This window comes from Euphorbia lathyris, chromosome 1, assembly GCF_963576675.1.
Source record: "Euphorbia lathyris chromosome 1, ddEupLath1.1, whole genome shotgun sequence".
NCBI classification, from domain to species: domain Eukaryota; kingdom Viridiplantae; phylum Streptophyta; class Magnoliopsida; order Malpighiales; family Euphorbiaceae; genus Euphorbia; species Euphorbia lathyris.
Window position 1 is genome coordinate 98,905,683 of NC_088910.1, and position 72,089 is coordinate 98,977,771.

The following is a 72,089-nucleotide window of genomic DNA, read 5'->3' on the forward strand; positions in this document are numbered from 1 at the left end:
GGGACGATGGAAGACCACCAGAGCGAGAGATTGTGATTTGTCATTTGGAGAGTTATCATCACTACATACGTCTTTATTTACATCCTGCATTTCCAGTGCCTCCCATTGCCACCCAATGGCGTATATTTCATGATCCGAGTGTTCGTCACTTGGACAATCTATACACTGAAAGGAGAAAGGCTTGGACTAGATTATATTAGTTTTATATGTTGTAATTAATAATATTTATTCATTAACTTATATTATTGTTACTGATTTTAGTTAAAATTGTATGGTATTTTTAGGTTTTAAGTACAATTCTGTAGTTACGGATTTAACGGTCTATTTACAGGTTTAACGGCCTATTTACGGGTTTAAAAAGCTATTTTTTTTCCAATCCGACACGCGGGCGTGTGGATATCACGCCTCACCGCGTGGTCGGGCGTGATAGCCACACGCCTCACCGCGTGGTCGGACATGATAGCCAAACGCCCGACCTTGCGGTGAGGCGTTGGGCTATCACGTCCGACCATGCGGTGAGGCGTGTGGCTATCACGCCCGACCACACGGTGAGGCGTGATATCCACACGCCCGCATGTTGGATTGGCAAAAAAAATAGCTTTTTCCTTCCCAAAACCCATGAAAGGGCATTTTCGTCCTTTCACGGGGCTAGGGGTAGGAATTTGGGGCTGGGTTTAACAACACCTATCCAGCCTTAATTAATTGTATTACTAGTTAATCATATAACCTCAAATAATTATTTTAGGGTCCTAATTTGATATATTTACATACATAAATATAATAATGCATTTATTTACGATCGTTACATATATAAATATAATAATGCATTTTTTTACGGTCGTTACATATTGAGTCATCCTCAATTGAATTTGGCAAAACGCTCGACACAATTTCTTCTAAACTTTAGACTTGTGAGCAGTCATTGTTTTCACCTGGATAATCCAATATTTTATTGACATCCATTGGATTGCGGTAACCAAGCTGACCAATCATTCCCTCAGGTTCATGAATGTTTTCAGTGGTTGCTTCCTCTAAATTTGTGTGACATATTCATGAGAAGCCTAGTTTTGGTATGATTTGAAATAACACTCCATATAAATTTATATAGTAATTCATTAACTATGATACATTGAATATTTTTAACATAAATACAATGAATGATTCAAAAAAAACATAAATACAATGAACTTTCAAATTCAATTAACTTATATAATGCACATTTAATTTTATTTATTCATTGATTTTAGAAAAAAAAACTTTATTTAAATTAGTAATTTAAACTTTATTTAAAAAAATTAAAATCACTTTATAAATTTATAATTATCAATTTATCGATTAATTAATAACTCTTTAAATTAATAAAATTCCATAGTCCCAATATTATTAATTTATAGAGGTTTTACTGTATAGGCATTAACATCCATCAAAGACTTCCCTAGAACGTTTCCCAGTAAGGGAACCCCTCATGCGGCTAGAGCAAAGACTTCTCCGACACGTAAATTCTAAAAAAATAGTTTTAAAACCATAAAATTTAGTAGTTTAATTATAGACAATGGCGGATGTAGAAAGGACAGGGGATGGCCCGTGGTTCCGCCACTGTTAAAAGGTCATTTGTCTCCCTTTTTTCGAGCGTTTTGCTAACCCTCGAACTTGTATAGTGATATACATGTCACACAAATTTATTTAAAGTGACATATTAATCCTCTAAATTTGTATAAAATAATATATTTATCTCCAAAAATTTACAATAGTTATATTCTCAAAACAAAAATCTCTTCTCTTCTCTTTTTTCATCACTTGTATTTTTTCTTACTTATATTATCCTTTTCGAAAATTTCTGAATCCGCGCCACTGATTATAAATTTTGTCATTCTCAAAAATAAATGCACCATGAAAGTTAGAATACCTTTGAATATGAGATCCGCCACTGGTTATTGGTTTTGTGATTTTCAAAAACAAACGTGCCATGAAAGCTAGAATATACCTTGCTATGAGATTTATAGTTGAAAAAATTACACACCATGACAAATATACTGATGAATATAAACTAGGGACATTTAAACTGTTCCCGAAAGTTAATTACAAAAGTTTCCAAGTATAAAATTAATATGGAAATGTCAAATCATAAACACATTACAAACAATGATTAAGACTAGCGATGACATAACCTTAAAAAAAATAGCTATAACAACTCATATAAAACCGACTAATTTTACAGGTTAAAAATAAAATTCAAACTTCATTACCAATGTTTTTTTTTATCCCTTTAATTTTTATATTTTAATCATAAATCTTAATTTCGAATAAATTTTAGATTCTGATTTCGATTTTCATTTCAGGAAATAGTTTTTATTTTTGGTAACGGTAATGGAGGTCAATGTAGTGTCTAGGTACTCTGCTTTCCTAGTAAAAAGAAAAAGGGAAATCCAAATTTAAATACTGAAAAACTTCTCGGACAAGCTGGCAAGTGGCGAGACACACGGCAACGAGAAGGGGCATTTCAGTAACTTCAGTAGAAGTTGGCGAGCGGAACCTCTCCGTTATTCGTTAAGCAAGCAAAGAGATAGGATTGGATCGCAAAAGAATACAAATGTAAAACGGGGGTCAACCAACCAGAAGGGTATTTTCGTTATTTAGTCAAATTAAGTCTCTTCATTTTTTCCGCACATATAAAACCAAATCCACTTTGCCCCCTAAACATTCCCCAAAATTAGCTTTCCCCGCCATTTGCTTCCCCCATTTCTCTCCTTCTAGGGCTCCATTACTGCTCTGCAACTCTGACAACCCTAATTATTCTCTAATTACCCCTTAACGCTCACGCATTTTTACTCTTTTACTACTTCAGCTCTACTCTACTCTGCTATGCTCTCCATTCATCCTTTTACTCTGCCACTCTTTTGTCTCACCGGTTAATTAATCGATGAGCAATTCAATTGCTAACGACTGGAGCTCTGACTCCGGTCCTCGGGGCATAGGATTGTCCAACACTACCTACTCGGAGGTAGCTACGTGCTTGCCGTTGCCTTCGCTGCCTGTCTTGTGTGGAGCATCGGATCCACTCATCCGGTTATTCGATGAAGCTAATGGTAAAGCTAAGAGAGAAGTGCGGTCCTTGAATCGAAGTGATATTCTTGCTCAGTCTGGCAGAATTGCTGATCTGCTTCGAGAAACGAATGTTTCCTACTTGTAAGTGCTAGCTCTCATTTTTTTTTTTCCAACTGTGAAGTCTTTTATTAGCTTAAAGTGTTAGAATCGATTCGAAGTTCACGGAGATAGTCAAATTCAGAAGGGAAATGCGGAGTTGCATCTTGCTGAGAGTGAATTGTTTGAAAATGTGAACTGAAGTGTGTTTTGGTCGCTTCTATCTGTTAAAAATAACGTAGCATATCGTAATTTTGATGCAAGTTTCATTTTCAATGTCAATTTTTTAGCTAGTTAAATGATGGAAATATCCGGTCAATGTTTTGTCAACTGATTTTTCATTTAATCGTATAATTAATTTAAGTTCAGTTAGCCGTTCACTTCAGCAGTTCAATTAGTGAGAAAAAGCAAATTAGGTAGTTTCTTTTTGGGCCGTATCTCAATGACTCCTTCCGCTTAAATTAAAGTGTAATTCCATTTTAGTACTTCGAAGTCAAATTTTTATTACACAGTTACACTTCAACTGAAATTGGACTGGATCTATTATTCAGTACTTGATTTCCAGAAGGCTGTGAAATCGAGAAGCCTGTTCTGCAACTAACTGCCAGTAACATGATGCTTACATTGATAGAATAAGACAAAGATCGAAGAGTTGTTCCTTTATGCAAACGAACACTCCAAATCTGATCAAAATCAATTTATATTCTCTTGCAACCACAAGTTTTTGTCTTCCAATACGAACATAACATTTGTACCACAATCTTTTGCTTGTTTCCATATACGTTGAACGGTACGCATTGAGATGCCAAATGATGGTGCGGCAATCGTTGTTATATGTCTCGGCAATTTTCCATCAACACTTTGACGTTTTTCATTACTCAACGTCATTCTTGTTCTATTATGCATTGATGGCATGTCCATATTTTCATCACCTTCATTCATGTATGTTAAAAAAATAATTATAATCCCAATTCAATCATTGGTGGACTCCCTCCGCCCACCACTACCTTTTTCCCCTCAAATTGCCAATAACCATGCTTTATCCTCGATTTTAATTACTGTGCTCTTGAAAACCTGCTTTGAATGGTAGCTCCTGGTCAGACTTTTCATTTGGACTTTAAATCTTCTTCTCATTCTGTACCGACTGAAACAGCACTTTGTTTCTTGATAAGCTCAATTATAGATATTGTGATTAGTCCACCAAATTTATAGATTCCAAGGGATAACTCACTGGTCAAGCAGTGATTGCAGTAGATATGCAAAAAGAGATAAAAGGAAAGTTAACAGATTATATATATAACTGGGAAGAACAATTTGAAACTACAAAAGCTCCTAAATAATGGCTAAAAAATTTGTCCTATCTTATCATGTTTGCATTGAGTGGCAGCAGTTTGTTTATATCTGTTGTTATTTACAGGAACCTCAAAGACGAGACAAGGCCAACCCCATATGAACATGTGGAGCCTTTGGTACTTCATGATCGCGTTGTTCAATGCAATCCTGAAGCATTTGAGTATGTAGCTCCTGGTAAAAAAAGTACACACTGTTGCTCTTTCAATTTATTTTGCTTCTCACATAATCTGACTCTAAAATTTAGCTAATGCGTGATTCATTTTCAACATAAATGAACAAGGTGACATGATTAGAATTTATATATGTATAATAATATGTGTGTGTGTGTCGTACAAGAGGTAATTGAATGTTTCATCCTAAGATTTTGGTTGGCAGTGTGAAAAACATGTAGTTTGATTTCAGCTATGGTTGGGTTCTTGCATTTTGACCAGCAAAAGATAAAATGAGAATGTTTTCTTTTTACATCTTGAAGTTAAACCTCCATGTTTGTTGATTTTGTGCTTTTTATTGTTGGACAACTATAATACATTTTATGGTTGAGACTAAATAGAGTAATGGTTTGTGGTGAGCCAAGATATTTCCTTGGTTCATGTAGTTATGTATGTATTTATTATCTACATGTTAGAAAGGGGGATTTAGTCTTGGAGCACATGATTAGGGAGTGTGCATGGGCTAAAGTTCCAAGCTGTTGCTAACTTTAAAGGGAATTGTCATGGAACCAATTGAACTAAAAGCTCGAGCTCATAGAACCGTTTTAGCTAAAAGCTCAAGCTGATAGTTAAAGGTCCACTCCATATTAATAGCTGACACACCCCCACACGCGAATGCCCACTGGGCTTGAAGCGTGCACAAACACAGGTCCAAATTACCATGTCCTGCAAATAACTCAACAAATGGGGCTGCCAGGAATCGAACCATGGACCACTTGTACCATGTCATGGAACCAATTGAACTAAAAGCTCGAGCGAATAGTTAAAGGTCCACTTCATATTAATAGCTGACAGGAATTTTACGATTCTCATACGATTTTAAGTATAGATGTTTTTTGTTACAATTATTCTGTGGAGATGGATAAAAGTTGGAACAATTACACAAGGCCTAATGACAAGAAACATGCAATCCTTGTTATATATTACTCCCTCCGTTCCACAATAGATGTCTTTCTAGAGAATTTTTTTTATTCCACAATACATGACATTTTGCTTCAATCTATGCACATTAATTTACTTTTACCAAATATACCCCTATTTAAGTTGACTTTTTTCCTTGGGAATAGATAAAGTTACTAGTGGATGCCATTAATACAAGGGTAACAAAGTCTTTTACTTAAAATTAATTGCATTTCTTAATTAGTGTGCATTAACCTTAAAAGACATGTATTGTGGAACAATGGGAGTATATTTTATCAACACTTTATAATTTTGAAGATATCAGCTTGAATTTGTTTTCTTGATGATTTGAAAATATAATCCATATGATGCTACTAGCTAATGATCATACCTGTCAGAATTTTTAAAAAATGAGAAGCTTTTACAAAGCAACTAATTTCTAAATTATGAGAACAAAATTGAAAAAAAATGAAGGTAATTTTAATGCATAGACAAGCTGCAACTTTTTATTGTCAGGATAAAAATCAGGTGTCACTAGTATTGGGAAAGAGAAGATGTTTTCTCATTAGGCCACTACACCAATATAGAACAAGCAAATTGACAAATGGTATTGATATGCATCTAATATGTAATGTTCTATGCCTCTATCTATGAGTTCAATCTTATCAAACAATTATATAGTAAAGTTTATTGTCTCTTTGCATAAAAGATGGATCTCAACACCATGGAAGGTGAAGTACTCCTTTAGTTATTAGAGTTGGATTTTACAGTTCTATGATATCCTGCTAATTGGCCTAATTTATCTTGTATCGGGTTTGGCATCTGAGTTTTCTTGTTTCTCTTGGACCGGCTTGTAGTTAGTGATTCTTAAGTGTTGCTAAACATGTAGGTCGTAGTAAATTGTTTGTAGATGGATTATTCAAATAATAGAGATTTGATATTACTAATTGCTTAAAATATCTTCTTGTTGGAAATGTTGTTTAATCTTTTATTTTAATTGAATTATGGTAATACACCTGCTCTTATAGATTAAAATTGGAACTGAGGTCATCACACAGAAAGGTGTTCTCCTGGCTGATGTGTACTGATATTTTTGGTGGTGGTTATTACTGAAAAAATATACAAACAGAAATGTATGCACAGGGAGATGGGTCAAAATATTTTCTAATTTGCAAGTATAATTTAGATATGCTGGAATATCTTGGGATTTTCTGTACCAAGTACATGTACTTGTTTCTTGAAAAAAAATTTGTTGGGCAGTGGTGTTAAACATCTAGTGAGCTGTTCTTGTGGTTTATTGCATTTGTTTAAGTTTCTCAGGTAATAAGCAAATATCGGGAAATACTACAAGTGAAAGCAAGCCTAATTTGCCTAGTATACCCATTTTAAATCAAGGTCAAAAAGATTATGATGGAGCTCAAAATCACCAGTTCAACTCCATTCCTAATGTAAGTGGAATTAGGGATTTAACTATACATGATTTGTTTTCATCTATACTCTTGACATGAAGGAAAAACTGCAGGATATCACATCATCTTTGAGAAAACCAAAGGTCAAGAAGAAGGTCAGTGAAGAAATTCCACCAGTGGTCCAGCCAGATCCTGTTGAGCTTCAAGGTTGGCATTGTATTTATAGTTCCTCTCTCTATTTATCCTCTCCTTTCCTATATATATGGGTGTGTGGGCACGCTCAGTATGCTAACTCTTAGGTGTTGATATGTCAGAGGCCACTATCGAAAGCTTCTGTGATATGCTAGAGGACTTCTGTGGTCAATCTGAAGTTGTGAGTGATGAACGGGATGAAGCAGAGTGGTTATCAGTCCCTCTTGCTGATCTTAGGATGCTTGTAAATGAAATATTGTCCATACGTGCAAAAAAGCTTCTGCATATGGTTCCTGTAGATATTCTTGTTAGACTTTTACGTGTTCTGGATCATCAGATACATGGAGCAGAAGGTTTGTCTGTTGATGAATATGAACATGTGAGTTTCTTTTTCTTGTCTTTTAGTCTTGACTTGTTTATGCTATTTAATTAACAACTATGGGCCCGTTTGGTAAGATGTAATGAGCTTTGTAATGGAATGCCCATTACATTGAAGGGTCATTACTATGTTTGGGTGCATATTAAAATTTTGTTGTAATGGAATGAGAAATCCATAGATTAAATTTTGTTTAACAACTATTGTAATCTCCATTACATCAAAAAATGGCTTGAACTTTCATTACATCCAAAGCATGTAATATAGTTATTAGACTCGTACGAGTCGATACGATTCAGGAGGATTTCGAGTCGACTCTATGGTCTGACTCGAAACCTTCCTGAATCGGCCATGACTCGGCCGAATCGTTGGTGACTCGGCCGAGTCACCAGAGTCGGTCGAGTCATGGCCCTGCTTGCAAAAAAAAAAAAAATTAAATAGAAAATGGAAAACGTACAGGTACTGGATTTTGAAACATCCATTTAGTGGAATAATAAATGATATTAATGTTGTGCTGTATACGGTAATGCATTGAAACTTGAAAGATCCATTATGAAACAGCCTGTATCTTCTATGCCTAGTTATGAAATTTATTTGTGCTATACCTGTACGTTAAACATAAAAAAAATAAAAGGAATAAATGCAGAGATGTTTCAAATAATTATGACTCTTCATTTGAAGTTATGAAATTGAAAGATGACTCTTCAACTTTTATGAAAAGGTTATATATTTAAGTATTTAACTTGATATAATTTCTATTTGGATATTAAAATTTCATTTTTAGACTCATATTTAAAGTTAAATATAGTTAATATTTTATTTATTTTTATAATATTTTAAAATTGAATCGTATACGATTCACGAGTCTTGATTCACAAAATGAGATTTCGAGTCACGAGCAACTAATCCTAATTTCTATCTTTAAAGTTCTATCTAATCTCTCATTTGTCAAATCTCACTTCTCATCATTCTCAAAAACGCAAAAACTAGAAAAACTGAAAACGAAAAAAAATGTGAAAAATGAAAAATAAGAAAATGAAAAAATAGGAAAAAAACGGTGAAAATGGAAAACGAAAAAACAAGAAAAATGTAAAAAAAAAATACTATGAAAAACTATATACTAATTTCACGTAATTCATTTTTTTTGTTGATTTTAATTATGTAAATAAAATTTTGCGATTACATTTAGCTAAGCAAACATAAGTATTGTAATGGTACTTACATTTCATAATTTTTTTTATTTGTCAACCAAACATGGTAATGAAATCACTATTCCATTCCATTACATTACAACTTTGATTACATTACGGCTTTGATTACATTACATTGCATTATGACACACCAAACGGACCCTATGTGCTTATGTAATGTGTATCCATATTGTATGGTTTGTAGTTGGCCTTGATGTTTGTCATGCTTATATATCCATATTTAGTAGTTTATATTTTCTGATGTGGTTTTGTTTTATAAAACATCTCCAACATCCTTCTTTCCCCTTTTTCCCCCCTTCATGTCTGGCATTTCATTTGGAACTCTGATTGTGAAGCACTATAATATTGTTTTAATTCGGCATTATCAGTCTCTTACTTTGCATAACTGTAGTTTCATATATATCATGTGTCATTGTGATGTTCTCTTGTTTGAATTGGTGGTGTGTTTCATGTTGATTTCCGTGCATACTTTATGAAAATGTATTCAACTGAAAAAACACAAGTGAGATGTGGGATTAATTCTATGAAAGATGCAGCAAGCTTATGTTTTCATTTTGAAATTTTAGCTTTTTATGGACCTCAATCTTTGAAATCTATAGTGTTTTGAAATCAATCTTAAAATTAGTGAATTCTACAATTTGCACCATCAGATGGCTTTGATTAAATATTATATTACTGGGGTCTATGTGTAGTTGTTTTCCTCTAAAGTTTTGTGGATGGATAAAGAACTCTTATTAGGTTTTTGGGATTGAAGATCTCAAGTGATAATTTCCTTGCCTCAACAAAATTAATAAATAAATAGATGCAGTCGTATTTTATTGTATGCTCATTTTCTGGCTGTATGATGTAGTTATGAGTTTGTTCCCCATAAACTTGCAGCCAGAATCAGAGGCAGTCTCCATGGTGTTATGTGCCTTAGAATCCATTCATGCAGCTCTTGCTGTAATGGCTCATAATAACATGCCAAAACAACTATACAAAGAAGAGGTTTGTTCTATATTAGCTCTTCCTTGTAATTCATTTTCTATTGCACGAGTTATTACTACATATAATTTGTATGATTCTACCCCTTGATGATTGATCATGGCGGTTAAATGTCAGAACATTGAAAGAATTCTGGAGTTCTCTAAGCATCAGATAGTGGATGTTATGTCAGCTTATGATCCAGCATATCGTGCTTTGCACAAGCCAAGTGAAAATGGTGCACCAGAAGGTCAGATCAATTATTTGAGAAGCTGAAACTTCCTCTTTTACTTGTTCCATTGCTATTCATTTGCTTATGTGTGCTAAGAGTTATACCTAGGTTTTCGATCCTGCTTTTAGAACCTGGATTTAGTGCAAGATTATGCAAAATTTTATGGAAGTATTTAAAATTATAAATGAATACCAAATGGTTTCGTTTAAGCGTTATAATGCATTATTAAATAAAATATACTGATCATTGATATCAAAAGTAGTTTTCTTTGAACACTCGTCAAAATTAATACTCATATAAATATGGTCAATCTTAAATAATACTCCCTCCTGTCTCTAATAGATGCTGTTTAAGGTTTTTCACCAAAAGACTATTAAAATGACCAATTTACCCTCAATACTTCTCTCCTAAAACTCTACTTTCTATGCAAAAATTATCTCTCTTCTTAAATGTTATGCTTTAATTAGAATTATTTGCATCAAGCTCCTACCATAAATAAGGGAAAATTTGAGGAAAAATTGTCAAAAGTTCATTGATAATTTTAAATGTCATGAAAAAGAACAAATTGATAATCCTAAAACGACATTTATTAGAGACCGGAGGGAGTACTAGTTAAGTAATCAATTCACATTTATTAGAGACCGGAGGGAGTACTAGTTAAGTAATCAATTCAGTATTACAAAAACTTGAAATTGATGTCAAATTGGAAAACACATGATGACTTAACACCGAGAAGCAATATGGTAACTTGAAAACATCAAAATAGGTAAAACTGCTTTGTGTTACTCCTTACTTTAATTTGATTGAGTTTGCATGTGATATGAATTATTTGCATGTTTCTAACTTGGAAGTTTACTAGTGAACTTATATTTTAACAACCATCATCTATAACTATATAAGGGAAAGAAAATGATAATGATGTTTAAAAAATAGTGTTCTACTGAACTGTTAATGTATTTTTTTTTATGAACTTGTTTGTTTTCTTGCTTGCATATCTTTTCTTCAGGACATTAAGTATTACATCCTTTACATTTAATTATCAGGTGATGAAGATGATGACTTTGAGCCTGAGCATGGTTCAGCAAGCAAGAGAAGACGCAGTCAAAAGAGCACGAAACCAAAGAAATCGACATTAAACAAGTGTGTTTATCAATATGTGGTTCTTGAACGTTGAATGCTTTGGTATACTTGTGCTTGAAGTATCTCTTATTTTTTGCTTATTTTTTCCCCACTTTTCTGATAGGGCCTCAGGTGCTATGAATAAAATACTACAGAAACTGTGCTCTGTTCTTGGCTTGCTGATGGATTTGCTTTTGATAGAGAGGTTATCAGATAGTTGCATACTACAGTTGGTGAAAACAAGCTTCACAACATTTGTGGTGGATAATATTCAGCTGTTGCAATTGAAGGCTATCAGTCTAATTGGCGGGGTAAGTTCTGTTATAACATGTCTTCTTGAATACGTGTTGTCTTATTCTTCCATGGTCTGAATCGTAAGTATGTTGGTGGACAGATATTCTATTCGTACACTCAGCATCGTCCATACATTGTAGATGAAATAGTTCAGCTTCTGTGGAAATTACCAGTTTCAAAGCGAGTTTTAAAAGCGTACCATCTGCCTGATGAAGAACAGAGGCAAATTCAGATGATAACTGCTTTATTGATTCAGTTGGTTCACAGCAGTGCAAGTCTTCCTGCAGCATTAAGGGAAGCATCGAATGGTAATTCCATCCTAGAAATATCTTTGGATGCAAGTTATCCCACCAAATGCCATGAAGCTATGACAGAGACATGCTGCCTTTTCTGGACAAGAGTTCTTCAGCGCTTCACTTCTGTAAAGAATCAGGATGCTTCTGAACTGAAAGTAATAATGGAAAATCTTATTACAGATCTATTAACAACTCTGAATTTACCTGAATATCCTGCATCGGCTCCCATCTTGGAGGTAAGATACATGAGATTCTTGGCTTAAATATATCATGTAATTTCTTTATCTGATGTTGGATTCAAATTTGACTGCATTTCCATGCATTTTCGTTAGATCTTGTTGGGATGAAATCCAAGATACTGTTGGTTGCAGGTTCTTTGTGTCTTACTGCTCCAGAATGCTGGGCTGAAATCCAAGGATGTATCTGCTCGTTCCATGGCCATTGATCTTCTTGGTACAATTGCAATGAGGTTGAAACAGGATGCTGTCATTTGCAACGCAAACAAGTTTTGGATATTAATGGAACTAACTAGTAGTGATGATTGTGATCAGAGTTATCCAAAAGATGCATGTTGCGTTTGTTTAGATGGAAGTGTGGGAAAAACACTGTTTATGTGTCAAGGTTGTCAGAGATTGTTTCATCCTGATTGCATGGGTGTCAGAGAACATGAAGCTCCAAATCGTAGCTGGCAATGTCAGGTTTGTGTCTGCAAGAAGCAACTTCTGGTGTTGCAATCTTACTGCAAATCACAGTGTAAGGATGAGGGGAAGAAAAACAGTGCTCGATCTGGTAAAAACTCTAAAGTCTCTGATCCGATTACAAAAGTTGAAATTGTTCAACAGCTGCTCTTGAATTACCTCCAAGATTCTGTATCTGCTGATGATGTGAATCTTTTTGTCCGATGGTTTGTATTTTAAGCTCTACCCTTTGTTTATATGTTTCCTAGCTATTACACTGAGAACTCATTTTTGCAGGGTTTATCTGTGCTTATGGTACAAGGATGACCCAGAATCTCAACATAAGCTTGTTTACTACCTTACTAGACTTAAATCAAATATTATTGTGCGTGATTCTGGGACTACCTACTCAAAGTTGATGAGAGACTCAGCAAAGAAGATTACTTTAGCATTAGGACAAAATAGTTCTTTCTCTAGAGGGTTTGATAAGATTCTTCATATGCTACTGGTTGGTACTTTATTTCACTTCCTTCTTTTATGTGGTGTTTACAATTTTGATTCTGACACTAATTTTTTGGTTTAAATTCAGGCAAGTTTGAGGGAGAACTCTCCTGTGATTAGGGCCAAGGCTTTACGAGCAGTGAGTGGCTTGTTGCTTGTGTTAATCTATTGGAGTTTGACTGTGGGATGATTGGCAATTTTGTCTAGTTTTATAGTATGTTTCCTTTTCCCTTTTGTCTATGGGTTTAGGTGAGTATTATTGTGGAAGCTGATCCAGAGGTATTATGTGACAAACGTGTGCAATTGGCTGTTGAAGGAAGATTTTGTGATTCGGCAATATCCGTAAGAGAAGCAGCACTTGAACTTGTTGGAAGGCATATTGCTTCACATCCTGATGTTGGGCTGAAGGTTAGTCAAATTGGTGCTCACTCATTGTGGTATATTGTTGGTACTATTTAATCATCTCCTTCACCATCTCAAAAATTTGGTTCAATGCAGTATTTTGAGAAAGTAGCTGAGAGGATAAAGGATACAGGAGTCAGTGTTCGAAAACGAGCAATCAAAATTATCCGGGATATGTGCATCTCAAATGCTAATTTTACTGAAGTTACGGCTGCTTGCATTGAAATCATTTCTCGAATTAGTGATGATGAGTCAAGTATTCAGGCAAGTTAGAAAAAAAAAAAAAAATCGAGTGCATAAGTTGCTGCGCTTTAATATCTTTATTTATTTTCTCATTCTTTCTTGTGTTTGCTGTTTGTTTGTTTGTTTTTTTTTTTTTAATGCCTGTGTATGTTATGATGTAATCATATTATGTAATTGGCCTTAACAAAATGTTCTCTGACCCAGCCTTGTGGGTTAGTGAAATTATTCTTTGTTGGAGCTCACTTTAACAGTGATAAATTGCACTAAATTTCTTTTATAGGCTAGTCGATTAAATCATTACAATCTTATTGGTTTTACTCATGGTAAAAATGCTTGCATGAAAGTTCTTTGTTCCCCTGATAGTGTTTCCTGGCATTTATACTGGTTTTATATCCAGGATATTGTCTGCAAGACATTTTATGAGTTCTGGTTCGAGGAACCATCTGGTGTCCAGTCACAGTATCTTGGGAATGGTAGTTCTGTGCCCTTGGAGGTGGCTAAGAAGACTGAGCAAATTGTTGAGATGTTGAAGAGGATGTCTAGTCATCAGCCTCTTGTCACTGTCATTAAGCGCAACCTAGCCCTTGATTTTTTCCCACAATCAGCTAAAGCTGCTGGGATCAATCCTGTCTCGCTAGCTTCAGTTCGTAAGCGCTGTGAGTTAATGTGCAAGTGCTTACTAGAAAGGATTTTGCAGGTATGACTATTACTTGGTTATAGGAATGCTTATTTATTGGGTAGTGAGAAATTTATTGGGAAATTTATTCTCAGGTAGAGGAAATGAACAGCACAGAAGTTGAGGTCCGAACGTTACCTTATGTTTTGGCACTGCATGCATTTTGTGTTGTGGATGCTATGCTTTGTGCACCAGCTTCTGACCCTTCCCAGTTTATAGTCACTCTACAACCATATCTCAAAACTCAGGTTATTAGTTGTTATCTTTACCATTATATGTACTCCACTAGTATTACTGTTATAGGTTCATAATGCCACTTACAATGATTGCATATCTTGCCCTGTTGCAGTATTTGATTATCTGCAATCCAGTAGGCTGGTTTGGTATAATTATATCTCGATGTTCATTTTTTTCTAGGAAGAGACTGCAGTGTTGAGTTCAACTATATTTGTTCACTTGATATGCCTACATTTAGAGAATATGATATTTCTAATAGTTTTTATATTCCAAACATAGTTGTTAAATCGAGATTCGACTCGTGACTCGAAATCTCATTTTGCAAATCGGGACTCGTGAATAAAATCGAATCGTAAGATTCGGATCAAATTCAAAATGCTATAAAAAATAAAATATTAACCATATTTAACTTTAAATATTAGTCCAAAAATGCAACTTTAATATCTAAATAGAAATTATATCAAGTTATAAAAGAAAGTAGAGACAGACAGAACATAGAAAATAGAAAGAATAGAGAGTAGAAGAAGATAATAACAAATAAATAGAAAAGAAGAAGGAAGGTTTTGGAATTTGTAAAGTGAAAAGTCATCCGATTGAAACTATTTGTATTTCATAACTTTTGTATGGTTTTTTGTTTTTGTAAAGTGAATAGTCATCTTCTTCTGCCTGTACCTTTTTGAGTTGTTAAAAATTGATTTTTTTTTTAAATGGTGGCCTGAATCAACCGAATCGGGCGACTCGGTGAATCGGCCGAATCAATGGTGACTCGGCCGATTCATGAAGCTTCCGAGTCGTACCATAGATACGATTCGAATTCTTCATGAATCGAATGGAATCGTACAAGTCGACTCGCGACTCGTACGATTCTAACAACTATGATTCCAAAGTGAAATGAAGGTATTTCCCTTTTTTTTTCCTTATTTTAAGATGGCAGCTTTCATAATGAGTTTGTATTGTGCATGTGTAGTTGTCTATTATAGACCTAGGAGATGAATATAGCAACTGTCAAACTATTGAATACCCATCCATAAAGATTTGTAACTTGGGAAATTTTTGGAGGTAACAGTGCGAAAATTGCTAAGTGGTAAAAGTTCACAGCAATTCTATTGTAAAAGTTGAAGTTTATTATCCATTTGAATTTCTATTCATAGACTATATTTGGCATAAGTCGTTTACAACTTTGAATCGCTTGACACTAAGTGCCTGTGCAGAATGTAGAAATGCATTTGTGCTCGTGCTTTGTGGGCTTTAGCAGAGTGTGTTTAGAGGCCATGTTCTGACCAGTTCATTCTGTCAACCTGATGTTTTTCTTTTCTTTTTTTCTTTTTAATAATATTTGTAATGGTAGGATACTTTTAGAATATTCCACTCAAATTCCTATTACCAAGCACAAAAGAAAAAAAAGAGAAATTTGAATAACCAAGTCTATACCTGCTTATTTGCCTGAGGTCTTGAAGGTAATTCATGTTGATTGGGTTTTGTTTTTTCCAGGTTGACAACAGAGCAATTGCACAATTTCTGGAGAGTATAATCTTTATCATTGACTCCGTACTTCCCTTGATCCGAAAGTTGCCTCAAAGTGTAGCTGAAGAGCTTGGGCAAGATTTGAAACAAATGATTGTTCGGCATTCATTTCTAACAGTTGTCCATGCTTGCATCAAGTTAGTTTTTGTTATGTCTTTGTTTTGTTAATTTTGTATTTTATTTTCCAGTGATACGACCAGATCAAATTTCTTTAGCTTGTCCACTCTGTCCTTTTTTCTTCTTCCTAATTTTCTCTGGGTGAACCAAAGGAAATGAATTTGGAGTTAGCTTAATGGAGGAAATTTAATTATTTATATATGTTGGGGAATTGGAGGGCGAGCCTTGGCGCAACGGTAAATGTTGTTGTCGTATGACCAAGAGGTCACAGGTTCGAGTCTTAGGAGCGGCCTCTTGCCAAATAAATTGGCAGGGGAAGGCTTGCCCCCAGTACACCCTTGTGGTGGGACCCCTCCCCGGACCCTCGCTCAGCGGGGACGTGTAGTGCACCGGGCCGCCCTTATATATGTTGGGGAATTCCATGGCTTCTTTAGAGTAAGAGTGTGGTTTTGTCAGTTCGGTGAAAAATGAGATGTAACAGAAAAAAAAAAGGAAGGAATTAGCTAAATAAATGAAGCTGGATCAAATTGAATTAATAGGGGAATTTGAAACTGAATCATTTGGTTTTCAGTTTGGGTTCTTGGACCAAATACTTGTAAAACAAGGTGTCATACTCTTTCAAATATACAAGATGGATTTTTTTTTTAATAAAATTTCTTTGAAGTGTTTAAAATATAGGAAAATGATGAGAAAAAATGTAAACCAAATGCTTAACTATTATTGAAACAATTTTTTTAATTTAATTAAAATAAACTAGATAACAAAAGATATTAAAATTAGTTAATTACCTAAGCACACATGTCTGTGCATGTGTGTGTGTATATAATATGTATGCATATTTTGTTTGGTTCATTTTTTTTTCCTCTAAAAACTGAACTGAAAAACATAGCCATAAGGTCATATAACGCATCATCAATTTTATGAAATGTGTGATTCTTTTACTCTTTTATACCTTTTGGTGATATGGGGTTATTGGGATAGAGGTAGTACTTCCATAGTGAAAATGTATAAGAAGTTCTACTGTGGCTCCAGATAGTGATTCTATATATAATTTCTCCATGTGGTTATGTGTGAAGTTCTATGTGTTCTACTCATCTTAGAGACCATTCTTTTTAATGGCGGTGTTTACCAATAAACACATTACTTTTTAGGTCATGTAGCAAATATTGGGAAGAGATTATCATCATAAACAATTGCAAGTCTTTCTCAACATGATAAATTTATTTGTGGATGCTTCAATGCTTGTGATTTATGTCATTTTTAAAAGACAATTGTTATCTCTTGACTTTCACCTTATGCTGATATTCTTGTTTGTCATTATAGGTGTCTTTGCTCTTTGACTAGAGTAGCATTAAAGGGCGGTGGAGTGATCGAGTATCTTATTCAGATATTCTTCAAACGTCTGGAGGTGTTGGCAACTGATAACAAGCAGGTTGTTGCTACATTAAATTTTGTCTTTTCTGTTTCCTCAAAAGCTGTTTCCTTTAGTGTTTTGAAGTGATGGTGCAATATGTAGACATATCCCTGTGCTTTATCGATGTGGATTCTAGAAGATGACAAGTGAATTGTCTGGACAACTTGGCATTATATTGAATTATCACCGTAGTTATCAAAGGCGCTAGGTTCCAGGCATGTGGCTTGAGAAGCCAAAGGGAGGGATCTCTTCACGGGGGGCCCCACCTGAGCATGCCTTTGTGAGCCTAGCGCCTTGCTGGAGGCGCGCCTAGGTGTTCTGTCAGGATTAGGGATTTCTGACAGTAAGATTAGGGCAGAAAAGATCTTAGGAGAAGAAGAATAGAGAAAGAAGAGAGAAGGTTAGAGAGAGATTGAGATAAACAGAGAAAAGAGAGAATAGAGAGAGAATTTAGAAGAAAGAAATAAAGGTTTCATTAATCAATTGAATAATGAATTGGTACAGTACAATTCTCTTAAATAGGAAAAATGGGAAAAGGAAAGCATACTAGTCTTCCTAAATTCATGGCCCTAATAATTCTAACTTACCTTAAATCACCCTATCAATTCTAACCTACCTTAAATAAGAATAGGAAATATAGCAATTCGCTCTAAATAGACATAATTTGAATAATTGTGACATGTTCATAAGCCTCACTGTTTTTTTGGGGTTCTAAGTTAAAAGTGGTTGCCTTAGTCTCACACCTAGGTGCAATATCATATACTCATAAAATTAAATTAGAATAAAAAGAAAGAAGCAAAAGGGGAAAGAAACAGCAAATATCTCAAAGAATGGCAGAAAAAACTACAGCCATTTTGAATACCAACATATGATTTTGAAGGAGAGAACATCCATTGAATTATCAAAGAACACCAACCACCAGCAGTTCTTATGAGTGATGAAATGGACTATGGAAACTTCACTCTTGTTAAAAGGTAGTTATTAGACTATTAGTTGATTAACTTTAGGATTTGGTTGAACTTTAGCCTTTAGATTTAGAATTTATTATTATGAATATTGGATATGATTTAGTATTTGACAATTGATTGCATTTCAAAAACGTTAATTTAATTGTTGTTATTTGTGATTTTATATATTACTTTTCTTTAGTGCGATTTGCGTTGCTCAGACGCATGCCTGCACCTTGTGCCTAGGCTCCAAGACTCCTGGCGCCTTTAATAACTATCATTATGAGGATGTTTTTATTACATATTTATTTTTTGTTAAATGTTTTAATATCTTCTCTATTCCAATAAATTTTCTTGTTGCCAACTTTCCACTAGACACAAATATGATAGGCTACATGAATAACCGTCGTGCCTTTAGCATATTTACCTCATTTTGATAAAGTATTAAAAATATATGTTTGTTAATTAAGACTCACACAGGAATGCACTTCAAAGATACCGTCATTAGTAGACCTGGCAATTATCGTGTTCGAGTCGTGTCAATTTCGGGTTTGTGTTAAAAAGAGTAAACCCAAACCCAACCCAAAAACTTTCGTGTTACAATCATGTTAACCAGTTGGGTTAGTGTTGATTTCGTATCGTGTTTTCGGGTTACATGTAATTTTGTTATGAATATATATTAATGACAACTTTATGTCATTTTTAGATTAGTATGTTAACACTAACCATCCAAAAGTCCCCTAATATCATGTTATGGGATCATGTAATGTGTTTATAGCAATTTAGGAGGTTCGAATCATATTTGCAAGTAATAATTATAATTTTATTATCTGTGACATAAAAACGAATATAACAATAATTTTAAATATTCGTGTCATTTCGTGTCGTTTTCGGGTTAGCATATCAACCCTAACTCAACCCAAAAATGACACATTCCCTACTAAGGTAAACCCAAACACTAAAATTAAGTGTCGGTTTCGTATCGTGTAATTGGGTCGTGTGTACTTTCGCCACCTCTAGTCATTAGTTGTAAATCATCAACTGATATTGAATGTTGCTTCTGGATTCACTATATAGGGAAAATCTTGAGATTTCCATCATCTGCTTATTAACATTTAATTTAACATATGTTAATATTACAATTCCTTAGTGGTGTGATTAATGTATGCTTTAAAGGTTATATGGAACACAAATTTCATATAAATGTTTAATATTTGCTGCTTTCCATGTGGATGCAACTGAAACTGAATTAATTCAACTTCTGGAAGTTGAATTAAGGTGATTTTGTCCATCTTCCTCACATGAATTATTGGTTCTAGAGTTGAAGATTTAGAAGATTATGCTTGCTACAGTAGACTGATGAGCGCCTCTAATACGAATAGTTGAAGGTTATTGTGTGGACTTGGTTCGGCTTGCTTAGGAGCTGTTTGATAAATTTGAAAATTAGGTGCTGGAAAAATGACTGCTGAATTTTAAGTGTTAAATATTATAAATGCTAAAATTGTTGAATAATGGAGTTTGATAAACAATAAAAATAAAGTACAACATTTAAAGACATGAATGTTTTTAATATATTTGAAGAGTATAAATCATTTTTTATATAATAATATAAATATTGTTGTAGGGGTGAGAGGTAGGGGAAGACCTAAGCAAACTTGGAAGAGGGTGATCGGGAGTGATATGAGTTTATTGGGGATTGAGGAAAATATGTTAGTGGATAGGACAGAGTGGAGGGAGAGAATTTATGTCGCTGACACGACTTGATTTCATGGTTTTATATGATGGTTCATGTTAGCCGACCCCGAATCATTTCGGGACTAAGGCTTTGCTGTTGTTGTATTTAAATTTTTAAGTGGTGTTATCAGATTGGTTAAAACTAATACAATCTATTAATTTTAAGGTGCTTATTAAGGTTATCAAACACCCTTTTTTAAAGTGTATATAGTGTCCAATTGTACAAAATTTTTTGGGATCGTTCAATCAAGAAACAAGGCACTGTCCTGTTTTCTTGTCACTACAAATGAATCATATATTTATGAACTATCTTAAAGTCTAGGCTTAGACTTTTATTGATCATTTGTGTACCTGACATGAAATGCAATCATCTTCCTGAAGTTTATTTAAACAACATGAGATTGACCAAGATTGGAGTGTTGATTGACTTTTTTGGACTCAGACGAACTCACACGTAGCTATAATCTAGTTTAATTAGTTCAGTTATGTTGAATGAGTTGTTACTTGTTGAGCTCACAGCTGTGTTCTGGACAAGGATAGGAATAGATATGAATATCTGTTAAGTTCTTTTTCATTAACATTTGCTGCTAAGTGTAGTGGGCTTATTTGGTGCATGGCTATCTTTCCTTTCTGAAGTGAATAAACAATACATGCATACAGGCATGCATTAGTTAATAACCTTTTCCCATCCCTGCAAATTGCAGCTGGTGTGTCGCTCTCTGTTTTGTCAAGGACTGCTTATTCGTTATGGGAATTCTTTGGTGGTAACCTCCAGCGACAAAAATATTGCCTTTGTTAATAACCTCACGTTGTTTAAGAAGTACCTTCAATTGGAGGATTTTGGTATAAAAGTCCGGTCCTTGCAGGTAAGCTGTCATTTTCTTTGAAGGCTGTTTTGCTCTAGAGTGTAGGGTGTCCTTCACCTAGTTTCTTCATTGTTGTAGGCATTAGGTTTTGTTCTAATTGCTAGGCCTGAATATATGCTGGAGAAGGACATTCGGAAAATCATAGTGGCAACTTTATCTTCTGGTTCTGATGTTCGTCTTAAGGTAATAAGGGTACCTGTTGGCTGTTGCTCAGTGATTCCACTTTTTACTGTAAACTTATCGCTTTTCTTTTCAGATTCAATCATTGCAAAACATGTACGAATATCTTCTTGATGCTGAAAGCGAAATGGAAACAGATAAAGCTAGTGATAACATAAATCATCCTGTAGAAAGGGGTCGTGGTGTACCTGTTGCTGCTGGTGCAGGTGATACTAACATCTGTGGTGGTATAGTTCAGTTGTATTGGGATAATATTTTGGGAAGGTGCTTAGATTTCAATGAACAAGTTCGCCAGACTGCACTCAAGGTGAGATTCATTTTGTGTCTTTATTCCTGTCTTTGTAAAGCAATTAACCTCATAACAACTTGCATAGAAGGGGAAGAAAATATAGTGACGTGCTTGTTCTAAGACATATGTATAGTCAAAGCCATGAATATAAATTATAATAAAATAAATTTTGTAAAATATATAATCTTTGTTAGAAATCTTTAAGATTGACGTCCTGTCATCTGAAACAGATGGGTAGATTTCTTGGTCCAACTATTTAGTGGCTTGACAACATGAAGGTCTTAATCACATGCCGCAAATTGCTTAATATTCAAGACGTGTGCCTTGAGAAATATTTCCTTGTTATATTTGTATTGCAGATTGTGGAGATAGTGCTACGTCAAGGTCTGGTACATCCTATAACTTGCGTTCCATACCTAATAGCACTTGAAACAGATCCTTTAGAAGTGAACTCGAAGTTGGCTCATCATTTACTGATGAACATGAACGAGAAGTATATTTCTTGAAACTTGATTCATTTTTATATTCCTTGATGCTAGTATGAGCATGCCAATTTTACAAATAACTTCATTTCAGGTATCCTGCTTTTTTCGAAAGTCGGTTGGGTGATGGGCTGCAGTTATCATTTATTTTCATGAAATCTGTTTGTGGGGTCTCTGCTGAAAATCTAAACCAAAAAGCTCAATCTAGAGCTTCTGGAAATAAGGGAAAACCTGAAGGTGGATCTCTCACTCAAGCAAGGCTTGGAGTTTCCCGGATCTACAAGCTTATTCGTGGAAACCGTATTTCTAGAAACAAATTTATATCTTCGATTGTGCGAAAATTTGATAACCCAAGCTGGACTGATTCGGTGGTTGCGTTTTTGATGTGAGTTATCTCTTTAGTGCCAGCTCCAGACTTCACTATGTTAATTTGGTTCGATATTTATAAAAGTTGGTTGATTCATTTTATAGGTACTGCACAGAAGTACTTGCGATGCTACCATTTACTTTGCCTGATGAACCACTTTATTTGGTTTATTCTATAAATCGGATAATACAAGTTAGAGCAGGAGCACTTGAAGCAAATATGAAGGGCTTAATATTACACTTGTCACAAAGGAATTCCAGGAAGGTACCTCATCAAAATGGAGTGTTAGATCAAGAGCAAGCTCCACCGGTTGCCACCATGGATTTAAATGGGATAGTTCAGGAAGAGCCAGTTGCTCAATTTGATTTAAATGGAACAATTCAGGAAGAGCCTAATTTGGTCGCGAACTCTAATGTCTCTATAGAACCACAGATGGATAAAATGAGCTCTGCTGATCCTGTCATCCTCTCGAAAGAGGATATAGAGAAAATTCAGGTACATATTGAAGCTCTGATGCTCTTACACTAGATTGCAGAGTTTGCGGTTGGGCTAGTACAAATATTCCTTTAAACCTGTTCAAAGTGTTGTCTAGAGAATTCTTATGTGTTTGTTGCTTTTTCCATTTTTTTCTTTTTCTTTTAACTTAATTCTTAATGGCCATTTGGTATAAATAGGGCTGTAAACGAGCCGAGCCGAGCCGAGCTTTGGCCTGTTCAAGCTCGGTTCGCTATAAAATTAACGAGCTCGAGCCCGAGCCGAGCTTGCTATAAAATTAACGAGCCGAGCTTTGGCTTGCTCAACGAGCTTGAGCCGAGCTTCGATCTTGTTTCGAGCCCAAAATCCTCTTTTGGACTTGGTTCATTAAGAAAATTATCTAACCATGAATTGTTTGTGAGTAAATTGTTAATTATATTTGTGAAGTTTGCTCACAAATAACTTTTTAATTGTGTATATAAACAAGCTCACAAGCAAACTTCGTGAATAAATAAACAAGATGCTTACAAATGGTTCGTCGATTACTCATTTATTATGTTTGTGAAGGAACTAACACAAAAACTATATAGTTTTCTACAAAACTAAAATTTGTTCATAAATGTTCTAATTGAGCCTGCTCGCGAGCTTTCGAGCCGAGCTTTGGCCTGCTCAAGTTTGGCTCGTTTACGAACCAAGCCAGTAAATCGTGTTCACGAGCGGCTCGTTTACAAATCAAGCTGATTCGAGCCGAGATTTTATCGAGCCGATCACCGAGCCGCTCATGAGCGGCTCTGTTCATTTAAAGCCCTAGGTATAAAAGATAATTAGACCCATAAGAAGGGCATCTATTAATTGTCTATCTAGCTCACATCATTGTTGCTTCTGCAGGTTGACTGTCTTTCTGCAACTGCATTGCAGCTTCTTTTGAAGCTGAAGCGGCATGTAAAAGTTGTGTATAGTTTGAATGATGCCCGCTGCCAGGTATAAGCTGTACAGGATTTGTTACATTCCGTCACTATGTTTTGGATGTACATTTGCAACTAACTTGTTATGATCCTTAAAACCAGGCTTTTGCTCCAAATGAACCCCCCAAACCAGGAGAGGTTTTCTCAAAGCAGAATATTCCCTTTGACATCAGTGAAACATCCACTAGTATGTCATCCACATATCAAGATTTATTACAGAGATATCAGGTATAATGTAACTGCTATAATTCTTTTGTTTGGTATTTGGTTGATGAACTTGATGAATGTCCTGCGAACATAATTACTTGCCGGTTTGAACAGGATTTTAAGGTCGCTTTAAAGGAAGATGCTCTTGATTACACCAGTTACACTGCAAACATAAAGAGGAAACGACCTACTCCCAAAAAGATGAAACAGGTACCAGTACGTACAAATATGAATGCAGATGACGACGATGATGAGGAGCGGACAGGAGGGGCCCGCAGGGTAGGTGTTAGTGCCAGGAAAGGTAGCAACAGTAGAGTACGTGTACGTAGAAAAACAAATATGAGTTCAGATGATGATGATGACGACGATGATGATGACATCGATGATGATGACGACGACGATGATGACTTCATGGGAGGGGCTCGGAAGCTAGGTGGTAGTGTCAGGAGAGGTAGCACAACTAGAGTACTTAGGCAACGACAGTAGCTTTTGTAAATATAAAAATAGGTAGGCTAACGTGTACATTTCTTAGAGGAAAAGGAAATCTATAGGATAGAATGACAAAAGAAAAAAAAATTACGGAAACAGACAGCAAGAGGGAGTCTAGGATATATAGTGTGCCTGCAGGGTAATTTCTGGAGCTGTTTCCATTTTGTAATTGTTTAATATTTTTGTGACTGCATTCTTTTCTGTTAATGAAATTTACGATTTTTGCATTCTTAATCAACAGTGGGTTTTCTACAGTTCTGCCATTTTACATTTATTGAAAAAGACTTGATTTGGTGATCTCTCGTTTCTTGGAGTTGCCCATTTCTGTCATTGTCTCATGATCAAATTTTTTCTTTGCCCTTTTTTTTCCTGATGGGGAGAAAATTGGATACAATTGACATAGGAATTGCTTTTATTTCTTGTGGGAAATTTAAAAGTAAAGAAATTTACTCCCTGAACTGAATACGAGGTTTAATATTCAGGTTTTTCAGTCTTTCAATATAAAAAAAACAATAGAAGTCTTTAGTTTGACTTGTAATGACTCTTGCTCGTGAAACTCAAAATAACCGGAACTAAAATCAAAATTTTATGGTTACTAAAAGGCTTAATACGTCATTTGTCCCTTAAGCTTGTTCAAAAAGCTTGATTGACCCTCTGAACTTTCAAAGTATCATGATAGCCTCCTGAACTTGCATAAAATGTTCAGTTAGCTCCTTGAATTTGCATAAAATGTAATCAATTGATCACTCAGTCGCAAAAAATTAAATTAAATGTGGAAGATGTATTTCACGCATCTTAAAAAAAGTAAATCAACCAAAATCGAGATATGCGGGTCTAATATTAGAGAATACAAGTTTTATAGTTGCGCAAGTAATAAGCTTCTTTTTAATCTATTTTTGAATTATGTAATAACATTGTAAGACGCATGGAATACATCTTCCACATTTAACTTAATTTTTTGCGACCGAGTGATCAATTGATTACATTTTATGCAAGTTCAAGGAGCTAACTGAACATTTTATGTAAGTTCAGGAGGCTATCAGGATACTTTGAAAGTTCAGAGGGTCAATCAAACTTTTTGGAACTTCAGGGGGCAAATGATGTATTAAGCCTTACTAAAATAATGCTTTTATGTATCTAGTTTTTGATGTAATAAAGTCATGAAAATAGCAAATTTGTGTCAATAAACTGTCATTACGATCAGATACGGCAATTTGGTCTAGAAAAACGTCGTTTTCTCACCATATGTCTGATGCATCTCGTCACGTGGCAATTAATTATTTTTTTAGAAGAAAAGAGAAATGATCAATTTGAGGTATGAGATGTTGATATTGATAATCACGTCAGCTTTTCGTGACCTAATGGTTGGATCGCGACCATAATGATTTTAGCACAACTTAGGTTAAAAACTACTTTAATAACTACTCATATACAAAATCCCTATTTGCTGACGTGACGCGTTGGCCGGTCACAATTACCGGTTATACACTTTTGTGTACCAAATTCAAAGTTGTACATCAAAATGTGAAATAAGACAAATGTTATACACTACATATGTAATTTACTCGATTATTATATGCTTATGAATTTTTGTTATCTATGAATTTGTTCCTCATAAATTACACGAGTCAAGAAATTCCAAAAAATAAAACTCATTTACAAGAAAAGAAAAAAATGTTTTCCTTGACCAGGAAAGTACTTCTAGGTGCAGGAGACAATTGTGCAAAATACGATGCTGATCGATAAAAGAAGGCAGAAGGCAGAAATGACAATTCAGGTTGGCCGAGATATATAATACAAAAATAACAATCGCTGTAAACAGATCGTATCAGTCGAGTTACTTCTATAAATTCCTTACCGTGTCACAAATTACCACCCTAGCAAAAGCTATTTCTTGGGTCGTTCATTGAATCGATATTGTTCTACACTCTGTACAAGAATCCATTATTCCCAATGCAATTATTTTTCAATATATGATGTTTCACATTCAATCATCGGTCTCTAAACCGACACACTTGAATATTATACTTCAAATGTAATGACATTGTTCTTCGTCGTAAATTAGATTGCATACATTCATTCATTCTCGAGAAACAGATTTATTGAGAGAATCTTGAGAATTCATTCCAAGTTAAGAATTACTTCATCCCTCTGCATTATCCTATATCCTTGAAAACTAATGTAACATCAAACTCAAAATCACTATGTATAAAAAGAGACATTTCCTAAAACCAAAATTATTCATTTGAAATTACACAGAAAAAATAGAATGGTGTGTGGGATGGATTTCTTAACTTAAAAAGTCAAACAAGAGCTGCTATAGAGTAGTCTGATCCTTTAAAAGTTCGGATCAAGGTACAATTGTAAACAAAGGCTGCAAAAGGAACAAGGAAAAATCAGTTAGAAATATGAAAGGAGAATGTTTCAAATATTGGAGGGAGATAAAGATACGAGTATAATACCGTATCCACGCTAACTGGTTTCCCATTCTCTACCAGAATCTCGACTACGGTTCCCGATTGATCAGCCTAAGGAATCAGACAAGAATTGGAATTTACACAAATAAGTAATAATTCAACATATTGAAAAGCTTATGAAATGATACTGCAAAAACCAAATAAAAGAAAGAGGTGAAACATACTTCGATTTCATTCATTAGTTTCATGGCCTCAACAATGCAGATGACCTGACCTTTCTGCACTTTATCTCCGACCTATGAAAATAACCAAGTATGCAAAGGGTTAATAACTATTGATTCAGCTATAGCATAAAGTTTGGACCAAAATAAGTACAATTCAGAATCAGCGCAAGGCTCTTTGTAGAAGCATTGCTGTACAGTCTATGTAGCACCAGAAACTTCGATTTCCACGGTTCTGAAACATTTCAGAAACTCAGAAACTTATAAGAAACGTTTTGGGTCACATTTCTATACCATACTCATTTCTTAAACACCATAAAACATATCAGCACATTAACTGATCTCTTAATCAGTTCACCAAGCGCCAATATTATCATATTAAATCCCTAATTTTTCAAGATAGATTATTTTAAGCTTTCAAAATGAAAAACCTCCTTTTTCGCCTTATGTAACTTGCAAGTAATTTTTCTTGAATATATAAAAAAGTTGCAGATGCATGCTTATAATTTTAAAATTTATAAATATACCTCTGTAGTTTTCATATTTACATATTTCCCCACATTGTCGTTTCCTATATTTTTTCTATAGTATCATTTCCCAGTGTTCGCTTCCCTTTCCAGGCAGCATAAGTAAGCCAGTAACATGAACACATACCTTCACAAATGGAGGTTCACCAGGTGCTGCAGCAGAATAAAAGGTTCCAGCCATGGGGCACTTCAATGGTGGATGAGATGAACTGGTCTTTGCAGGGGAAGGTAAGGCTGGAGGAGCAGCAGCAGGAGAAGAACTAGGAGCAGGAGCTGCAGGAGCGGCCGGTTGTGGGGAGGAAGCTACGGCATGTTGGTATGCAGGAGTTTGCATATAGATAGGAGCTGCTGCTGGTTGCAAAGCCTCCTTTTTCCTTATTATGACCTCACAATCTAGCTGCTTGAGTTGGAGCTCACAAATATCTCTTGAATCCACAAGCCTGATCATGAATCTTACATCAACTCAAGCAAACAAAATGTAACTAGTTACATATGCAGGTGTGTCAAAGTCATAATTCATTTGCTTACTTGATAAGATCCGAGACTTGTGCCATGAATGAAGAAATTGCTGATTCATCAGGAATGTTGTTCACTACAGAGGTAGTTTTCTCTTCAATTGGTGCAACCTTGAAGCTAGTTTCTGGCACAGGTGCAGAATTTGAAGAGGTCTTCGCAATAACCTTGAATTTAAAACCAAAATTATTGATGAAAAACGAATGTTTAATTTTAGCATACAAAATTTTCCTAAATAAATAAATCTCACCTCATTCAACTGAGCCTGCAACTTCACAACAGAAGATTGCTTCTTATTAGTCCACTGCAAAAAGGAAACTATAAATCCTCCAACAATTAACACCTTCAACAGCACTTATTTGCTACTTGTTGAATGCTTCATGAAATAGTGATATCGCACAAATTAAAGTCCTCCATAAAGGGTCAATTCGACCCTTCAACTTGGTTCACAATATCAATTTGTCTCAATGAATTTGGAGTATCAATTCAGTCCAGAACAGAACATTTCTTATCAAATTAATCCAAAAGTAACACCTGAAACATATAATTTCATGATGATAGTGACACATAGGGCTTTGGACTGATTTCATAAAGATTCAAATTGATAACAAAGTTCATTTTGGAGCAAATTGACCCCTGAGCCAAGTTGAAGGGGAAAACTAACCTTTATCCTAAAACCCCTAAATAAAAACTGCCTGATATTCTAATTGAGCATATGAGATCAAAACTAAAAGAGAACAAAACTCGACTCGAAGTCCAAGTCAGTCAACTCAAGTCAATTCAGAAGTGAGCAATCAATCACAATGTTTTACATAACCTAAAGCTCATACAGATATCTAAACTAATCCTGTATTCAAGTTCGTTTCTTGATATCATATCCAGAACACAGATCAAACTTCTAAAAACTTGAAATATGATGTTTTAGTCCCGAATTCTCAAAGGTTATCAATGAATTACAAGTTGAATTACCTACAAGTATCAACAATTAAAAAAACAAACAAACAATAATGCCGAAATGCCAGAGCAAGAAAAAAGAAAAAGAAACCTGAAATCCATGGAGATTGGAAGCACGAGAAGGAAATGAAACAGTGTGGTTGGGATGTGGGTTTGAAGCATTGGATCCAACGCGAGCAACCAAAGCCGTCTTAGGGCAAGGAACAGAAATTGAGGCCATTCCTAATGATCTTTTTCTTGATTTGCGGCAAAACGAAATACAAAGATCCGATAGAAAAAATTAGTGAGGAATGAAAATGGAAAGGAAGAAGAGAGTTTGTATAAGAGAGGGAAGGGAAAGGGAGGGCGGAGATTTAAAGAAGAAAATGGGGACGATGAGATCAAAGCAGAGAGACACAGATAGATTTCTCAGAAGCCAAATGTAAAACAAGTGTGCTTTATTATGAACGGCTTCGATACTTACAATGAAGCACTATTCACATTATTTTTATTTATTTTTTATTTATTTGAGAATTTTCTTAACAACTGAAAGACTTTAAATTGCAAATTTTACTTTTTAAGCATAAGATATGGGTTCTTTTTAATAAATGAAAAAAGAAAATTTGTTTTATTTAGCTAAGCATGATTAAAATTTTCCAAATTAAGGGGTTCACCTACATTCAAGTCAAGCATGTTACATTTTGAGATTAAGTTTATAAAAACCAATATAAAAGAATTTAGAAAAAAAATAAAAAAAAAGGGATGGGGAAGTCTTGTTTCTGTCCAACTAGAAATTCAAGCTGTCTTAATGAATTCTTTGAGGGTCCTTTTCCCTAATGTTGTCATGATTTTGATTTAACCAAAAACAACATGAATGCTTTCCTAACACCAACTTTAGTGGTTGATTAGAAGGATCAATCTCCAAATGTTTAGTAGTGGTAAAATTGAGAGACTCCTTGTACCGGAAAGAGTTATTCAGGAAAAAGTTATTGGCTCCTTCGAACGTGTAGAAAAAGAGAGATAGAAGCACACATGAGTTTAATCTTTAGATGAAAAAAGTGTGACTGTCATTCACGTTTGCAGCGTATTTAACTCCAATGAATTTAAAGATTTTGGATTGATTCGTGAGTCGTTCTCTGATTCACGTGTCTCCAATGGAAAAAACAAATGCACCCATAAGTTTTCAATTCTAAAAAAAATATAAGATACAATATAAATCCTATATATACACAAACAAATACAATATAAATCCTATATATACACAAACGCTAACTTTTGTATAGAGTTTTATTTTATTTTGGAATAAGTATACAAACGGTAACTTTTGCAATATAAAATCCAAAATAAATGTTAAGTTATAAAAATAAATTGATAATTTTAAATGTTTTTTTATGTATTCGAAAAAAAAGGATAAGGTACAAATTTAGCATTCACAAACGAACAATGTAATTGTAAGTCTAACGTTTACTAGATGGTGCAATTCCAAGTCTGATTAACGAAAGATGAATTATTAGTGTTCTACCTCCCTAATAAGATTGGAAATTGCACATTTTCTGTTAATGAAAAAATCTAATCTTCCGTTAATGATGCTTAAAATTATGCCGTCTGATAAAAACTAGGCTTAAGATTGCACTATTTTATATATAAATGGTAAATGTATCTCCCTCAATAACCATATGACAATTTGTACATTATTCATAGGAATTAGTGTATTAAATGGGCCTTGTCCCATTGGTCAATCCATTAAGCCCGTTTGTAACCTTATGAGTTAGGGTTAAGGGTTTAACCTAGCTATAAATAGATAATTAGGGGGATAAACCTAACACGACATTCACAATACACAGAGACTGCGAATAACTACAAAATGGGGGAGTTGAAACACCTTTCCACATGATTTTGATTTGACAAAATTGTTTAAGTAAAATTAAATATATTCTAAACACACTAAGTTTAAATGCTTTGATTTATTACACTAATGTGTTTGTTCAATGTTGAGTTAAAATTGTATATAAGACATAAAGACTAAAAGGCTTAAAGCCCAATACGGAAGTCAAAGCCCAAGTCAAACAGATCAAGACCACTCGGCCCACGTGTGCAAAACGTTGTCGTTGTGTACAAAACGCAGCTCAACGGAAGAAGGATCGAGATGACCTTCGTTGAACAACTTCGGAACGAAGCTGCTGAGTTGTATCGACAAAAAGTACAAGACAGCAGCTGAGCAAGAACAACTTTCAGACAAAGTATTTCTACTTTGGGTAAAGTTCAGAAGACACAGAAAGCTATCTAGTTGACCTTACCATAAATGGAGAGACATTCTGCCGGACTGACTAAAAGCTGCTCAGCACTGACCGAAGACAGAAGATACTTGAATCTGATTGGCCAAGAGCACTGAGCAGGACTGAGTGACAACGACAGGAAGCCGTTTCCCTCCAACGGTTATTTTGAAATTCGAAATGACTGATGCCTCAGACGTCTCTATAAATAGGGCCTTTCAGTTGCTTCATTCAACTCAGAACTTTATCAAGCCATTACGCTGACCAAAATTCTACTCAAAGTTCTGTGAGAAAAAGCAAAGCAAATACTTACACCAAATTCTATATCTTTTGTGTAAAAGTCTAGATGATTATTCAATCATCTAAGGTGTCTTAGCAATTGTTGTTTAGGACAAATCTTTATCATTTCTAGAGATTAGAAAGGAGAGGCTGAGTACTCGGTTATAGTACTCAGCAAGAGATTATGAGTGAGTAGAGGTATAGAGGAAGGTACTCTTGTTATACTCAGCTTCTAAGTTGTAAAAGGTTTGATGCTCCACCATTAAAGAGCTCAGTAGAGAATTCGAAAGCTCGGAACGTGTTCCGGGGACAGGACGTAGGCTTAGAGGCCGAACCTGGATAAATCTGCTGAGTAACATCTTTCTAACCTTAAACTCCTTAATATATATATTGCTTGCTTAAACAAAACTGACCAAGTAAAGAGGTCACGCTGAGTTTTGTGTGTTGAGTATCTGAGTTCAGGAATAGACTCAAGTGCTATCTCCTGACTCAAAGAAAGAAGCTGACTTAGTCACCAGTTGACTAAGCTAGTGTCTTAATTTACTCAGCGCGCTGTGTAATCCTTTTTCAAAGAGAAAGAAGTCAGCCTTAATGTACTAAAATTTAAAATAGTTCCTATCCCCCCCCTTGGAACTAACTTGTTACGTTATAAGGGACCAACAAGTGGTATCAGAGCTTAAAAGCTCACTGTGAAAGGTTTAACTACCTTGAGCTGATCCCCACTATGGCTGAAAACAGCACTCGGTTTCTCCCAGGAAACCAGACAACTCAGATCTTACCTGAGGGGCTATCCATTACTCGGCCTCCCCTATTCTTAGGGTCTAACTACACCTTCTGGAAGAATAGGATGAAAAACTTTATTCAGGCAACAAATATGAGTGCATGGCTTTCAATAGTCCAAGGCCCATTTGTTCCTGTTGAAGTTGTGGCTGGCCAAACAGTTGTCAAAGCTGAGGCCAAATGGACAGAGGATGATCTCAAGAAGCTACAAAATCACGCTTCGGCTATAAACATGCTTCACTTTGCGCTTGATGCTGCAGAATATAACAAGATATCAGGTTGTGAGTCAGCGCAAAAGATCTGGAAGAAGCTGGAGGTCGCCTACGAAGGAACCAACAAAGTGAAGAAGTCCAAGGTGAACCAGCAGATGAGACTGTACGAGCTGTTCGAAATGAACGATGATGAAGGAATCTCTGACATGAATGCAAGGTTTACAAACATCATCAACGAGCTCAAGAGACTTGGAAAGATCTTCACTGAGGAAGAACAAGTCAAGAAGATTCTTAGGAGTCTTCCTAAAAACTGGCAAGCAAAGAAGACCGCTGTTGAGGAAGCTCAAGACTTAACCACCTATAAGTATGATGAACTCATCGGCTCACTGCTGACCCATGAGATCTCGATGGAGAATTTCGAGGTGAAGGAAAAGTCTGAAGACAAGAAGCAAAAGTCTCTTGTCATGAAAGCTGACTCCACTGATGGAAGCTCAACAGACGATGAAGAGATGGCTATGTTTACCAGAAAGATGAAAAGGCTGTTCAAAAAGAATGAAAGATATTCTAAGAAGCCTTATAAAAAGTTTGATAAGTACAAAGCTGACTCCAGCGACAGCAAGTACAAGAAGGATAGCTCAAAGCCCATTACTTGCTTTGAATGTCATCAAACTGGCCATATCAAGTCAAGTTGTCCCTCGCTGAGGAAAGAAAGAAAGAATGGCAAGAAGGCAATAGTGGCAACCTGGAGTGATAGTGATGATTCATCATCATCTGAAGCTGATGCCACTGAGTCAGCGAAGATTTGTTTCATGGCTGACGAACTTGCTGAGCCATGTGCTTCTGAGCATGCTGACCCCTCCATTGCATCTGATGATGAGGAACAGTCAACTGAGGTAATATCACTACCCTTGCTCAGAAATGAAATGGTTAATACCCTGAGTGATCTTTACACACTTGTCAAAAAGTGTAATAAAAAGGTTAGAGCACTCAGCAGGCGATGTGACGAGGTTGAGGAGGTCAAACTGAGTGACCTTCGATATCTTCTTCGGGTAAATTACATACGTGGTGTACAACCTTTACCACGTTTCACACTTTGGTGTACAACTTTTATTTTTGCACACAAAAGTGTACGAACTTACGTTGACTTCCCACTAAAGTGTATATCAGGTAAAAATGACCGGTCAACCCAGTCAAACTGCTACACAACCAATTTTTAACTCAATTTTTTAATAAAAAGTGGGACCCACCATCTCCTTCAACTTTATGTTTTCATCTTTAGTTTATCTCTCCTCCATTCTCTTTTTACAAGCATCACTTATCTCTCTAAATTCTTCCTTCTCTCTTTGAAATTTTCCATCTCTCTAACTCTCATCTCTCTCTAATTTTGTATTTCCTTCTCTAAATTCTTCCATCTCTCTCTCTAATTTTGTATTTCCCTCTCTAAATTCTTCTATCTCTCTCTAATTTTGTATTTCTCTCTCTAAATTCTTCCATCTCTCTCTAATTTTGTATTTCCCTCTCTAAATTCTTCCATCTCTCTAAATTCTCCATCTCTCTAACTCTCCTCCCCCTCCCTCTAATTCTGTATTTCTCACTAACTCAAGATCCATTTGTTGATTGGCAGGCCTTTATTTTACCTAATTCAGATTAAGGAATTATTTGGGCCACTTCCGATGTCGATCTGTACTGTAGTAATAGTTTTCGGAAGTAGTTTTCCGAGGTAGGTTTTATTTTACCCATAGAGTGATTTGCCTGCTTCTTTCTAGGCTATAGTTTACCTGTATTATGCAAATGTCCAACACTTAGGTGTTTATAAGATCATGTAGTCAAATTTTTTATCCATTTAATAAATAATAGAAAGTTTATTTCTGCTTCTCAATTTAGTGAACAAAGACCGATTAACAGTTAAGAAAAATAATGGATCTTATTTTATGATCTGTTAAACCATTCTTATAGAGTCTTAATAAAAGAAGGAATGGAAATTTGGAGTCTTATCTGATTTCATAAGAGTAATTACATGCATATATATACACATGATTGGCCAAGATTGATGACATGCCATCGCATCTTCCTGGAATTTCAGAAAGGCTGAATTACATAATTGAAGCTGTGCTGTTTTCTGGTATTGCCTGTGAGGATTGTTGCTGCTCAATGTGGAGAGAAGGGAGGAGCTGGTTGTCTCTTCGATGCTGTGTTGTTAAGTTTTACTATGCTTATTATTTTGATGATAAGTTTTATTATAGAGTTTGAATTTCATCACACGCCCTCAAAATTAACAAGTATGAATTCGAAAGGCCAGAATTAGAGAAAGAGATGAGAGAGAGAGGAGAGTTAGAGAGATAAAAGAGAGAATTTAGAGAGAGATTGAAGATTTAGAGAGAGAAGTGATGCTTATAAAAAGAAAATGGATGAGAGAGAAACTAAGGATGAAAACATGAGGTTGGGGAAGATGGTGGGTCTTACTTTTTTATTAAAAAATTAAGATAAAAATTGGTTATGTGGCACTTTGACTGGGTTGACCGGTCATTTTTACCTGCTATACACTTTAGTGGGAAGTCACCGTAAGTTCGTATACTTTTGTGTGCAAAAATAAAAGTTATACACCAAAGTGTGAAACGTGGTAAAGGTTGTACACCACGTATGTAATTTACCCTATCTTCTTCAGGACAACTCAGATTTGCATAGTAACATTGGAATTATGCAAAAGTTTATCTCTGAGGTCCAATCAGATTCTAAGAAACTGAGAAAGGACGTCACATCCATTCAGAACCAACTAAAGGTTCCAAACAAAAGAAATATCCCTCTAAATACTCAGTACCGAAGTACTGGTCAGCAGAGATGGAATCCTCAGCGGAATGTCCAGTGTGACTTCTATAGGAAGAAAGGACACACCACAAAGGTGTGCTGGCACGCTCAGCACTGGGGTGCTGACCAGTCAGTGAGAAATCCTAAACGGAAGGTCAGTTGTGACTTCTGTGGAAAGAATGGCCATATTGTCCAAGTATGCCGCCATAAAATAAAATATGATGCTTTACCTGTTGAACCTAACAAACAAGGACCCAAAAAGAATTGGGTACCTAAAAGTAACTAGCTACATTGCAGGTAAGCCTAAGATGTGCTGAGAAGTCAAAGATGTGGTATATTGACAGCGCATGCTCGAGGCATATGACTGGTGATGAAACTCAGTTCATCACATTCGAGCGTAAACGAGGAGGAAGCGTAAGTTTTGGAGACAGCAAAAAGGGTAAGATAGTAGGATCAGGAACCATTGGAGGTAATCCTACTATTGAGTCTGTCTCCCTAGTCAGCGGACTCAAATATAACTTACTCAGCGTAGCTCAGCTATGTGACAATGGGAGAAAAGTTATATTTGATGACACTGGATGTAAAATATACGAGGGTAAAACTAATGAGTTAATTTTAACTGCCCCTCGCATTGATAATGTCTTCATGCTGAACTTAGAGAAAAAGTTTTCAAAAACTGTATGCTTAGTATGAAAGGAAGAAAATTCCTGGCTATGGCACAGGAGACTTGGTCATGTAAGCATGGACCTCCTGGCCAAATTAGCAAGAAAGCAATTGGTTGAGGGACTGCCATAACTTAAATTTGAAAAAGATCAACTATGCCACGCTTGCCAAGCTGGAAAACAAACCAAACAATCTTTTCATAGTAAAAATATTGTCTCAACTAAGCGTCCGTTAGAGTTACTACACTTGGATCTCTTCGGTCCAGTCCAGCCGCTGAGTCTGGGTGGAAGAAGATTTTCCTTGGTCATTGTAGATGACTTTTCTCGGTACACTTGGATCATCTTGCTGAGTAGCAAGGATGAGACCTTTGAGACATTTTCAAATTTGGTTAGAAAACTTGAAAATGATAAAGACCTAAAGCTGGCTCACATCCGAAGTGATAATGGTGGAGAATTCAAGAACCAACAGTTTGTTGAATTCTGTGAAACCAACGGCATTGACCATAATTTTTCTGCTCCTAGAACGCCTCAACAAAATGGGGTTGTAGAAAGGAAGAACAGAATCTTGGTTGAAATAGCCAGGACAATGCTGAGTGAGCATAGGCTTCCAAAGTATTTTTGGGGAGAAGCTGTCAACACAGCGTGCTATATTCTTAATAGGGCTCTTGTTAGACCTATACTAAAGAAAACCCCTACGAACTTTGGAAAGGACGAAAGCCCAACATTGGATACTTTCGTGCCTTTGGCTGTAAATGTTTTATTTTAAACACCAAAGATAGCCTAGCTAAGTTTGACTCAAAAGCTAATGAAGCTATCTTTTTAGGCTACTCAACAAACAACAAAGCATACAGAGTTTTCAATAAACGAACTCAAGTTTTAGAAGAGTCAGTACATGCTGAGTTCGACGAAACTAACCCTGCAGGAAAATATCTGCCGCTGACCGAGGATGATCCACACTCAGTACCCGCTGATCAAGATACATCCGCTGAGTCATTCCCTTAAGGGCTGACCCAAGGTAAAAGTGAACCTCAAATTGTTTTCACTGACCAGTCTACACCTGCAGAGATTGTTGAAACACAGACAGCACAAGACATCAATCTACCAAAGGAGATAAGGATACTAAGAGGACACTCAGAGAGTGCTATTCTTGATGCCGCTGAGAATACCCTGATGACAAGAAACCAACTCAGGAGATACCTCAGCAACGTAGCCTTCGTCTCAGTTTAGGAACCAAAGAACTTCGCTGATGCTGAGGAAGATGAATTCTGGATGAGCGCAATGCAAGAGGAACTTGATCAATTCAGAAGAAACGATGTATGGGAGTTAGTGCCACGTCCAAGGAGTCAGAAGACCATTGGAACAAGATGGGTCTTCCGCAACAAGCTGGATGAACAAGGAAATGTAGTCAGGAACAAAGCAAGGCTTGTAGCTCAGGGCTACAGTCAGCAAGAAGGTATTGACTACGGTGAGACCTTTGCCCCAGTGGCAAGGCTAGAGGCTATTAGAATTTTATGCGCTTATGCAAGTTATATGAACTTTAAACTGTTTCAAATGGATGTTAAGAGTGCATTCCTTAATGGAGTTATAAATGAGGAAGTTTATGTTAATCAACCTCCAGGGTTTGAGGATCCTAAATTCCCAAACCACGTTTATAAACTCAAAAAGGCTCTGTATGGCCTCAAGCAAGCACCACGTGCTTGGTATGAGAGGCTGACCAGTTTCCTGCTGACTAGAAACTATGTCAGAGGCAAAGCTGATACAACCTTATTCATTAAGAGAAAGGGTAAAGATACCCTGCTGGCTCAGATATATGTTGATGATATTATTTTCGGTGCTACTAATGAGTCAATGTGCAAGGAATTTAGCAAGCAAATGCAGACTGAGTTTGAAATGTCAATGATAGGAGAACTCAACTTCTTCCTTGGACTTCAAATCAAACAAGCGAAAAATGGCATCTTCATCAGTCAAGCTAAATATGCCAAGGAGATACTGAAGAAATATGATCTTGAAAATTGCAAGCCAATATCTACTCATATGGGCACTGACACTGTCCTTTGTGCTGACGAGAATGGTAAGTCGGTAGATAGCAAATTGTATCGAGGTATGATAGGCTCTCTACTTTACTTAATAGCAAGTAGACCGGACATTCAGTTCTCAGTATGCTACTGTGCTAGATATCAATCTAACCCTAAGGAATCTCATTACATAGCTGTAAAAAGAATCCTTAGATATTTGCAAAGCTCAGTGAATGCAGGTTTATGGTATCCCAACACTCATGATTTTACACTCGTTGGATACACTGACGCTGACTATGGACGAGACAAGCTTGAACGAAAAAGCACCTCTGGAGGATGTCACTTCTTAGGAAGATGTCTTGTATCCTGGTTTAGCAAGAAGCAGGCGTCAGTAGCCTTATCTACCACTGAAGCTGAGTACATTGCTGCTGGACACTGTGTTGCTCAAGTCCTATGGATTAAGCAACAGCTTGAAGACTATGGTGTTCAAACAAAGACAATTGAGGTCAAATGTGACAACAAAAGTGCAATTGATCTATCAAAGAACCCAATTCAGCACAGCAGGATGAAGCATGTCAGCATCAGACATCACTTCATTAGAGACCATGTACTTAAGGGTGAGATAAAGCTGACCTATGTCCCAACGGATGAGCAGCTTGCGGATATCTTCATAAAGCCACTGGCTCGTGAGCAGTTCAGCATACTGAGAGAAGCCATTGGTATGTTTAATCCTCTTCAGTAAATTCCAGCTCTTAATATATATTCATGCTGAGTGAATTACCATGCTGAATGACTTATGCTATTTCTTGCTAAGTGGATAGATGTATGCTGAGTGTTTAATGCTAAATGAATGAATATCACATACTGAGCAAATATGCGCACTGAGTAGTTATCTCAAACTGAGCAACCAACTACTTAAACCATCTGTTTGTATAAAACTGACTACTCAGAATATAGAACGTTTAGAATTCTAAACGCTGAGTACAAGATCCGTTGCATTTAATGCTAAAGCACGCGAATAGCCACCTAGGATGATGTATGCATCGAATGTGTCATAAAAGCCAGGATCCTTATCGGTTGACAATCCCAAGGCAAAACTGACACATGGATTCGATAAGATCCACCTTTCACAGCTATAAATAATGGGCAAATCCCCATTTTTATCTCTTTACACTTACCGAATTCTCTGGCATAAGCACTTTCTCTCTAAAAACTCTCAAAACCTCCAAACCCCTCTCTGAAACTATGACTAAGATTTCCGTAAACATCTCCGGTGCCGGTCACCCTAAGACCAGTTCCGATGAACCTTCCAGGCATTCTACTCCGCCTGAAACGACTAAGGCCACTACACCGAGCAAAGGCAAAGCTGGCCAAGCCACCTCCTCTAAAGGAAAGCCGACCAAAGTCAGAACCTATACTAAGGTCTTCGAAGACGTTAGAGAGTGCAAGATAGACTTCTCAAGATGGTTCTCTGAGGCTTTCCTAGAAACCGAGCAACTATTCTGTGAATGGATATCGAAGAATGGCTGGACGGAGCTGTTCTCAATCAGAGATCCAACTTATCCTGACTTAGTAAGGGAATTCTACCATAATCTGTGGGTTGCTGACGATAACCAGGACTACCTAGTAACTGTGGTAAAAGAGAAAACAATTTTTGTCAACCCTACCTACCTACTTGCTGAAACTGAAGAATGAAGGAACAAAACTGAGGAGGACTGGTGATCATAAAGGAACTGGGTACTCTGCAACCTTTTGCAAGCCCGCTGGCCATTCTAGAGAAATCTCCAGTTCCTCAATGGGCCAGCACCAAAAGATGGCACACTACCTGCTGACCAATTATATCTTCCCAAAGATAAATTGCACCAGCTCAGCAACAAACTTCGAGCAATGCTTCATATGGCATATGCTGACCTACAAGCCCATCAACATGCCAGTATTCTTAATTGCCGGCTTCCAAAGGAGCACTGGAACTCTAAGGCTGGGCTCACTCATAACCAGAATCCTCATAGACCATCAGATTGACCTATTCGAGGAAACTAAGGCCCAAGGCTCTGAGATAACAGCTGCTGCGCTACGTGCCTTGAAGTTTGACCAACCGGTTAAGAAAGCCAAAGGTGGTGATCAGCCTGCTGAGGAGACTGTCCCAAAGAAGGGCAAAAGAACAAAGGCTCCAGCTGCCTGCAAAAAGGAAAGCTGTTGGGACTCCTTCAAAAGATGCTGAGTCTCCGGCCAAGAAGCTAAAGTCAGCTGCTCAAAAAGGTCAAGAGAAAACTAAGTCAGCTCAGAAGAGAAGCAGGCAAGATGAGCCTGATACAGAAGAAAGAATGGATGCTGATGAGCAACCTCTGAAGAAGAAGAAGTCTTCAGAGCTGACCCCTATTGATGCTATCCCCACTGACTTCATTAATCCTAGTGACTCTCACTTCACACAATGTCAGGGAACTGAAGCTGAGCATCAAGAAGACGATGTACAACTGGATGATCAGTTCATCACACAGGTTGAAGAAGAGCTAGAAGAAGACGAAGGGAATGATCAACAGGAGGAAGAAGAAAGTGATCAGGATAACACTGAGGAGGCAACCAGTGGAGAGGAAGCTGCTGACCCAACTAATACTGAGTTGGCTGCAGAAGAAGAACAAGAATAAACTGACCAGCTTAATGCTGATCAAGAAGAGACTTCTCCTCCTCACTCAGTAGAGTCTATCCCAGCTGCCACTACACCTCCTCGAAGAAGAAGACTAGTAAAGGCAAGTCAGACAACTGTCATTGACCTTCCTGTTCCGAAGCCGACCAAAGATCCTTCTACACTTAAGCTAAAGTTTTTCAGCAAACAAACTTCTGCGTCTCTACCAGCTTCTCTTGAAAAGCAAGCCTCTGTTTCTTCACTACAGGAACAAGCCGACTTGAATGCTTCTACCAACCCTACAAGCCAAACCGAGCAAGTTCTCGATAATGTTGCTGCTCCAAGCAATGTGCTGACTAAGGAAATTCCTGCCACTCTCAGCACTAAACCCAGTCAGCCTACTTCTGCACCAACCATCATTCCTGCCGATCAATCATCTCTCTAAGAGAACCAAGTGCAGATTGCAAACCCCCTTCCAGTCACTGACCATGTCGTCACTGAGAAAAATTCGACTCCTCCATCAACTGGTCACACTGAGGAAACTAGGCAACCTGATGAAGGATCACTCAGCTATCTGCATGCCACCGAGTCTGGTAGACAACTCATCAACTCAGTGCAGTCATTAATCCAAAATCTTCATCAAAATGCTGAACCTACTGCTGGGTCTACCAACAATGCGTCAACTCAGCTGTCCCAAGTCACTCAGCTTTTAAATGAAGTTAAAGGACTGAAGGATCTGCTAAGTGATATGATCTCAATTCAATCACAACAGCCCAAGCAGGACTCAATAACGAAGCTGGCTGAGCTCCAACTGACAACGGTTCAACATCTTAACACTCTTCAAGGACAATTCCAGACCTTGTCAGCTGCGAACACTCAATATGCAACTTCTGATGAAGTTAAGATGCTCTTTGCCCAGCTCCACACTGAGCAAACCAAGACCAACCATCAGCTGGCTTCCTACTCTTAATGCTCGGTGGAGGAAATTAGTGAAGCAGCTCGTTTGCTGAACTTGAATAAGCAAGAGATGGACACTGACCAAATGAAGCAGAATAAGATACTGGTCACTACCCAAAAAACTTTCACCCATGTGCGTTATTACAATATCCAGCGTCAATATTATGACTCAGCCCTGCTAAAGACATTTCATCAAGTTTTTGCTGCACTGTCAGATATAATTACTTGGGTGGGTAAGTCTCAAGCCTACATACTGAGCATGCTCAGCGTAGCTGAACTCGGTATACCTAAAGAGGTCTTGGATGAAGGCGTTGTTATCTTCGACGGCATCAATGAAAGTGCCGACAAGCTTAAGGAGCTGTTCGCCGTACTGACCAACGCGGCCTTAACCAACTCCTTCAGAATTCCTCCTCCTCCCGATGCTGACAAAACGGGGGAGAAAGAACAAGCTAGACTCAGCAGGAGGCTGCTAGAAGTAGTCAGTCTAAGCAAAAAAAGAAGAAATAGAAATAGGCTAACACAGTCTTGTTCTTTACTTTGTAGTTTCTATGTTTCTTTTTTCTTATCTTTTTGCTGTATATGCTGACTACTTTATTTCAATACTTGCATCTTTTATCCAAACTTGAAGTTATTTCATATGATGCTGAGTATTATGCTACTAGGTATCTTCAAATACATCAACTGTGTTTACTGCTTATAATACTTGTTGATTGTATGCTATGATGATAAAATGTTTGACATTATCTTGAATGTCTATTAAACACTGTCTCATAAGATCCATTGAACAATAAAATACTCAGCGCTCTCTAAATGTTAAATCTTCCGCTCAACACTGAGTAAAATAGAATATGTTCCATGAGCTGACCTATATCTGAAAACTGACCTTAGACTTACTCGATTAAACCTTAAAATGGTTAGAGTAAAACTAAGTCAGTAGCTCTACCCTGACGGGGGAGTCTGCTAAGTAATATTAGGTCAACTATCATGGGGGAGCTCAACACTGAGTTCTTTGCTGAATAGTTTTGCCAACATCAAAATGGGGGAGTTTGTTGAAACACCTTTCCACATGATTTTGATTTGACAAAATTGTTTAAGTAAAATTAAATATATTCTAAACACACTAAGTTTAAATGCTTTGATTTATTACACTAATGTGTTTGTTCAATGTTGAGTTAAAATTGTTTATAAGACATAAAGACTAAAAGGCTTAAAGCCCAATACGGAAGTCAAAGCCCAAGTCAAACAGATCAAGACCACTCGGCCCGCGTGTGCAAAACGCTGTCGTAGTGTACAAAACGCAGCTCAGCGGAAGAAGGATCGAGATGACCTTCGTTGAACAACTTTGGAACGAAGCTGCTGAGTTGTATCGAAAAGAGTACAAGACAGCAACTGAGCAAGAACAAATTCCAGACAAAGTATTTCTACTTTGGGTAAAGTTCAGAAGACACAGAAATCTGTCTAGTTGACCTTACCATAAATGGAGAGACATTCTGCCGGACTGACTAAAAGCTGCTCAGCACTGACCGAAGACATAAGATACTTGAATCTGATTGGCCAAGAGCACTGAGCAGGACTGAGTGACAACGACAGGAAGCCGTTTCCCTCCAACGGTTATTTCGAAATTCGAAATGACTGATGCCTTAGACGTCTCTATAAATAGGGCCTTTCAGTTGCTTCATTCAACTCAGAACTTTATCAAGCCATTACGCTGACCAAAATTCTACTCAAAGTTCTGTGAGAAAAAGCAAAGCAAATACTTACACCAAATTCTATATCTTTTGTGTAAAAGTCTAGAGTGATTATTCAATCATCTAAGGTGTCTTAGCAATTGTTGTTTAGGACAAATCTTTATCATTTCTAGAGATTAGAAAGGAGAGGCTGAGTACTCGGTTATAGTACTCAGCAAGAGATTAGGAGTGAGTAGAGGTATAGAGGAAGGTACTCTTGTTATACTCAGCTTCTAAGTTGTAAAAGGTTTGATGCTCTACCGTTAAAGAGCTCAGTAGAGAATTTGAAAGCTCGGAACGTGTTCCGGGGACAGGACGTAGGCTTAGAGGCCGAACCTAGATAAATCTGCTGAGTAACATCTTTCTAACCTTAAACTCCTTAATATATATATATATTGCTTGCTTAAACAAAACTGACCAAGTAAAGAGGTCACGCTGAGTTGTGTGTGTTGAGTATCTGAGTTCAGGAATAGACTCAAGTGCTATCTCCTGACTCAAAGAAAAAAGCTGACTTAGTCACCAGTTGACTAAGCTAGTGTCTTAATTTACTCAGCGCGTTGTGTAATCCTTTTTCAAAGAGAAAGAAGTCAGCCTTAACGTACTAAAATTTAAAATAGTTCCTATCCCCCCCTTGGAACTAACTTGTTACGTTATAAGGGACCAACACAAAAGACAATTCCACTCCTCTCTCCCTACTTAGTCATCGCCCCCTCCATCTCTGTGTGTGTTCTTAGTTCGTGAATCCATGGTGATTGCTCATTTGGTGTAGTCTTCATCTAGATCTGTGATAAGAAGCCACAATTCGTTTCTCGGCTACAAATCAATGGATCTACACTACAAGAGATAAGCCTATATATGTTGAATATTGATTGATAGATCAGGGTTTATTACCCATCCCTTAGAGGTTAAAATAAAAACCAATATTGGTAGCAAAGCCATTCGCTCCATGTTCCGTCTGTTAGGAACCATTTTGCATGATTAATGATTAGTTTGATTAGTTTGAATGAATATTTGTATGTACTCTTGTTACGATGAAACTTATTTATTACTACTGTCACCTTTAATATCATCACATGACATACTAATAATTAAAACCGTCAAATTGACGTGTGGGAAATTGGCATATTGAATTTGCGATGACAGTTCGTATAATAATTTCTGCCGTTATAGCTTGTTTTAGATGGCATAGGTCTTAATCAATCATGTCAAATGATTTATTTTCAGATGAAAGATTCATTTATTTTAATGTCTTTTTATTATTGTTTAGATGATATTTTTTAAAATTAAAATGTCACTTTTTGCCTTTTTCTTCGTATGAAGTTATGGTTTTTACCTAAAAAATGAAACATACTCAAATATGAACATGAAATTCTGTATATCAATGGTTTTTATTTTATTGGAGACCAATGCTCATAATTTATTTACATTTGTACACATACATTTCTGAATTAAAACTAAAAAAATAACCAATACATATCCAAATTCTGAAACAAATCGATCTTGATTTATCTTCATATCTTGGAGTCATTATTAGGCCTATAATCCCAAAGTCTTGATATCCACAAAACCTAAAGTAGATCGTCAATACACCAACATCATTACACAAACCCTAAACGCACTAAAGACCTTTCCCCTTTCACGACCTTTCACTTAGCCACCACTATCATATCACTATAAATAATAAGCATCACAATCGTTCAGTGTCCATACATTCAATCCAAAAAACTTACATTATACATGTTGGAGTTTAGTGTCCTAAAGACAATTGTTTTAGGATATTAATATTAATGAATAAATTGTTTATTTGATCATTTGTTTAATCAGATATATAACATTAAAATGTAACTATATATAAAGGCACAAATCTTTCTTAAAGAAAGTAATCCTAAGTTTATTTAAGTAGTTATAAAGTGTTCATACAAGCATGAAGTGAGACTATACTTTATAATAGACCAATAGACTTAAAGTAAACCCAAGTCAAGTAATATGTTATAGGGGTTGGCATATTACTGTTGAGACTTGCATGTAACAGTGTTTTCTATCGAGACAGGAAGCTGATCTCACAAGCTTTAGATATTTAGATATCTAGACAGTTACATGGATCTGGTGAAGGAGTTCATTAGGATTGGGACCCGACTTGAGATAACAGTATGGATTGATTTATCTAATTAGTGATTCTGGATTATGGAGTCTGATACTTTGATTCTGTGCGAGCACGATCCAACAGGTGAGAGCCTGGAGTGTGTGAGAGCAGGGTTGGGTATCACACAAAGTAATTGCAGAATAATTAATGTCAGATTGAGCATTCATCACTCCCGATAAGTGGGAGATATATCCAAATGGCCGCTTATGGTGAATTAACTGAAATCCTTGTAAGGTGATAGAGTTAAGAGTAGAAATGAACATTTCACTTAACTTATCTTTCAGAGTGAATTCAACTTGTACAAGTAAAACCAGACTCTTCGTTATATGTAACCTTGACACGTTCCATGGTTATAAGGAATTGACCAACAAGATATAGTTGATGAAGGATCGTATTATGCTGTACCTAATGTAGAAAGGTTAACGTCAGTTATCAACCTGACTTCTTAATTGCTCTGGGGGGAATATCATAGGTTCTGCTAGTAACAGCTCGCGACGGTATTCCGTTATATATATGTTGAAATAATCGTGATGAATTAATTTCAAAGGATATATACGGCTAGTGGCAATAAAGAACATAATGGGTCGCATATGGGACTTGGAACCAGAGGACGAAAAATGTAATTAGTGAGACACTATATATGGGCCGAAATTTGTAGATTAATTAGGGATAAATTAATTTGATTAATAATTATAATTTGATTATGGTTGTGAATTAAATTAAAGGATTATCTGATAATATCAATTATAGATTTTAATGAGATTGAAACTCTAATTAATTATCCCTAACAATAATTAAATTATTAATTTGATTAATAATATTATCTAGATATAATTAGTTATTATTTAGATAATAATAAAGTGTTTATTTAATTATCTAATTAGTAATCCTATTCCGAGTGAGATTCTAATTATTTAATTACCTAACACAACTGGGATTAGGGTTTTGAGAAGTCTATAAATAGACACCCTAACCCCAGAAATTCGACCAACACAATAAGAAAGGAGGAGGAATCGTTCCGTCTTCGTCTCGGCTAATTCACATTATTTCTTACTCTCTCTTTGATCTCATATCGATTTCCATTAGAGGCAGTCATTGCGATTGCTATATATTAAGGTTGATTACTGATTAGTTTTGTTTTTCTGTGTTGAACAAAAACGTTCGTTGCTGACAGATTGAATATAGAAGTTGTGGGCACTTTGTTTGCAACTGTAGATAGTTCTTCATAAAAGGTATTTCACTCTTTATATGAAATAACAATTAACAGATCTTGGAAAAGGGAAATAGATAAAATTTTATTATTCCGCTACGCCTAGGCTTGTCTATTTTCCTTCATTGGTATCAGAGCCTATGTTAATCTGTTATTTCATATATGTAAATAAAAGGGTTTTTCAATCAGATTGAATAGATTTATTGTTAGTTTAATTAATTAATTGGTTAGTTTAATTAATCTAAAGATAAATAAGTTTTGATTACTTGATAATTAAAATTGATTATGCATAGTCCCTGATTATTTCGGTTGATAATCGTTTAAACAAAAGATTAAAGGTTTTATAGTTAGATAATTAAAACGTTTTGTTTTATTAAATCTAAAAGATAAAACTGATTAAATATATATTCTAAAAATTGTTTTGAAACTGTTTTAAAACTGTTTTAAAACAATTATATGTATTAAAAAAAATAAAACGAGTAGTGTTTCGGTGTAGCCCCGACCCGCTACTGCGTCTGGTTGCTGCCATGCGGCAGCAACCAGCTGTAGCGTGACACTGCTGCTGCTGAGGCAGCGGCGCCGCCCGGCTTGCTGCTGCCCTACGGCAGCAGCTGTTACGATAGGGACGGGCCGATTAAATCAGCCCGGCCCGATCAATGGTACCATTTTAAAAGGATATTTTAAACATGCCCGTTTTAAATATATATATATATATATATATATATATATATATATATATATATATGTGTGTGTGTGTGTTTCAGAATATAATAACTTTGTTTTGATTATCAAAATCAATTTATTTAAAAGTTTGTTTTACCTAAATATTTGATATAAGTAATTCAAAGCGTTAAATGAGTTATATGAATTAATTAGGATATGCATGATACTGATTTTGTACATGTTATATTAATCTAATATGTACTTGCTACAATTTGATTAGATTAAATATAAAGGATACAAAATTGAGAAGATTAAAATTGGATGTAAATTAATTTAAGTTGTTAATTTGATTAACTCAAATATTACATAAATAGTTTTTGTAATTAACCAATTAAATTTAATTTAATTGAGTCTTTGCATGTTTGGCGTTATGGACATATTAGACCCTCTATAATAGTTATTCAGTCTTTTGGTATTTTAAAATAGGACCTGCGAGTCCTGCCTTCTCTTACTCTCTATTTGTATTTCTCTTCTCATCCAAATCCCTTCAAATAAATTGAAGTTTCTTAGAAATTGAATATTGTTGTAATTCAAGGCGCCAAGGAGAAGACGGATGACCCAAAGAGAAATATGTAATAGTTAGTATTTCCCTAGGGTGACCCTTTATTCCGTTTCTGGCTCAACAGAATAAATTTAGAAATATGTCCATAATTTTCAATGTTGAATGTATGAGTGTCTGATGTATGCTGAAGCAAATCAAGACTAGATTGGATTATAAGACTTAAAATAAAATCCCTCATTTGATAAAAGTTTCAATAAGCAAGTTATAAAATAGTTGCCTCCCTAATATTATAATTCAGCCGACAATACTGGGGGCCTTTGGGTTGTTGAGTCACTCAAGCTCGGGATCTTATGGTAACACCTGAATTATCGAAAATCTTTTTCACGAATATAAGGTTACGACTTAAACTATCCGAGAATAATTGGATGAGTCACTCATGTTGTTCAAAGCTAGTAAGCAATATGATTAGGATTAATAATCAAAGATATATTAGTTATTAATGTGGTTAGTAACCCAATAACCTAGGAGTCATATTGAGATATGATTGATTACACGAATCTACCTATCGAATGGGGCTAGCTTGTTCAGTCACTCAAGGTGAAACTTCGCTAGATAGGGTCCTAGCCCATTAAAGAATTTGAGTAATTCTTCGGATTAATATTGAGGGTTATTAATTTGGTAAAATAGTGGGAGCAATTTAAAAACATAAAAGTCCAACGTATTTAGATTGTAAATGAATTAAACAAATGAATAACATCCGTCACTTTTTCTCACTCTCAGGTTATAAACAAACCGTACTCTAAAACAATCATGTCGAAAACCGATCTAAGAAATATCCTTACCGATAACTAATTGAATGGTTCAAACTTCGCCGACTGGTTTCGTAACCTCAAAATTGTTTTGAAGTTCGAAAAGATTAGGTATGTATTGTATACGTCGATACCCGCTGTTCCGGCCGATGATGCACCCATTGAAGAGATTGATGCCTATCAGAAGCATCGATCCGATGATGAACACGTGGGGTGCATCATACTTGCATTAATGACACCAGATCTGCAAAGGCAACATGAGGAGATGGATGCCTATTCTATTGTCATGCACTTGAAAGAGCTGTTCGGGAAACAGACTCGTTGTGAACGTTTTGAAATATCAAAACTGTTGTTTCGCTGCAGGATGCAAGAGGGCACATCTGTTATGACACATTGCGTCAAGATGATTGGCTATATCACCAAACTTTCTAGTATTGGCTTTGCGATGGATTATGAACTAAGTGTTGACTTACTTCTTACGTCCCTCCCAGAAAGTTATTCCCAGTTCACCATGAACTACCAGATGAATGACTTACATACCTCTCTTGAAGAGCTCGCCAATATGCTCAAGATTGTTGAACCCATGTTAAGCCCAAAATATACCTAAATTATCATACATAAATACATTAAATTTACATTGAAATCATGCTAATTATATTCATTTGGAATACTTTTACGTCTTTATTTACTTCTTTGATGCAAGGTACTTAAATATTTGGTAAAATCCAAATAGGAGCAAAAACGGAGCTAGAATGGAGGAAAAACCTTAAAAACGTACCGAGAATGCATATCAGTCAGAAGAACGCTCGAGGAGGACGAAAAGCAGTTGAAAGACAGGGAATAATCTCTCTGTCGCGACTGAGATTTTGAGAATCTCAGTCGCGACTCACGGAGGCCGGCTCGGGGGAAAAACGAAGTTTCAAGCTCGCCCCTATACCCCCTATCGCGACTGAGATTTTCAGAATCTCAGTCGCGACAGTGAACCTCCCTGCACACTAAACACATGTTTAAAATGGAAAAACGTGTCTGTTCGTTCGGATAAAAGCGACCCTTCACCAGCAGACATGACCCGACATTTACAACCCTTCAACAACTATAAATAAGTGATCCATTTCAGAAATCAAGGTTGGTTAGGTTGGAAAAGTTAGAGAAATTAGAGAAGAAAGTTGTTATGTTGAGTTTCTGATTCAGAAAAGAATCAGAAAGTTAGATTTCATTTCTGTAAACAATCGTGTTGTACACGAATTGTATTTAGATTAGTTATAAACACAGTATTAGTTTAGTTTTCATTCTGATAGTGGACGAGACCAGTCTCTATTCCGAAGATCCAGCGAGAAGAATTGACGGCTGAAGCGCATGAGGTTTGACGAACCTACAGAGTTTGAGAGAAAGATTGACGACCCGGATCTCAAAGTTTTCGTTGCAATGCTATCCAAGTTTCTACTTCTCTGTTAACTTATGAAAATTCACATTTCATTAATGATATACTTATTTATTCAATACATTCTTACTGCTGTTATTTTGATATTGTTCTGACAAAATGATTTTCAAAATGATAAATTGGTGTTTTTATTAAAACGTTCTATTCCATCTTATTCATATAAGAACTTTGTTGAACACTTAACAAATTTAGTTTTTATGGATGACATGATCGCTGATCGCGGCTTATCAGAAATAAAACACTAGTTTGATTAAGGTAGGAATCATCTCAACATCAGGGGGATTTCTATGGTTCGAAGCCATTTAATTGAGTATATCGCTATATTTTTACATGTCCATAATCTCACAAAGTTAAAGTTGCTTTCTTTGCTTTATGAAAATAAGTTCTATTTTATTCCGATTACGGAAGTATCTGCTTTATAATCAAAATTCCAAAACGGAATTGTTCTCTAAATTCAATATAATCCTTCTATCTAATCCTAATTTACCAAAACCAATTCCATCAATTAAAACGTATTTCTTTTATTAAACCTAAACACGTGATTAAACCGAATTAAATAAAGTTTTAGTTAAAAAGTGTTCCCTGTGGGTTCGATATCTTTTATTACTACAAGCGTATACCGTGCACTTGAGGAAATCGCTCAACAAGTTTTTGGCGCCGTTGCCGGGGAACGCCAAAATTTTTGACAAAATTTTAAATTTTTCGTGTTTTATTTCGAATCCAGGTTTAAACATACTTATTTTAACTTTTATAATTTAATAATTTTTCATTTACTAATTTATTTATTTTTCAAATTCTGCTTTGTAGGTAGTTTCGGTTCGTGCAAGATTTCAGGTTCATGCACAGTTCTCGAAGTTCAGGCATTGTACCAGACCCTATAGACCCAGAAATTGAGAAAACCATTAGGAAGAACAAGAAAAATAAGAAAAACAAAAATAAGACCCCAGTAAAAACACATACCGAGCCAGAAAAAATGGCAGACCCACCAACACTTATGGATTACGCTAGGCCAGGTGTGGCCGGTGTAACCAATAGTATCGTTAGACCCAGAATCACCGCAAATCAATTTGAAATTAAGCCAGCTTTGCTTAATATGTTGCAAAATAATGTAACATTTTACGGGTTACCTAACGAAAATCCTAACACCCACTTAACAAATTTCCTAGAAATTTGTGACACTTTTAAAATTCCAGATGTGACTGCAGAAGCAATCAAACTTCGCCTCTTTCCTTTCACTTTGAAGGATAGAGCCAAAGAATGGTTAACTTCTATGCCAGCCGCAACTTTTGCCACTTGGGAACAATTAGCCCAAGCGTTTTTATCTAAATATTTTCCTTTAGCAAAAACCACAAGAGTCATAAAGGAGTTGACATCTTTTTCTCAAAACGATAATGAGACTCTTTATGAAACTTGGGAACGTTTTAAAGAACTTCAACGTTTATGCCCACACCACCAATTACCCGCTGAACTTTTAATGCAAACATTTTACAATGGACTAAATCCTACAACTAGGGGTTCATTAGATGCTATGTCGGGAGGGCTATTTATGAAGAAAACATCAGCCCAAGCGAGAGAACTTTTGGAGGAAATGGCAATCAACAGCAGTATGTGGCCTGCGGAACGTGGACATATGCCGGTGGCAAAACCATCATCCTCAACCACATCATCAGTTAAAGGTATAGTTGAACTTGATCCAGTCGCGATGCTACAAGCCCAATTTTCTGCTTTATCGCACAAAATTGACAAATTTATGGCACCACGCGATACCAATGGTAATCCAATCCAAACGGATGTGGATTACGAAAATATGAGTGAGATCGAACAGGTAAATTTTGTCCAAAGGCAAAATCAAACTAATAATCCTTATTCTAATACTTATAATTCTGGATGGAGGAATCATCCTAACTTTAAATGGAAAGATAACAATAACAATAATGCAAGTGCTAACCAAAATCGTACCACTAATTATCAAAATCAGTCAGGAGATACGATTAGCACTTTATCTTCTAAAATCGACAAGTTTATAGATGCTATAAGTGGAAAAATAAGTAATCACGACGATGGTTTTAAACGGATCGAAAATAAATTCGATCAGCTTATTAAAAACCACTCATCTAGCATCCATAATTTGGAGGTTCAAATTGGTCAACTTGCTAAATCAATTCCATCCCGAAAGGAGGGAAGTCTTCCCAGCCATACGGAAGAAAATCCGAAAGAGCAGGTGAAGGCTATCACTCTTCATTCAGGGAAAAATTATCAAGGGCCTGAAATGCCCAAAGATGCAACATTACCAGGAACTGATTTATCAAAATCCAAAGAAGATATCTTAAACATAAATAGTTCACCATTTGACACAAGTACCAAAACTTTTGTACCCAAACCACCTTTTCCGCACAAAGTTCGAAATAAGGACTATGATAAACAACTTTTAACGTTTTTGGATAAACTTAAAAATTTGCACATCAATTTGACATTCATGGATGCAATCACACAAATTCCTAACTATGGTAAGTTTTTAAAAGATTTGATTTCGAAGAAAATCAGTTGGGAAGGAATTTCATCCATTTCGTTAACTGAAGACTGTAGTTCAATAGTATCAAGTAATTTGCCCACTAAACTCAAAGATCCCGGATGTTTTACTATTCCGTGTAAGTTGGGAGATATTGAATTCCCAAGTTGTCTTTGTGATTTAGGAGCAAGTATAAACTTAATGCCATTGTCTATTTTTAACAAGTTAGGTTTAGAAGAAGATATCAAACGTACCAATATGGTTTTGCAATTAGCGGATCAAACCACTAAGAGGCCATATGGTATAATTGAAGATGTTTTAGTCAAAGTCGATAAATTTATTTTTCCTACCGATTTTGTTATCTTAGACTTTGCATATGATGTGAATTGCCCTTTAATTTTTGGTAGACCGTTTATGAACACGGGACGCGCTCTAGTTGATGTGTCGGAAGGGAAGGTAGTTTTAAGGATGGGAGAAGATAAGGTCGAGTTTAATATGAACAAAGCGATGAAATACCCTATGGAGGAATTCGCTTGTATGAAACTTGATTTAGTCGAGGAATGTGTCAATGATGTAATTCATAGTGAAGAAATAATTGAACCTATAATAGATGAGGAATTAGATGATAAGGACCCAGAGCCTTTGATTATAGAAGATGGACCAGTTCCGCCTTCAATTGTAACACCCCCTAAATTAGAACTTAAAGAGTTACCCAGTCATTTGAGGTACGCTTTCTTAGGCGAAGGCGATTCTCTACCTATAATTATTTCTAACAAATTAACAAGCGATCAAGAAGAAAAATTGAAAGAAGTTGTTAGAAATAGGATAGGAAGTATGGGATGACAAATTTCAGACCTAAAAGGAATTAATCCTAGTATAGTAATGCACAGAATTCACTTAGAAGAGGATAAGCCACCTAAAGCAGATAGGCAAAGACGCTTAAATCCGAACATGAAAGAAGTAGTAAAAAATGAGATTACTAAACTTTTAGACAATGGAATCATTTATCCGATCTCGGATAGTGAATGGGTTAGTCCAATCCATTGTGTACCTAAAAAGGGAGGCATAACTGTTGTAAGAAATGATGAAGGTGAACTGATACCTACACGAACCACCACCGGTTGGAGGGTTTGTATAGACTATAGGAATCTAAATAAAGCTACTAGGAAAGATCATTTTCCTCTACCTTTCATTGATCAAATGATCGAAAGGATAACCGGTCATGCATTTTACTGTTTCCTAGACGGTTACTCCGGATTCTTTCAAATTTACATTTACCCGGATGACCAAGATAAAACAACCTTCACATGTCCTTACGGAACATTTGCATATAGGAGAATGCCTTTTGGTCTATGTAATGCACCAGCAACATTTCAACGTTGTATGACAGCAATATTTAATGACTTCATTGAAGACATAATGGAAGTTTTCATGGATGATTTTTCAGTTTATGGAGATTCTTTCGATGCGTGTTTACAGAACTTAGATAAAGTATTGTCTAGATGTGAGGAAACGAATTTAGTATTAAATTGGGAAAAATGTCATTTCATGGTAGACGAAGGAATTGTTTTAGGTCATAAGATTTCTGAAAAAGGTTTAGAAGTGGACAGAGCAAAGACTTCAGTTATAGAAAAATTACCCCCACCAACCACTGTTAAGGGAGTAAGATCATTTTTAGGTCATGCAGGTTTTTATAGACGGTTTATAAAGAACTTTTCTGTAATCTCCAAACCACTTACTAATTTGCTTATGAAGGATTCAACTTTTGATTTTAATAAGGATTGTTTACAAGCTTTCAATACTTTGAAAACGGCTTTAGTCAGTACACCTATAATATCGAAACCCGATTGGAATCTACCTTTCGAAATTATGTGTGATGCGAGTGACTTAGCTGTAGGATGTGTATTAGGTCAAAGGAAGGATAAGAAACTTCATGTTATATATTATGCGAGTCACACTTTGTCCGGTGCACAGCTAAATTACACCACAACTGAAAAAGAAATGTTAGCAGTAGTTTTTGCATGTGATAAATTCCGATCTTATTTGTTAGGATCTAAAGTCATCATTTATACTGATCATGCAGCTTTAAGATATTTATTTGCTAGGAAAGATGTGAAACCACGTCTTATTAGATGGGTTTTACTATTGCAAGAATTTGACATTGAGATTAAAGACAAAAAGGAAGTTGAAAACCTGGTCGCTGATCATCTATCAAGACTTGAGGATGAAAACGGTCCCAGCGGTGAAACATCAGGCATTCGAGATGATTTCCCCGATGAACATCTCATGCAAGTACAAAATGTCATAGCTCCATGGTGTGCGGATATAGCCAATTACTTAGCCGCACATGTTGTGCCAGATGGATTGACTTCTCAGCAAAAGAAGAAATTCTTTTCAGAAGTTAAGAAATATTTTTGGGAAGATCCATTCTTGTTCAAAACATGCGGCGATGGAATACTTAGGAGATGTGTTAGTGAGTTTGAACATGACTCTATAATGTTAGAATGTCATGCTAGCGCTTACGGAGGTCATAATAGCGTAAGCAAAACAGCAGCTAGAATACTTGAATGCGGATTCTTTTGGCCTACTCTGTTTAAAGATGTCCGTTCATTTATTATCCGTTGTGATAAATGTCAAAGAACAGGGAATATAGGAAGGAAAGATGAGATGCCTCTTACGAACATATTGGAAGTTGAAATCTTCGACGTATGGGGAATTGATTTCATGGGTCCTTTTCCTCCTTCTTTTGGCAAAAATTACATATTAGTAGTCGTAGATTATGTTTCAAAGTGGGTTGAAGCAATTGCAACCCCGACAAATGATTCTAAAGTAGTTGTTAAGTTTTTAAATTCAATATTCTGTCGATTTGGAGTTCCTAGGGTTATGGTAAGCGACGGTGGTACTCATTTCGTAAATAGAGCTTTTGAGTTACTTATGAAAAAATACGGAGTACACCATCGTATCTCTACATCGTACCATCCTCAAACGAATGGTCAAGCAGAAATTTCAAATAGAGAACTCAAATGGATACTTGAGAAAACAGTTTCGTCTTCTAGAAGAGACTGGGCACATAAACTTGACGATGCATTATGGGCATACCGTACTGCATTTAAAACACCTATCGGGATGACACCTTATAGATTAGTCTATGGTAAAACTTGTCATTTGCCGGTTGAATTAGAACATAAAGCATATTGGGCTATAAAAACCCTTAATTATGATTTGCAAAGCGCAGGGAAAAAGCGTTTGTTTGACTTAAACGAGTTGGATGAATTACGCTATTTGTCCTACGAAAATGCGAGCATTTATAAGGAGAAAATTAAAAAGTGGCATGATGCCAAAATCAAAATTAAAAACTTTAATGTTGGAGATAAGGTCTTACTTTTTAATTCTAGATTAAAGTTATTTCCAGGTAAACTAAAATCTAGATGGGCTGGACCATTTTTTGTTGTTAAAATATTTGATTACGGAACATTGGAGCTAGAAAAGTCTAATGGCGACCGATTTAAGGTCAATGGTAATCGTTGCAAAATTTATTTCGACGGAGTTCCTATTCAAGCAATTGAATCCGTGGATAAATTTTATAAAAATTAATTTCTTTGATTTTCATGTTTTTAATTTATAGTTTTTTTTATTTATTATTTATTTTATATTTATAATTATTATTCTTCTTCTTTTTAATTTATTCTTTTCTTTTTAATTTATTTGTTTTTTTTAATTAATTTAATTTATTTACTTTAATTTTTTATTTTTATATATTTATCATTAAGTACAAATGAGTTTTGTTCACATTAAAATTTTAATTTAGTCATGTTATGAAATTTTCATTAAGTGTTAAGTGTTGTTGAGAAATTATACATGCAGAAATCTCAGTTGAGATTTTCTATGTTCCAGGATTTGGAAATCTCAGTTGAGATTCCGAAAATCTCAGTTGAGATTTTCCGTCTTTATACATTTGAAATAACTGTAAGGGATTATAGTCTTCTTTCTTTAAAATTTTCTGTCAGTTAAATCGAAGAGGTATCACTTTGACACTTTTTTTCTTTCTAACAGACACAACCTTTCACTTATAGGATTTATATATTCCTGTAGGATCAGACTTTTTCCATTTCACTTCATCTTTCTGAATTTCTTTCTCAAATTCTCAAATCCTACAGACTTCATTTTCTTTTCTCTCACAGACATGATTAAGTCTCTGAAAAATGTTCAAAAACACAATTCTTCTCAAAAAGGGAAAGTTGATATCTCCGATAGATATGGTGCATGGTTTCCCATTTATAACCATGACGAGGGGAAACGCTTTATGCAATTCAGATATGCTCAGTTCTTTGGCATGATGTATCTGGACGAGTTTCTGAACGAGGAACTCGGGATAAGCGAAGACATTGATCGCTATCTGACTAATTTGGGTTGGTCTAAATTTGTTTCTATGAAATTTCCTATAATTGGAAATTGGGTTCTGGAATTTTTCTCCACCGTTAGGTTCGTCAACAAGAGACGTGTTCGTCTCAGTTTTCGTTGTGAGGGGGAGGTATTCACTTTTGGATATCCAGAACTTCACAATTGGTTTGGATTTCCACCCCGAGACACAACTCAACACCATCCTGGAAGGGATATGACTTCTAGAGACATATGGAGGATGCTAACAGGCTTTTGGCAATTCAATCCACGTCTTGCCTTCAACAAATCCATTAATTCTAATTCCATGTTGTATCTGCATAAATTCCTCTGTCACAGCCTTTTTGGTCGAGTCAGTAGCAATATTGTGAAAGATACTGATCTTTATATGTTGGGCGACACTTTCCAAGGCAACTCAGTGAACTCCTCGAAGATTCTAATGGAGGGGTTAGTTGCTGCTTCCCGTTCGAAGAAACGGAAGATTGGGTTCGCCAACATCATATGTGGAATAATTTTAGGAGCCAAGGGAACCATTTCTGTTCCTTGGATTGATACAGAACCATTCCCGATTTTAGACTACGAGTTCTTGGAGAACGAGGGACTTGTCAAACGAGTTTTTCGTTCTGGTCCAACATTCCTTTCTGCACCAGAGAGGCAAGTCTTCGTTCAAGCGAAGATTAACAGAGCCAATGCACGTCGTCTGTCATCTACTTAGGGATATATTTTATGCGTTTCTGTCTGTTGTTTTTAATATATATATAATTGTTTGATTGTAATTTATGTTTTTATAATGTTTCTATTGTAAATATATATCATGGTATTGATTATAATAAATAAAAGTGCATTAATTCCTTAGTTTATTTTCTTTTATTTAAGGAACAACCTTTGGTTTTCCTTTAATTTAATGTTTCAGTTTTGTTTATTTCAGTTTCAGGTATTAATTTTAACATTAATGTCACTTAATTTTAAGAGGAATTGGTTTAGACGTGTTAAAATCATCACAAATAGTCCCAATTTTACCCAGATTTTTCAGAATCTCAGTTGAGATTTCGAATTCTCAGTTGAGACAGCGAAGGACGAATTTTTGAGCGAAATTTCGCCCTTTCCCCACTTGCTGTCGCGACTGAGATTTTGAAAATCTCAGTCGCGACTTGCGACCTGCAGGTGCGGGATTGGGCGAAATTTCACCATCTTTTCCTATTCCTACTCTATTTACTACTCTATTTACCTATCCTAATCAATACCTATACTTACACCTATTTATATCACCTATTTTTACACCAATCAATCATCTTTTCTCTTCCCAATAACAAGATTCACTCATCTTCCCCATAAATATTTACCCTATTCATCTTCTTCCCCAATTCACCACCATTATCTTTTACTCTTACCTTCATCCTTTCATATTTTCTTCATCTATTTCACCCAAATTTCATCTATTTCACACAAATTTCATCTATTTCACCCAAATTTCACAAACAAAAACAATATGCCTAGACAAAAGACCGTTGCAAACAAAGCCAAGGCCACCGAGATCAATCGATTACGAGTTCAATATGACGCACCGTTCGATATTACGTCGGAAGCCGAAGGACGCAAATATCGCAGATTCTCTAATGTCCTAATAGAGTTCGTCGACATGCCTTTTTTGACACCGACACGGTAAACACACTTTCCTTTACCGAGCGTATTGATGAATTTCTTACCGTTCTTGGTTGGAAACGATTTGCTAGTATGCGTTTTCCTAGTCTTAAATCGCATATTATTGAGTTTTTGGTTACTCTAACCTATGATAAGAAGAAAGGAGTTATCTCTTTTCGTAGTGATGGAGTTCGTTATGATGTTGGATATGCGGCCATGAACCGTTGGTTTGGTTTTCCTACTCGGAATTTTTATTCCAAGCGAAAGCCTTTTGATTCACACACGGTTTGGAATTCTTTAACCGGTTTAGATGTTTTTAGTCCAAAGAATACATCTAGTAAACTAATTAAGGATGATTGTGTATTCTTCTTTCACAAGTTTTTATCATTCTCCTTATTTGGTCGGGTTGAAAGTTCAAAAGTGCAAGTTCGTGATTTGGTTGTGTTTGATGCTATTTTTAAAGGTTTGACAATTGATAGTATTGAGATGATATTTACTAATTTAGTTCGAGCTTCTAAGTCCCGCAATAAGCAAGTGCCTATGGGTAATTTAATTACCGGCATTGTTTTGGGCGCTCGGGGTGAATTAGCGGATTATCAAAATATGTCTCATGTTGGTTTACCTTCATTGGATCTCACGGCACTTCAAAGGGCCAATTTATTGAAGAAGTTGGGACCCCCCGCTTTTATCTCTTATGCGGATCGCACAAGACGTGTTTTTGCTACCATGAGTAGTGAAGCCTCGGGTTCTCAAGGTTTAGGTGCCCAAGATGATGATGAGGAGGATGAAGAGGAATTTGATGAAGAGGAAGAGGAGGAAGAGAATGTTGATGTTAATACCACCGAGCAAGCGAATGTGGAACCGAATGTTGAAGAACAAGTTGGATGGCAACGTGTTTTGACACAAATGAACGAGCATAACCGTCACATGAATTTGCGGTTAGATGAAGTCGTTGCCAATAATGCCGAAATGAGTTCAAGGATCACTACGTTGCGTCGTGAGCACAAGTCTACTCGTCGCCGGATGCTCTCTTTCTTCCGACGCCAAGGAGTTGAGACTACGCCTTCTCCACCACCATCACCTTGATAGGTTTTATCGTTTCTCTCTTTAACTCATTTTCGTTATTATTATTATGTTTTATTCGGTTTGGTACAATATTTTTACTTATGTTTTGTGCAATTCTCTTTATTATTCATGTTTGAATATTAACGTACTATCTTTTTCATTTCTAATTCGTATGGATTATTTCGTACTATTTTTCGTGTTTTATCGCTTTTTGCACCAATGAGGACATGGTCCAGATTAAGTGTGGGAGGAGGTATTTCATATTCATTTTAATTTTAAGTACGAATGAATGCAACGAATGAGAATGAATGCTATTTATTTAAAGTATAAGTGCATATTGTTATTCAATTTTAGGCCAAATATTATATGCAACATTTTCAAACAAAAACAAATGCAACATTTTTATATTATGTGCAACACTTTTCACAAATAATAGCAATTTTTCATAAAGGAGATAAATTTTTTTTTTAAAGTAAATATTTCATATGTTTTAAACATTTTAACTTTCAAAATAATGTTAAACGTATTTTAAGGTTATCATTATTGGTAGAAATAATATTTCTATACGGGCTATATTTTTACAAATATTTTTTACAAGTCTCCGATACGATTTTATAAAAACGTCTCGAGTAAATGTATATAAGTAAAATTTCTTTAGTTTCAAATCTCTACTTTATATCATGAATTCATGATAAATATAAATTTTATTTTCAAATTTCAATTAGGTTTATAGGCATAAATCAAACTAACAACTTTAGCTTTTTAGCTCGATATTATTTTTCGTCTTACATTAAAAACCAATTGAAGTTTTTAAGGAAACTTTAGCCATAATACATGTTGAATTTCAAGTCAATATAGGATGAATGTGCTATTTTTCTTTCCCAATTTTATTTTTGTATTAATTAAATCAAATAGTCGTATTCTTAACTTTTGGCCACGATTGAGACCAACCTTATCACAATCGAGGTATGAAAGGGAAGAACATTAAGTACCGTTTACTTTTGGCCACGATTGCGACCACCCTTATCACGATCGAGGTATGAAAGGAACGTTAGAAATTAAAGCAAAATTAAACGTGTTTAAAGTTTTAAGTAACAATTGCGTCCACCCATGGCATGGTCGGTACCTCTTAAATGAACACGAAAGCGAATTAATGCGTATAAAGTTACGATCGAGACCACCCTTATCTTGGGCGTAACTAAGCAAATATATTAAACCTAAGTCCTTAAATCTATATTTGTAATAGGTTAGGTTTGGGAAAGGAAATTTTGTGCTTAGAAATACCTTGAGACGAAAGATTCGGAAACATGCGTGCTTACACCGTCCCGAATACTTCAATATAAAAATTGAAATACAAGACGAGTAATATATCTCTTTTCTATTAGCTAGTTTGATACTTTGCGTATAAATATACCATGAAGAGTTTATCTTTCGGTTTAACTAATTTAAAAAGGAATATATGGATATATGTTCTATTTATAAAGAGATTGGTTAAAGGATAAATTCAGTGAAATTTTGCTCGGGACTAGCAAAAGCTTAAGTGTGGGAGTTTGTTAAGCCCAAAATATACCTAAATTATCATACATAAATACATTAAATTTACATTGAAATCATGCTAATTATATTCATTTGGAATACTTTTACGTCTTTATTTACTTCTTTGATGCAAGGTACTTAAATATTTGGTAAAATCCAAATAGGAGCAAAAACGGAGCTAGAATGGAGGAAAAACCTTAAAAACGTACCGAGAATGCATATCAGTCAGAAGAACGCTCGAGGAGGACAAAAAGCAGTCGAAAGACAGGGAATAATCTCTCTGTCGCGACTGAGATTTTGAGAATCTCAGTCGCGACTCGTGGAGGTCGGCTCGGGGGAAAAACGAAGTTTCAAGCTCGCCCCTATACACCCTGTCGCGACTGAGATTTTCAGAATCTCAGTCGCGACAGCGAACCTCCCTGCACACTAAACACATGTTTAAAACGGAAAAACGCGTCTGTTCGTTCGGATAAAAGCGATCCTTCACCAGCAGACACGACCCGTCATTTACAACCCTTTAACAACTATAAATAAGTGATCCATTTCAGAAATCAAGGTTGGTTAGGTTGGAAAAGTTAGAGAAATTAGAGAAGAAAGTTGTTATGTTGAGTTTCTGATTCAGAAAAGAATCAGAAAGTTAGATTTCATTTCTGTAAACAATCGTGTTGTACACGAATTGTATTTAGATTAGTTATAAACACAGTATTAGTTTAGTTTTCATTCTGATAGTGGACGAGACCAGTCTCTATTTCGAAGAACCAGCAAGAAGAATTGACGGCTGAAGCGCATGAGGTTTGACGAACCTACGGAGTTTGAGGGAAAGATTGACGACCCGGATCTCAAAGTTTTCGTTGCAATGCTATCCAAGTTTCTACTTCTCTGTTAACTTGTGAAAATTCACATTTCATTAATGATATACTTATTTATTCAATACATTCTTACTGTTGTTATTTTGATATTGTTCTGACAAAATGATTTTCAAAATGATAAATTGGTGTTTTTATTAAAACGTTCTATTCCATCTTATTCATATAAGAACTTTGTTGAACACTTAACAAATTTAGTTTTTATGGATGACATGATCGCTGATCGCGGCTTATCAGAAATAAAACACTAGTTTGATTAAGGTAGGAATCATCTCAACACCAGGGGGATTTCTATGGTTCGAAGCCATTTAATTGAGTATATCGCTATATTGTTACATGTCCATAATCTCACAAAGTTAAAGTTGCTTTCTTTGCTTTATGAAAATAAGTTCTATTTATTCCGATTACGGAAGTATCTGCTTTATAATCAAAATTCCAAAACGGAATTGTTCTCTAAACTCAATATAATCCTTCTATCTAATCCTAATTTACCAAAACCAATTCCATCAATTAAAACGTATTTCTTTTATTAAACCTAAACACGTGATTAAACCGAATTAAATAAAGTTTTAGTTAAAAAGCGTTCCCTGTGGGTTCGATATCTTTTATTACTACAAGCGTATACCGTGCACTTGCGGAAATCGCTTAACAACCCAACTGATGCTCGTAAAGTATATAGCAGTTAATAGGATAAGTGTATCCTATCGCAACAAGTAATAAAGTGCTAAGCACGAGATCGAACCACAAGGACTATTCGTTATAACTAGCAAATCTACCTAGAATGATCTAATTGTTTAGAGGGTTGGATAAATGTTGTGTTTTTGAATAACTAACTAATTGAATTAAAAGCAATAAACATAACAAAATAAAGTGAACAATTGATAGGGTAGAAGGTGAATTCATGGATGACACAATCTATGCTGAGGAATCCTTTGATTAAATCCTATGTATGGGTTTAGGGAGTTCAGATTTGTATTTTACCAATGATTGAAGGTAATTGCCCTAAGTGAAAGACTAATATGATCAATATTGTCCTTCCTATTCACATGCATTCGGGTGATGGCTTGATTAGGCATATAACCTAGGTCATGCAAAGCATTAGGTTTATTGACAATTAAGGCTAAAGCCGTAGCCCAGCCACAAAGCCTCATTCCTAGTGGTCTCTAGCGAAGTCAGATTTACACAAGTTCGGTATAGACGATTCCGTGGTCAGGTTCTCATCTATCTATAATCCCATTTAATGTCAGGGTAACAGGTATTAGGCACATTATATACATAAACAGGCTAGTTGATCATTATCAATGTTCATTCTAGCATAAATCCTGTTCCTAACAATATCTAGGCATTAAGCATGCATAAACTGATCAATCAAAGGTCCTAGATCCCTAATCATACATATTCATACAATCAATTTCATCCCTATCCCAAATTGGATGGAGATCAGTTCATAGACAAACTAATCACAATAGGAGGAAATCAAGAATAACGGAAAACATCCACAATAAATTATAAAAGCAAAAGATAAAAGAGAGAGATAGAAATCTGAAACCCGCTTTGTCTGATTCGATTATAAAAATAGAAGATGAAGAGCTTCTCCCATCAATCGTTCTTGAAAGAAAAGACAAAACAGAAAATAAACCTAACCTAGAAAGCAGGAAATCTAATCTAAAACCTAAAAATCTACATAATGGAGGAGAGAAAGCCCTAGCGGCTCTCTGATTTATTCAATGGCTAATCCCCCCCCCCCCCCAAGGATTAGGTTTAGCTCCCTATTTATAGAGTTAGGGAGGAAACCCTGATGCCTCAAGGGTAACAATGGCATTTACAAAGTGTTCAAATGGGCTTTTAGGCCCAAATCCGCGCATTCCAGCAAGGGGGAAGGCGCTGGTGCGTCTTTCCCCGCCTCGTCTCGTCGAGACGATGAGTGTCTCGACGAGACATGTATTGTCTCGACGAGACAGGTCCTAAATGGGGCGATTTTGCTCCGACTTTTATCTGTTTAGGTCCCTGGGCTTTCGAAAAGTGCTCTAATGGTCCCTGATGAATCCCAAAAGTGCTCTGATGGTCCCTGAAGTATCCGGAAATGCTCCAATAGGCTTGGGTCTGGTTCGGAAATGCTCAAATAGGCCCAAAAACACCTGAAAACACAGAAAATGCCAAAAATAAGAGAAATTACTAATTCTAACTAAAAGATAACAAAACGATAATAAAACTGAAAGGAAATAAAGCAATAGGAAGCTAAAAGGGGCCTAAAAACCCTATACAAATGGGAGCTATCAACCTCCCCACACTTGAATCTTGCTTGTCCTCAAGCAAGACAGAATCTAAAGCAGAGAAAAATCAACAAATAGCTCCCTTACAAAAACAAGAATCTACTACACTTTATTATTCACAACAGTTCAGACTACTTATTTTGCAATTAAAAACATAATGAACCTCAGATGAGTCTCCAAAACTGATTAATTGGTTTTATCAATCAACACTTCATGAAAACGAAAGAAGATAACTAAAATTGATAGCTCACAAGTGGTCACTCTAACGCTCAAGTGTTTGGGTAAAATTTTTTTGTAAACGCTCTACATGTTATTGCACAAAGTGGTCACGTTGGGATTGCATCATCCATCCGGTCAAAATTAATGTATTAAAATTAAACAAAATCATAGGTCTTTAAGGGTTGTAACATTGGCTAAAGGTTGGGGTAGGAAAAAGGGAATTTATAGGCAAAAAGTTTAAATGACTCAAATAGTTAAATTTTTTGCAAAAAGGACACATTTTTCGCATTAGGGAGCTATAAACCACCTCCCCACACTTAAAATTTTGCTTATCCTCAAGCAATTCAGAATACAAAAGGGACACTATTTCCGCTATGTATATGAAGGTTGAAGCTCAAGGTTGTGTTTATGAGGCAATGAAGTATTCGGGAAGCAACTAAAAATATAAACACGTCTTTTATCCTTTCCTCTATTTTATTGTTTTTTTTTTTATTTGGTTTTTAACCATTTTTTTTCTTTGAATAGAGGGGAAAAAGAGTGAAATTCAATTGGGTAAAGGTTGCTTCTTCTATTAAAATTACAACCTTTTAATGATTGCTAGCGAGAATTTGAAGGATAAGTGTGTCTAAGGATTTATGAAAACTAAATTGAGTCAGTTAACTTGGGTGAGAAGGGATATTTAAGAAGGCTAAGGTTTGTAACATGGTTGATCAAAGAAAGGGGTAAAAGGCTTAAAGGGGCTTATCTAGTGGAATTGTTAAGGGATTTTGGCTAAATAAAGAATAGGCTAAATTCACAAAGGGCTATACCTAGGTTGCCTAATCATTTCAAGTTTAATAAAAACACAAAATTCAACCAGTATTGGATGCAATTCCTATGAGCACAAAGACAATAAATGTAATCCCACACCTAAGAGATCAATTGTTCCTAATCATGAGTCTAAAATATTGATCTTTCTGGCTCTAACTCACAATTTAAGGGTTATTGGTATCAATCCTAGCCTCAACTAACGTTCCGTTCCATGTCAATTTTAGGCAAATAATACTCTTTGGAGACTCAAACGTTATTCAAGATTTTTCGCATGCATAAATTTCATTTAGAATGTGCAAATTTTTAAGCGCATTGTCAACTGTATTGCGGGATAGCTAAATGTATCAAATTCAACTGCCTAAGATTCTGTTTATTCCTAGAATTAAAAAGCAAACAAAAACAAAAAGCATAAAATCCTAAAATTAAAACTAAAACATGAAACCTAATATAGAAAAACAAAAAGAAATTAAAAACATTCAAATGACAGAATCAAAAATCGTCATATCCTAGTATTTCCTCCTAACACTTACAACATGCATTTACTTCCATCATTACATAAAAGTAAAACATAAAGTGCAGAAAAGAAATAGGATAGAAAAAACTCCCTCAGGGGTGGCTTGTCAATCCAACCCCGAATTTCCGATGCTAAATTTTCAATCCAAGCTGCAGTCCTGAAAATCAAACCGGCGTCGGTGAGTATTCCGATTAGACGGTTCTGCCAATAGAAAAAAAAAAAAGAAAACAAACATAAGAATAAAGAAAGCAACAGAAAAGAAAAAGAAAAAAAAAACGTTTAATTTTTTTTTTTTTAAAAAAAAAATTTTGTGTACGTCTCGGCGAGATTAACAGTGTCTCGCCGAGACGAGACGGAATTTTTTTTTTTTCGGAAAAAATTTTTCGGGAAAATTTTTTTTTTTTTTTATGTGTCTCGTCGAGACAGCCAGGTGTCTCGACGAGACGACACGAAAAACCCAAAATAATTTTTTTTTTAAATTTTTATATACAAATCTAAACAATTGTTTCAACCTATTCAATTTACACAGATTATAAACGAAATAGTCCCTGGCAACACTTGATGGTGTTGTTGTCGGGTATTTCGAAATATAATCTAATTATAAATAAAATAGTTCCAAGCAAATTTAATCTAATTATAAACAAAATAGTCCCCGCCAACGACGCCAAAAACTTGATGCTCGTAAAGTATATAGCAGTTAATAGGACAAGTGTATCCTATTGCAACAAGTAATAAAGTGCTAAGCACGAGATCGAACCACAAGGACTATTCGTTATAACTAGCAAATCTACCTAGAATGATCTAATTGTTTAGAGGGTTGGATAAATGTTGTGTTTTTGAATAACTAACTAATTGAATTAAAAGCAATAAACATAACAAAATAAAGTGAACAATTGATAGGGTAGAAGGTGAATTCATGGATGACACAATCTATGCTGAGGAATCCTTTGATTAAATCCTATGTATGGGTTTAGGGAGTTCAGATTTGTATTTTACCAATGATTGAAGGTAATTGCCCTAAGTGAAAGACTAATATGATCAATATTGTCCTTCCTATTCACATGCATTCGGGTGATGGCTTGATTAGGCATATAACCTAGGTCATGCAAAGCATTAGGTTTATTGACAATTAAGGCTAAAGCCGTAGCCCAGCCACAAAGCCTCATTCCTAGTGGTCTCTAGCGAAGTCAGATTTACACAAGTTCGGTATAGACGATTCCGTGGTCAGGTTCTCATCTATCTATAATCCCATTTAATGTCAGGGTAACAGGTATTAGGCACATTATATACATAAACAGGCTAGTTGATCATTATCAATGTTCATTCTAGCATAAATCCTGTTCCTAACAATATCTAGGCATTAAGCATGCATAAACTGATCAATCAAAGGTCCTAGATCCCTAATCATACATATTCATACAATCAATTTCATCCCTATCCCAAATTGGATGGAGATCAGTTCATAGACAAACTAATCACAATAGGAGGAAATCAAGAATAACGGAAAACATCCACAATAAATTATAAAAGCAAAAGATAAAAGAGAGAGATAGAAATCTGAAACCCGCTTTGTCTGATTCGATTATAAAAATAGAAGATGAAGAGATTCTCCCATCAATCGTTCTTGAAAGAAAAGACAAAACAGAAAATAAACCTAACCTAGAAAGCAGGAAATCTAATCTAAAACCTAAAAATCTACATAATGGAGGAGAGAAAGCCCTAGCGGCTCTCTGATTTATTCAATGGCTAATCCCCCCCCCCCCAAGGATTAGGTTTAGCTCCCTATTTATAGAGTTAGGGAGGAAACCCTGATGCCTCAAGGGTAACAAGGGCATTTACAAAGTGTTCAAATGGGCTTTTAGGCCCAAATCCGAGCATTCCAGCAAGGGGGAAGGCGCTGGTGCGCCTTTCCCCGCCTCGTCTCGTCGAGACGATGAGTGTCTCGACGAGACGAGGGCATGTCTCGACGAGACATGTATTGTCTCGACGAGACAGGTCCTAAATGGGGCGATTTTGCTTCGGCTTTTATCTGTTTAGGTCTCTGGGCTTCCGAAAAGTGCTCTAATGGTCCCTGATGAATCCCAAAAGTGCTCTGATGGTCCCTAAAGAATCCGGAAATGCTCCAATAGGCTTGGGTCTGGTTCGGAAATGCTCAAATAGGCCCAAAAACACCTGAAAACACAGAAAATGCCAAAAATAAGAGAAATTACTAATTATAACTAAAAGATAACAAAACGATAATAAAACTGAAAGGAAATAAAGCAAAAAGAAGCTAAAAAGGGCCTAAAAACCCTATACAAATGGGAGCTATCACCAACTTGAAGAAAGATAAGGTGATACCTGCTCTTGTGATTAAGGGATCAAAGAAGAGGAAAGGAAATTTTCCCAATCCAAAATATCCCAAGAAGAACAAGGGAGGCAAGCCAGCCCAAGCCAAAGGAACGCAAGTCAAGAAGCCCAAAGGGGAATGCCACTTCTATGGTAAAGATGGGCATTGGAGGAGAAATTGCAAAGAGTACCTAGCTTCTCTCAAGAAGGGAAAGAACGGTGCTTCAACTTCTGGTATGTTCTATATTGAAATTAACTCAATTTCGCAGTCTGAATCTTGGGTATTGGATACCGGATGTGGATCTCATATTTGTATGAATATGCAGGAACTAAAGCAGACTAGGGAATTGAAGAAAGGAGACGTGAATCTGTGAGTTGGAAATGGTGCAAGGGTTGCCGCGCTCGCGATTGGGGATTATGATCTACATCTACCATCAGGGCTTGTAATAGAATTAAGGAACTGTTTGTATGTTCCAGAGATGTCTCGTAACATTATTTCTATTAGTTGTCTAGTTGATGATGGCTTTCATGTTTCAATTAAGAATAATAATTGCGAATTTTATAGAAACAACATTTTCTATTTTTCAGGAATATCATTAAATGGGATTTATATTTTGAATGATAAGATTTCTGCTTTCACAATTGATACCAAAATACTTAGACTATATAATTCAACTTACTTGTGGCATTGTCGTTTAGGCCATATAAACTAGAGATGCATGCTTAAGCTACATCAAGATGGGCTTATAGACGCGATTGATTGTGAATCAATGGGAACATGTGAGTCATGTTTAAAAGGAAAAATGACAAAGACACCCTTTAGCAATAAAGGTCAGCGTGTATCAGACACTCTAGGATTAATACATTCGGATGTATGTGGTCCTATGTTAGTCCAAGCAAGAGGAGGATTCAGATACTTCATTAGCTTCATAGATGACTATACTAAATATGGTTATATCTATTTGTTGAAGCACAAGTCAGAAGCTTTTGAGAAATTCAAATGCTTTAAGAATGAAGTTGAAAATCAAACTGGAAAGACTATTAAGATACTTCGATCTGATCGAGGTGGGGAATATCTTTCAGAAGAGTTTATGAATTATCTAAATGAATGTGGAATATGCTCACAACTGACGCCTCCTTATACACCACAGCACAATGGTGTGTCAAAGAGGAGGAATAAAACCTTACTAGATATGGTACGATCTATGATGAGCACCGCATCTCTTCCAATATCATTCTGGGGCTATGCCCTAGAAACTGCTCTATTTACCTTGAACCGAGTTCCAACTAAATCCGCAAGTTCTACACCATATGAACTATTTATTGGTATAAAACTCATCTTCTCCTTCATGAGAATATATGGATGTTCATCATATGTAAAACGCATTGTGTCAGATAAATTAGATCCCAAATCTGACAAATGTTTCTTCATTGGATACCCAAAAGAAACTGTGGGGTATTACTTTTATCATCCAAATGATCAGAAAGTAATAGTATCCAAACACGCAGTGTTTCTGGAGAAAGAGTTTCTGGAAGAGACACAGAATGGAAGCGTAATTGAACTTGATGAAGTTCAAGAGGAATCACATGCTGAAATCGCGGAAGAAGAAGTTGAACCCGAACCCATTTCACGAGATCAAACACAGGTGTCATATCCCACTCGTAGGTCTCAAAGAGTTTGTGAACTCCCAGTTAGATATGGTTTTCTAGTGGGAGATAATGAACTAGTTCCCGTGTTAGACGATGAACCCAAAACCTACGAAGAAGCTCTTACTAGTCCAGAATCTAAAGCATGGCTTGAAGCCATGAATTCTGAAATGGACTCCATATATACTAACCAAGTGTGGACTTTGGTTGATCCACCCGAAGGGATAAAACCCATTGGGTGCAGGTGGATCTTCAAGAAGAAGACGGACATAGATGGAAAGGTTAGTACCTAAAAAGCTAGGTTAGTAGCGAAAGGATATCGTCAAAAGCAAGGAGTTGACTATGACGAGACTTTCTCTCCAGTAGCCATATTCAAATCCATCAGAATATTGCTTGCAATTGCCACTCATTTTGATTATGAGATTTGGCAAATGGATGTGAAAACAGCTTTCCTAAATGGAAACCTGCTTGAGGATGTATACATGATGCAACCTGAAGGTTTCACGTCTAAGGATGCAACCAAGGTTTGCAAACTTCAAAAGTCCATTTATGGACTTAAGCAAGCATCTAGAAGCTGGAACAAGCGTTTTGATGAAACCATAAAACAATTTGGTTTCAAACAAAACTCTGAAGAGGCTTGTGTTTACAAGAAGACAAGTGGGAGCTCTGTCATTTTCTTAGTACTATATGTTGACGATATACTACTTATGGGAAACGATGTTGCAATGTTGCAAACAGTAAAGGTTTGGTTATCTGGTAATTTCTCCATAAAAGACTTGGGAGAAGGAGCTTATATCTTGGGGATTAAGATCTATCAGGATAGATCGAAAAGACTGCTTGGACTATCCCAGTCTACATATATTGACAAAGTCCTAAAGCGTTTTGACATGTATGAATCGAAAAGGGGTAACTTGCCAATGGTCCATGGTGTCAAGTTATCAAATGATCCATGTCCTAAAACGGACAATGATAAGAAACGCATGGCTGTATTTCCTTACTCCAGTGCGGTTGGTTCGATCATGTATTCCATGCTTTGCACGAGACCTGATGTAGCATTCATATTGAGTATGATGAGTTGATATCAAGGGAATCCAGGATTTGATCACTGGATTGCTGTCAAGAACATTCTTAAGTACCTTAGAAGGACTAAAGATATGTTCCTCATATATGGACACAGAGAATTGAAAATTGAAGGATATTCAGATGCCAGTCATCTGACTGATGAAAATGATTATAGATCCCAATCAGGATACCAGTTTATCCTGAATGGAGGTTCAGTTAGTTGGAAGAGTTCCAAGCAAGGAAGTGTTGCTTTCTCGTCGACTGAATCAGAGTACATCGCAGCTGCAGAAGCAGCGAAGGAGGCAGTTTGGATTAGGAAGTTCATAACAGAACTAGGAGTGGTGCCTGACATTGTGAATCCTATTACTCTGTATTGTGATAACAATAGAGCCATTGCACAAGCAAAGGAACCACAGTCTCATAATGCATCCAAACATTATCTCAAGCGATATCATCTCATTAGGGAGATTATAGCCAGGGGAGATGTGAGAATAGAAAAAGTGCCTACTGAGGACAACGTTGCAGATCCGTTGACCAAGCCATTACCACAAAGAGCTCATGATAAACATCTTAGTTCTTCTGGTATTAGTTTTAGGAACAATTGGCTTTAGTCCAAGTGGGAGAATGTTGGAGTTTAGTGTCCTAAAGACAATTGTTTTAGGATATTAATATTAATGAATAAATTGTTTATTTGATCATTTGTTTAATCAGATATATAGCATTAAAATGTAACTATATATAAAGGCACAAATCTTTCATAAAGAAAGTAATTCTAAGTTTATTTAAGTAGTTATAAAGTGTTCATACAAGCATGAAGTGAGACTATACTTTATAATAGACCAATAGACTTAAAGTAAACCCAAGTCAAGTAATATGTTATATGGGTTGGCATATTACTGTTGAGACTTGCATGTAACGGTGTTTTCTGTCGAGATAGAAAGCTGATCTCACAAGCTTTAGATA

At 35.9% G+C, this 72,089-nt stretch overlaps 2 protein-coding genes and 1 non-coding gene across 5 annotated transcripts; 1 reads left to right on the forward strand and 2 right to left on the reverse strand.

The window, feature by feature from the left end:
* Positions 1-2,695: 2,695 nt before the first annotated feature.
* On the forward strand, positions 2,696-24,720 carry LOC136208535 (sister chromatid cohesion protein SCC2). Of its 3 annotated transcripts, none has more exons than XM_065999500.1 (28): positions 2,696-3,186; positions 4,559-4,677; positions 6,924-7,051; positions 7,126-7,219; positions 7,327-7,583; positions 9,671-9,778; positions 9,893-10,004; positions 11,030-11,126; positions 11,230-11,416; positions 11,500-11,931; positions 12,067-12,599; positions 12,670-12,880; positions 12,962-13,012; positions 13,123-13,281; positions 13,372-13,539; positions 13,916-14,215; positions 14,290-14,442; positions 15,923-16,092; positions 17,396-17,504; positions 20,872-21,033; positions 21,112-21,216; positions 21,290-21,520; positions 21,862-21,995; positions 22,079-22,369; positions 22,456-22,846; positions 23,714-23,806; positions 23,893-24,018; positions 24,112-24,720. In XM_065999500.1, exons 1-28 carry the CDS (start codon positions 2,921-2,923, stop codon positions 24,481-24,483), a joined length of 5,559 nt encoding a protein of 1,852 aa, XP_065855572.1. In that variant the 5' UTR covers positions 2,696-2,920; the 3' UTR covers positions 24,484-24,720. The 3 variants fall into 3 exon arrangements, with proteins under 3 accessions (XP_065855572.1, XP_065855579.1, XP_065855588.1); XM_065999507.1 differs by having other exon boundaries at positions 4,559-4,668; XM_065999516.1 differs by having other exon boundaries at positions 4,559-4,654; positions 6,916-7,051.
* A 1,849-nt stretch (positions 24,721-26,569) lies between these two features.
* On the reverse strand, positions 26,570-29,551 carry LOC136208551 (biotin carboxyl carrier protein of acetyl-CoA carboxylase 2, chloroplastic). Its single transcript, XM_065999529.1, has 7 exons — positions 29,210-29,551; positions 28,415-28,468; positions 28,180-28,331; positions 27,779-28,091; positions 27,128-27,199; positions 26,949-27,014; positions 26,570-26,860 (listed from the first exon to the last, which is right to left on the reverse strand). The coding sequence occupies exons 1-7, from the start codon at positions 29,336-29,338 to the stop codon at positions 26,837-26,839; spliced, it is 810 nt and encodes a 269-aa protein (XP_065855601.1). The 5' UTR covers positions 29,339-29,551; the 3' UTR covers positions 26,570-26,836.
* A 22,058-nt stretch (positions 29,552-51,609) lies between these two features.
* On the reverse strand, positions 51,610-51,716 carry LOC136216138 (small nucleolar RNA R71). The gene has a single exon (XR_010683130.1). It is a non-coding gene; the product is annotated as a small nucleolar RNA R71 (small nucleolar RNA).
* Between the last annotated feature and the right edge of the window lie 20,373 nt (positions 51,717-72,089).

What these genes read in the sequence shown, in the direction of transcription:
- LOC136208551 (XM_065999529.1), bottom strand. Translation starts at nt 29,338, where the DNA reads ATGGCCTCAATTTCTGTTCCTTGCCCTAAGACGGCTTTGGTTGCTCGC. An exon ending in CCAATCTCCATGGATTTCAG is followed by an intron (nt 28,469 to 29,209) that starts GTTTCTTTTTCT and finishes TCCTTTTTGCAG; the next exon opens with TGGACTAATAAGAAGCAATC. An exon ending in AACCAGTTAGCGTGGATACG is followed by an intron (nt 26,861 to 26,948) that starts GTATTATACTCG and finishes TTCCTTTTGCAG; the next exon opens with CCTTTGTTTACAATTGTACC.
- LOC136208535 (XM_065999500.1), top strand. Translation starts at nt 2,921, where the DNA reads ATGAGCAATTCAATTGCTAACGACTGGAGCTCTGACTCCGGTCCTCGG. An exon ending in TACTAGAAAGGATTTTGCAG is followed by an intron (nt 14,216 to 14,289) that starts GTATGACTATTA and finishes ATTTATTCTCAG; the next exon opens with GTAGAGGAAATGAACAGCAC. An exon ending in TCGGTGGTTGCGTTTTTGAT is followed by an intron (nt 22,370 to 22,455) that starts GTGAGTTATCTC and finishes TTCATTTTATAG; the next exon opens with GTACTGCACAGAAGTACTTG.